This window comes from Tachypleus tridentatus, chromosome 6 (genome assembly GCF_004210375.1).
Source record: "Tachypleus tridentatus isolate NWPU-2018 chromosome 6, ASM421037v1, whole genome shotgun sequence".
Classification (NCBI taxonomy): Eukaryota; Metazoa; Arthropoda; class Merostomata; order Xiphosura; family Limulidae; genus Tachypleus; species Tachypleus tridentatus.
Window position 1 is genome coordinate 155,591,402 of NC_134830.1, and position 60,948 is coordinate 155,652,349.

At 31.5% G+C, this 60,948-nt stretch overlaps 2 protein-coding genes across 4 annotated transcripts; one reads left to right on the forward strand and one right to left on the reverse strand.

The window, feature by feature from the left end:
- The first annotated feature begins 41,818 nt into the window (after positions 1 to 41,818).
- Positions 41,819 to 45,732, forward strand: LOC143251512 (uncharacterized). The gene is made up of 2 exons (XM_076502789.1): positions 41,819 to 41,870; positions 43,397 to 45,732. The coding sequence occupies exon 2, from the start codon at positions 43,452 to 43,454 to the stop codon at positions 43,761 to 43,763; it is 312 nt and encodes a 103-aa protein (XP_076358904.1). The 5' UTR covers positions 41,819 to 41,870; positions 43,397 to 43,451; the 3' UTR covers positions 43,764 to 45,732.
- Positions 45,733 to 46,045: 313 nt separating this feature from the next.
- On the reverse strand, positions 46,046 to 60,633 carry LOC143254132 (uncharacterized). 3 transcript variants are annotated; one of them, XM_076508924.1, is made up of 2 exons: positions 60,093 to 60,285; positions 46,046 to 49,994 (listed from the first exon to the last, which is right to left on the reverse strand). In XM_076508924.1, exon 2 carries the CDS (start codon positions 48,801 to 48,803, stop codon positions 48,276 to 48,278), a length of 528 nt encoding a protein of 175 aa, XP_076365039.1. In that variant the 5' UTR covers positions 48,804 to 49,994; positions 60,093 to 60,285; the 3' UTR covers positions 46,046 to 48,275. The 3 variants fall into 3 exon arrangements, 2 of the variants coding, with proteins under 2 accessions (XP_076365039.1, XP_076365037.1); XM_076508922.1 differs by lacking the exon at positions 60,093 to 60,285 and adding an exon at positions 51,965 to 52,717; XR_013029968.1 differs by lacking the exon at positions 46,046 to 49,994 and adding an exon at positions 57,262 to 57,774 and having other exon boundaries at positions 60,093 to 60,633.
- Between the last annotated feature and the right edge of the window lie 315 nt (positions 60,634 to 60,948).

Genomic DNA, 60,948 nt, shown 5'->3' on the forward strand with positions numbered 1-60,948 from the left:
GGAGAGTTGTTGACAGAGATAGGAATAAAAGTGGTTTTTACCAACAAACCAGGTTTGGTAATGGTGGAAATGGAAAATACAAGAAGAATATGTTTGGAAGAGATGCAAGCTCAGACTTGGGTTTTGACGATGATCTTAACTTAAGAAGTGGGTTGGGAAGAGGAACACGAACAGGAAGACAAACAAAATGGGATGAAAGAATAGGAAGAGGAACAACATTGAATAGTGAACTAAAATGAATAACAGTTTTTATTTGGACGCATGAAATCGTACTGTCGGAAGATATTTGGTAACTGCTCACTTATTTTGGAAGTGGAATTTAATATAAATAAGTATACCAAAATGTAAATACGAAATCGTTTCGAAGTTAAACTTTTTTAGTAAGAAAGTCAGTAAATTTAACTATCAGGCCATTAAACTCGACTTCTGAGTCTTTGGATCGCCTGTTCAAACTTCTGTCGTATCAAACGTGCTTGCACTCTTATAGGTTAAAGTGTAGCTCAAGAGTTTAAAAAATCTCGACATATGTAATGTTTCTTTTATTATTGTGAATATTATATCACATGATATAAAAATACATAGTCTGCTCTTTTAATAACTATCACACAATATCATCAATGGTTTGTTCACTGTATCCTGTATCACGCTTGTCATTATTAAGCAAAATATTACGAGGCTTCTAAAATATTTAGGGATGCCTCACTCCTATTTGGTTAAAAATGAATTATATCTTTGATGAATATTTCATCACGAAAGCGCTTCTTTCCATCCTTACATCTTACATCCATGATCATTAACAATCTTCTGTTAATAATATATATATATATACTACTGGCCAAAGTCTTAAGGCCAATGAACATAAAGAACAAATATGCATTTTCTATTGTTAGACTCAAACATTTATTTGAGTAGAACTTCGACAGATGAAAATAATAAAAGAGAAAATAAAAATAAATTTTTTTTTTTTGCGTTGAACACCATGAAATTAGCCTAAATTTTAGCTGTCCAAAATTTAAGACTATACCAAAAAGAAGTCCTAAACATGGTAGGAAATGCCCAACAAGAGGACTCAGTAGTGAGTTGCACGGCCATCATTGCGAATATCTGCGAACATTCGCTTTGGCATGGTCGATATAAGCGTGGGTTGAAGGCTGGCTGGAATGTTATTCAAAGTGTTGAAAATAGCTTCACGAAGATCATGCACTGTTTAGAATTGATGACCATTTCTATAGACTTCCCTTGTCATCCTCCTCCAAACATTTTCAATGGGGTTCAGTTGGGGCGAACACGATGGATGGTCCAAAAGAATCACGTTATTCCTCATGAAAAAGTTCTTTGTCCTTCGGATATTGTGGATAGCAACGTTGTCCTGCAGAAAGATCCAGTCATTTCCACACAAGCGAGGGCCTCCAGTGAATGAGGATGATCTATCCAACATGTCAATAATCTATCTGCTGCTTCACGCTTCTATATAACCTGAAAGCTCCATTGTTCCATGGAAGGATAAAGCTCCTCAGATCATGATGGAACCTCCTCCGCTGTGTCGTGTAAAAAATGTCTCGAGTAGGATATTCTTATTGTGCCAGTAACATTGGAAGCCATCTGTACCATCCAGATTAAATGGTTTCTCATCAGAGAACAAATCCTTCACCAAATTTTCTACATCCATTGTTTGGTGCTTCTCAACAAAGTTCAACCGAGGTATTTGTTGGTGTGGAAAGAGGGGTGGCCTTTGAAGACGTTTACAGTTTTTAAAGCATTTATCTCGTAGATGTTGTCTTATTGTTCCTGAACTGCATACTGCGTTTTTAAGAGCGTAAATCTGATTCGACGATTGGCTGGGTTTTTGCTGGACAACCTGTCGAATCCTGCTGATGAACGACGGCAAAATTTTCTTGGACCGACCACTTAAAACTCTTGTTCCGTATCCCTCAGGGTCTTTTAAGAAATTTGCAACAGCACTTTTACTTCGCCAAATCTCACCAGCGATGGAACATTAAGAGAGACCTTGCTTGTGTAGCTAAACAATTCTGCAACGTTCAAACTCTGTCAGATTTTTAGCCTTTGTCATGTTTCTATCCAATGTAACACAGGAGATGTCAGTGGGAGATGATGACAACGCTAATGCTTGAACACAAATTACTAAATTTCGTTACGTGTTTACCGATTAACGCTTCATTTCTGTATGAACTTAAACTTTTGACCAGCTAGTATTTATGATAAGTTCATAGTGTTCACATTTTCCCTATTAAATGCTAAAACGTTTTTTATATTTATTTTCTCTTTTCTTATTTTCATCTTTCGAAGATCTACTCAAATAAGTGGTTTAGTCTAACAACGTAAAATGCTTATTTTTTTTTATGATTTGAAGATTTTGTCCAGCAGTGTATACACCAAGTATTCATTATAAAGTTGTTCGTAGATATAGTAATGCTAGTATAATGATACTAAATTATACACATAGAATTCATTACCAATATAACACTTAACCATATTATACTTGAGAGAAAAATAAACTAAAACGAAAGTGATAAATACAGGGTATACTTTATATTATATTAAGTTTAATAAATACGTCAAACTGCACACTATCCGTGACAATCAAGACATGTCTTCATTCTTCTTACTTCTACTATTAGTTCTTTCCTTGTCTTCTCTTAGAACTCATACTGGACATGTCTTTACCGACAGGAACGTTGTAATTACTAGCGCACTTCACTGTTTAACACGTACTTCGATTTGATATTTAACACTTCTTGGCTCAAGTTGTCTTCTTCTGGAGTAACACTATCGTGATGTCGGTTTTCTTTTATCTGTCATTGATTAAGTGTTTTGTGTTAATAATTCATAACTTCTTTTGTTAACGTCTGTAGTAAGTTAATCTTGTCCTTCTACACCGATTCACGAAATTTTCATTTTTTATGGTCAAACATATATATATATATATATAACTATTAATTCTATTAATTTTGATCAATATGCTTTTTTTTTATTATCAGCTAACCACAACCGTTAGTTCCTAATTTAATATTAAAATGAAGCTATCATAAATTACTCTTCATCAAAACCAGATGGGCTATTGTCACATAATCCAAACATTTCAGTGGCCTATGAGTACGACAATCTTCTGTTGTTGACTGGCCGTGTTCTGGTATTATTTTTGAACTTACATAGCCAATGTATCTTCCAAAAATGTGATTAAAACAAATCTTTCACGTACTGTGTACAACACACTACTAACTAGTATTACTATAAAAAAAAACATAATATTATCGTTACTAAATCAGTCAAATTCCACTTTTCTTAGCTACTTCCTTCTGTGTGGCTCTCACGTAGTTTACACGTTGTTAAAATTCCTTGATATAAAACCCAGCTCACGAACAGGGCAAGTTTCAGATTTCATCTTTTATGTTCGACAGTTTTTTTCAGACTTGAATCTACATTTTTATTTTGAATTAACTGTAACTTTTTTTATAGTCAATAGTTCTTGCCCGTCGGGTATTTTGATGTTTAACAGATTTCCTGTATATTTAGATTTACTTCTGAAACTAGAGGATAATGTAATTCCTCGGCTGTGAGCAGAACAAGTTCTAGCTAGTTTAAGATATCTAGAATTCTTTAATTTAATTACCTCAGTTCTATAATGAAAGCGATTGATATTTTATTTAGAGCATAGCATCAATAAGGTAAGTTCATCTTTTACATATTAGATACTCAAGTTCCTGGTGTATTAATTTTGTAAAAATAAAATTATTCTATAAATTCAGTTGGCGTAATATGTACTCTTTAAACATTAAATGGTGAAAAATATGGCAATATAAAATCATTTCCTTACTACACATGACTGGTAAAAAAGAACAGCAAAACGGCTGAATCATCATTTTATACATCGATACAATCATTCCTTAACCGAATTTAGAATTTATTTCTCCACGATCCCCCTTCCCCAAAATACAGTGGAATTGATGCAAATTGTATAGTTTCAACTATCTTACAATGTTATCGGTTAGATAGATCAGTTGAATACCACATTCTACTATTTCACGGAAAAACATGTTTTGTCATCATCAGAAACATTTCGTTTAATGTAATAGGTATTTCTGTGTATTTTGATATTATGGTCAAATCTACTTCATGACAAGACAGAAGAAGTTGACAACTGGAAAAAGAAACGGTCCAGAATAAATATTATTACATGGTGTAATGTTTGACACTGAAATTTATTACTCGTAATGACAAAGGTGAAAAATTTGAAAGTCAATGACAATTCAATAAAGATGTAACATTTTTTGAAGAATGTTAATAAAAGTTTTTTTATATAAATATTAAGAATAAATTATCTAAAATATAAAAAGAAGTATTTATAGATCATACTGCCATCCGTTGGTACAAAAACTGTTTTGTCTTTACATCAGTTCATCCATAATGTAGGTTTCACAGATTGTAAGTGTGGAGGTAATTTCCTTTCAGTTCTTTCTGTCTGTTGCTTTCAAAGATATCTGTATAAACACTCTTTACTTCAGTTTATGAATAATAATTTCATGTGACACTTTTTCTAATGTTCTTGGAGGAATAAAGCATGAACTCAATTTTCCACCTGCAGCTACATACAATGCTTGTACCAACTTAGATAACTCAGTCCCACTATTTCCAACTGTAAATGGTAATTGTAGTTACTCACTCTGATTTCTACAATTGTAATGTGACCTTTAGGTTTCTGCATTTTGAAGCGTAGAAGATCTTATTTTGGTACGTATCAAAGAATTAGTAATGTTTTCCAGTGCTTAGGACACTTCTAATTTCCTGGTCATGTAATTCAAGTTTCTGGTTTAATTAATATTTTATAGTCAGATAATCATTTCTATAGACACTTGTGTTTGATGTTCTATTTTCTTGTTTAATTTACGTAAATCGTTTGTTTTAGTGGATCCAAATAAAAATTTCAAAACATTTCCAACTGCGTCTATTAAAACAAATTTTGGGGAATCCGATCCCAAATAGAAACGCTGTCTTTAATATCCTTTAATTCTCATAACAAATCTGCTATTTTTATAAGTTATCGTCGAATAGTTCTAAATTAATTCTTCCTGTGAGATCTTTATTAAATATAAGATAGCTGTTCCAAGATTTGTCACAAGAAATGACGTCATATTTTCGGAACCACTTTCATCGAAACTAACACGACTACATTACGACAAAATATTTCTCGATTAGTCCTTCTCGTAATTAAACTATTAATCGGACATACTGTGAATATGGTATATCTCCGAAAATTATCCACTTATCTCCTAATAATATAAAATATCCTTCTTCAATAAGAAAAATTCCAGTTTTATTTTTTACTGATAAAATACTCACTTTGTGTGCCGCGAGGTTTCCATTCACCCAAAGGATAATGATCGTAGTAAAAGTGCAGATATGTCATCAAGTAAATCAAATGAAGACAAACGTCACAAAACCCACACACACACATATATATAACATATTTAATAATGTTTGTATACATCCTATACTGTCTACTTAATCATACTTAGAACTCCGCATATGTCTTAACATTGTTAAAACATTCTTGCACACAACTTGTTTCTTTACTGGAGCGAACAATAACTCTATTAACGTCGTTTTTAGGTATATGTGGAACTACTTAGGGAAGGAATTTCACTCGTTTCCTTGTAGCAGTAAAGATTACTTCTGGTTGAGTTGGTACAGGATCACGAGATATATGGTTATAATCATAGGTTACAGTATCAGCTTAGGTCGTTATAGATGTTTTTTACTTACTTTCCTCGGGTAAAGGGACGTTGACGTTACTTGACAATCTATGGGTAGAATCATCTATCTCAACATTTTCATAGTGTAATATATGGTATTAACGTCATCTGTGTTTTAGTTTCTATCTCGGCTTCACTTATCTCTTTAGCATCATCAGATATATCTAGTTTATTCGAATCATTTGATTTTTTTTCTTTTTTGTCATCAACTGGTTTTCATCAGTCATATATTCGTTCTGAAAGAGTTTTTTTTCTTCAGTTTCTTTAATATTTAACATGTACCAACAGTTTTCACAGTTTCTTGATATTTCTTTTCTTAAACAATAAGGGTATATAACAATAGTTTATCTTTTGATTTTATATCATTAGTTTTCGCATTTTTACTTCCTTGTTTCTCTCAATGTTCAGGAGCTTTGGTCAAATGTTTAATAGTTAACTCAAAAGCTAACTGCATTCTCTGTAATAGCTCAGTCTTGAAATCATAATCTACTGCATCATTAAATACTTTAGGGGTCATTATCTCTTGTATAGGTAGCATTACATCTCTACCATGTAAGAGAAAGAACAGACGTTCAAGAGTAGACTTATGTTCATAACTTTTGTAACAAATGAACCAGCTGTCTCCCGGTTTTCTGATCTTTCTCACGGTATTGAGAGATCATATCTAGCAACGTTCTGTTGAATATTTTTACTAATACAGTAGCAGCTGGATAAAAAGTAACTATTTCTGTTTCTTGACACCTAATAATTGATAAATATCTTTTATTAATTTGAAAAGGAGGTTACTATTTCTGTCCGTCAGTAACTACTGGAGTACACTGTGTCGAGCGAAAATGTTATTTACAAATGTTTCAGCAATGGTTTCCGTTTTTGAACAGACATAGCTACTATCTGAGATGGTGTGGATAAACTTGGCACTTCTTGGAATGGAACATTTTTATAGTGTGGAGTGTCTTCCGTTTGTGACATTCCATACACTACGCCTAAGCATTCTTGTTATGTGACTGAGTGCTTTTCATCAGCTTTTCCTAACTATCTACTGTGATAAGCGATAGGATGTTCTTTTCTGTTTTTATCTAATTGTGATATTACCGTATCTATAGCTTAGCGTGAAGTATCTGTGTTTATGATAACTACTTTACTAACATCTAAGTAACTTAAAAAAGGGCGATTTAACACATCTTCTAATTTCTCGAAAGTTCCTTGTCTTATATTTGCTCACATAACTTCTGCTTCCTTCATAGTTAACTTAGTATCATGTGTTACAGCGTCTGTGGTTACCAAACGACCTGGATATTCTATTTCTTTATCAAGAACTGACATTTAATTGATTTAACCTTTGAAGTTTCTTCTCGTAATCTATCAAATACACGTTTCACTCTTCCTAAGTGTTCATCTATGGTCGTGGCGAAAACTATAACGTCATAGAAGTGACATAAACTTTCTTAGTATTGTAGATGTTATAATACGATATTCATTAATTCTGGAATGTTGAAGGAGTATTACATGAACAAAAGGACATTCTGTTGAACTGATATTTACTTGAAGGTAAGACAAAAGTAGTTTTAGCTTTATCTTTTATTATTACCTACCAGTACCTACTTTGAAATCAATAGACGAAAAGTATTTAATATTACCCAATCTTTTTAAAGTTTCCTGTATATTACGTAACAGTTAAATATCTTTAACTGTAATTACATTCACCAATTTAAAACCTAAACTTTATGTCCTTCATAGGAACTTATACAACAGTTACTCTTTCTAAAAGCATATCTTTCACTCACTGTTTTCATTCAAACATGTGTTTCTGTGGCACTCTTTGAGGTCTCTGTGCTATAGATTTATTGTCCCTGTTATGTGTTTAACCTTCTTTGTACGACAAGGGTCACTTGTCATACAAATAACCTCTATATAATTTTACTAATGTTATTACACCTTTTTTATATTTTCTTACACATTTTCTAAGAAATAATTCCCTATTTATTTTATTCTGTGGTGCCTGGTGTTTCCTATTCTTCACATTATACTGTACTACTGCAGCTAATGTTTCTCTGTTTGTGGTCTTGACTACAATTACGTGGTTAGGAAGGATTTCTTTTCTTTCACATTTTCTGTCATGTAAACGTTCACTAGTTTATTGCAACAATATTGTTATACTAAATAATACAAATAGTATGAACTGCAGTCTATGAAGAATATGAGTGGCAGTTGTACATTGATTGTTCTAAAAGAAATCTAAAAGGTGTTATACCCAGTCATAACATATATATCTGGTCCTGTTGCTTATTCGGTTCCTACGAAAATCTCGTCAGAGTTGACAGTCAAGTTATAAAACATTTTCTCGTTTTTATGTCAACAAACCGATAAAGCACGTAATGTACACTGAATAAGTAAACAATGGCTACATAGAGTCTACCGGATACCAAGTTGATACATAAAGAATGACCACAAGATGTAATTTTCAAAATATAAGACGAAGACTTCCAGAAAAAATCTGGATGAATGAAGATATATATTTGATTTTTACAAATGTTTTTCTCTTTTCTTCAGTTTATTAATTTTTTCTTTAGAAACATAATAATAAAAAATATTCTTTATGACAAAAGGAAATAATAAATTGATCCAAGTTATAGTTATTTTTTCTCCGATTTGTAAACAATTTCTTCGAGATAGAAGAAAATAAATATTAATTATGTGGCCTGCGTGTCTGAATTATGGAAAATATGTTTCTAATACAAAAATAATTTGTATGTAATTTAAGTTATGAAGCCTATTAATATGGCAAAACATGTGACGAACACAAATGAAAACTCCAGTAACAGATCTATTTTAACCTTTAATTAACCAATCCTCTAAGTGAGTTTATAGAATATGAAGTAGGATTGGTGACAAGTGAAGCTTTCTGTGATAATACAGGTTTTTATTAGATACCATGCGATCTACCCACCTATTTTTATTTTACAAATGAAAGCAGTGGCAGTAAAACTAATTAAACTCTCTATTGATGTTTTACTGACATCTACAGTGAGAAATCATTATGAGATGTGATTTTATTATAATCTTCGATTAAAATCTACTTAGTGGACAAGCACAAACACAAAAACAATCTTTTTGATGTCCTTTTATACTGTTTGAATCACATTAAATGTCACTATATTCCAGAACGTCAAAAAGAATAAAACTTAAATTTATAGATTTCTCCAAATTCGGCAATTCAAGTCCCAATATAAATTAATTCTATTTATTTTTTTGTCGTTTCATTTACAACAATTAACAAAAACATAGTAGAAGAAGGAACACATTGGCTTTAGTTTACGTTAAAACTTTCATAATTCCTGCATGGTTGCAGTTTTACTGTGATATAGAAATACAGTGTGACAATTTATTGGGAATTTGATAAGATTCATCAAAACTGCTAAAAATCAGTTTTAAAAATCAGTTAAAAACGGTTTTATTATATTCACGAATTTCTGATTTAATGAACCAATGGTGATTAGAGTATTATATTATATCTACTGATTAATAAAGCTAATTGAGAATAATATTTGTACATATTGTTAGCTGTAATATAAAGAATATGTCATAAGATTAATTTTGTAAAATTAAGATGGTTCAGTGATGATTATTCTGTTTTTACATCATTTGGGGTCACATACTCTAAGTGGACATTCTACAAATTTCAACATATCTTCCTCTGTCATTTCCACAGTAAGAGCTAAGGAATTGTTTACGATTAAGGGAAACGACATAATGCTGTATTTTTTATTAATGTGAATATTATTTTTCTTTAGCAAACACAAATGATCGGCATGGCCAGTTGGTCAAGGCGGCACTCGACTTGTAATAAATCTGAGGGTCAAGGGTTCATATCACCGTCGCACCACACAAGCTGGCATTCCCAGCCCTGGGGGCGATGTATAATGTGACGGTCAATACCATTATTCATTGGTAAAAGAGTACTCCAAGAGTTGGCGGTGGGTGGTGATTACTATCTGCCTTCTCTCGAGCGTTACACTGCTAAATTAGGGATGGCTATCGAAAATAGCCCTCGTGTAGCTTTGCGCGAAATTCAAAATGAATCAAACGAAACCGAACACAAAAGTTGACATCTTTAATAATTTAGTTGCTTAAGGCATTTCGCAATAGAGAATAAATGAAAGACGTAAAATTATTTTTAAAAATTGAAAATATACTAATTAATTTCTGTAAGAGATTAATTTAATGCTTGAAGTTAAGTGTGCCAAATATTTGTTCTGTTATTGAAGATATCTGTCATTTGTAATGAAGTAACATTTTGACTTGTTATCATTGAATTATTTTAAACCCACATAATTTACATTACATATTAATAATCTGAAATATGTTGAACTCATGATTAAGTGTATATCACAAACAATTCTGCCCGTGTTTGTTGACAAAAATTTGCAAATTAGCCAAACATTGGTAAACTTTGCCGAGAAAAAAATGTTCAACAACTCGTTTGGTTTGTTTTGAATCTCGCGTAAAGTTAAACAAAAACTATTTGCGCTAGTCATCTCTAATTTTACAGTGTAAGACTAGGAGAAAGCAGCTAGCCATCATTACCCATAGCAAACTCTTGGGCCACTTTTTTACTAACATATTGTGGGATTGACCATCACATTAGAACACCTTTGTGGTTGAAAGGACGAGCGTGTTTGGTGGGACGAAGATTCGAACCCGCGACACTTGGAATACGAGTGGAACGCCTTAACCCATCTGGACATATCGGGTTTTTTAGGTCAGTTACCCTTTTACCAACTAATAGTGGGATTGGCTGTACCATTATAACGCTCCCACGGTTAAAAGAGCAAACATGTTTGGTGTGGCGGCAGCATTCAGCTTCTGAGATATGACAGTGTAAAAAAGCAAAGTAAAGAAATTACATATTATATATAAAAACGAAGTTACGTTTTTTTTATGTTGTTTGTCTTTTATTTTTGATATTAAGAAAACTCAAACTTTATATTAAAAAATTGTTATGCATTTCCATAATAAAAATGTTCAATAATTCATTCGTAATCCGAGTGTCGCTAGGTCGAATCCCCGGAACACCAAACATGCTCTCCCTTTCAGCCGTGTGGGCGTTAAAATGTTTCTCCCAATCCCATTATTTGTTAGTAAAAGCGTAGCCCAAGAATTGTCGGTAGGTGTTGATGGCTAGCTAGCTGTCTTTCTTTTTATGATACACTGTAAAATTAAAAACGGTTTGCGCAGATAGCCCTCGTGTAGCCTGGCGAGAAATTCTAAACAAACAAACAATCATTAATTCATACTTACTTCCATCTAGCGGACAGTGTTATCACTATGTTTCTACCTGACCATAACAATAGTTGATGTTCTTTGCAAACCATATAGTGCACTAAGACGTTTAGGGGAATTTATAACTACATTAATATTTCTGAAAATCAAAGGTATCAGTGAGAGTTTTAGCGAAACGTTTTTTGTTTGTTTTAGGAGAGGTATTTTTTTTTTTGTTAACCGGTGTCTTGAGAATGAAACAGTCATGTTTATGGAAATATAGCGTCTTGTGTTAAAATATAAAAGATAAATTAATTTTTTCGCATTAAACAAAGTTCAGAGAGACTATATTATAGAATACAATCTTCGATATATTCTATCCCAGTATGGAAATTAAAGTCTAGTCATCTCATGAGTCGTTATAGCACGCTTAGATACCGTACACCGCAGTACAGAAACAGTTGCATTCTTTACGAGTAAAGAATGTACAGATACATTTTATCCCAGTACAGAACTTTCAGAGATATTGTACTATTATATTAAAAACGTCGATTAAGATACACGTTAGTTTGTCTTACAGCCAAAACAACCTGTGGTAGGACATATTGAGAGTTATCAACAGGAGTCGTGGCGATCCTTCGAGGTGAAGGATGATGGCCCTTTAAGGTCATACTTGGGTCTGGAGATAGCTAATGAACCCAATCCTAGCTGCACAGACCTACTGGCTGTAATGGCAGGTCAGTTTAAGGGGAAGGAGAGGTTTCAGTAGCAGTTGGCGTTGTTTCATCTTCTCTCGCTTCTTTTCAAAATGATGGAAACTTTGTTAAACTTGGAAGACGTAAGTGGGTGACTTGACTTAACGTGTGAATGACGTTGCACACCAGCAGACACACGGTCTTTAACAGTCAACAAGTTGAGTCCAATGGCAAGGAAACCTAGTCGATTAGAACTGCTGCAGCCCTCGTCCGCCCATCCTGCCGTTGAGGAGTCCAGGGTGGGGTCTTGGGTTGGGTCGTTTTTTGTCAGGAACCTCACCCTCGATCTTGCCGTCATGGATGACACAAACAGGAACGCAAGCCTCCCGACGACATCGCTCTCAGGATCATTGTCACGCGCATGCCCTCTCACCACGACAAGGTGACGATCCGACTGGAGAGTTAAGAGAAGTGTAGTTTAACGATTTTCTATCTTCTGTCTTTCAGACTCTGGAAACGAAACTATTACGTGTTTATATTTATCAGAAATTTACTTCCTATACCAAATTCTAAGGCAATCTATTATGAAATTCGTGATATATAACGTGAAAATCTTTGATTGCATTTCTTCCTTTTTTATCTTCATTCGCAACGATAGTATTGAAACATTATTTGATAGGAAACAATATTTAACTTTCATAATATTTTTGTTAAAATTTAATACACAGATGAGTCTTTCTAACCTATTTTTACAAACGTAATCTGATGTAAATATAAGCCACAATTGCGAAGTTATTCCACTAAAAGCGCTTAAACTTTATGAAAATGTTTGCAGATGCCTACGTAAAACGTCACGTAAGCTATCGGTCTTACATTTTTAACATACAGCTTCACCTACGCATAAACCATTTTTAGTTCATCGTCATGAGGATTAATGACTCTTGATTTAGAGCAACAAACCCATGTGATGGAATAAAGTGCAGACGGAAAAATATTTGTTAGACCTAGCAAACTGGATTAGCTGTTTCTAGCTCAAATTTTCAAAAGAATCACAAGATTCGACGATTGTTATTGATTATTCATTGCCAACTTTTCTGAACAAATTCACTATATTTTATAAAATTATCCTAATCAAAGAATGTTTAGGTCAGGAGATGTTATATGAAGCATTTGTATAAATGATGATGTTTGATAGAGCTATGTCGATTTCATAGGGTAAATGACAAAAATTTGTTAGTCTACATTCCATGGCGTTACTATAAATAAGCTATTAACACTGGTTAGAGAAGAAAACGTATCTTTAAAGCTCTGTTTTGAATAATACGGTTGTGGTCTTATACATTTCTTATTTGATGGGATTTGTTAACGTGTATTGATAAAAAGTCTAATCAAATTAAATGTGAAAGTGAAGTGCGGCGAAAAAGAAGAACTAAATGTGTGACTTAAAGAAATGAAATTAAAATTGCAGACCAAACTGGTAGCTATACCTTTATGTCCTAAACTGAACAAACAACGCAGCCAGGCTTATTGATGAATGAATATTTTCTTTAGAATTATTTATTGTCAATGCTACAAGTGTAGCTGGAAGTTTGACCGCCAATTTTGATTTCATTCTATTACGGCTAGAAAAGAAAGCTGTTTAAAAAGAAACATTCTAGTTTTATCTTTGTCATCACCCAATACGATTTTCGTTCAATACCAGTCTCATGAATTGAGATATGGGATGAGAGACAAAAGATTCTGTAAAACACTGTTTACATTTCAAGTATAATACTTTTAAAGTTACGTGTTAAGTGCTGAAAGGATAAATTAAGTTCAACGTGGAAGAAATTACAGTAACGGTTCTGTCTTTTTACGTGAGTGAGGAAGCATTCACATTATTCTTATATCAATAACAATTTAGGAAAAAAAATATTTCTAAGCATAAAAGTGTGATTTATTCTCAGAGAATATACTACATGTTTCGACATAACATTGGTCTAACTTGTTCAGACACATCAATGTTTAGTCGAAACATGTAGTATGTTACCTTAGAACAAATGACTTCATAATGTTTAAAAATCGTTCTTTGCTAACTTATTATTACTGTGGTTTGCTTAAACGGCACACTTTCGTGTTAATAGAAATATTATTGTTTTCGTACATACAAATAAAATAAATAACTTCTACAGATATATTTAAAGTAGATGTCCAAATTTACAAAGTTTTTGAATGTAAATTACAATCTAAGTTCTGCTTCATTGGTATTCATTCTCAAGAAAACTATTGTAAGCCAAGGGAAGTCGATCAGAAGTGAGGAGATGCAGCAAACTAAACGAGGAACTTTGCAGAAATTATGAAGCATTGCGCCAGTTGTTGCTCGAAGGAGCCATCTTTGCCACAGAGATGTGGTCGAGATTTGAACTGTTTGAATTTGGCGCATTTAATACATTTAATTAATAATAATCTTGGTACTTTTCTTTTATATTCCACTTCAATATGTCAGAAATATCCAAAAAATATTTAGGCTTAAGCACTTATTTCAACAATAGTATAAATGGTAGTTAAACGGTATGGATCAGAAAAGGGTGGGAAATTTAAAGAGCAGAAATATACACCTTAGCTCCGTATTCTATTATTGTATATATTGGTTATTATGGAAAAGAAGATGTGTGTTTGTGTTTTTCTTATAGCAAAGCCACACCGAACTGTCTACTCAGCCCACCGTGGTGAATCGAACTCCTGATTGTAACGTTGTGAATCCAGAGACATAGGGCCGTACTAGCGGGGGGCAGAAAAACAAGTTAAAATGCTAAAATATTTTCTTACATTCTTTGGTTTGTAGAATATTTTTGTGATGGTCTCTTTGCTCAAATTTAAATATTTACGAAAGATTCTGCAGTAACGACATAAGAATTAACAAATAAAAAATAATTTTACGTATTTCTTACGTTTTGGAAAATTTGTTATGATTTCGTTTCAGACTATTAAATTAGCATTCCAGGTTGGGCCTGGGTCGGTCAACTCGTCAAGAAAGAAATACGTTTAGAGACAGACCAAAAGTTTTACGCAAGACTGTTATTATATATATTATATACATATAGATATTTAGTTACATTTATATAGAAATATATTTGACTATTAATTAATAAAAATACAGGGATACGGTGTTTCTGAACGTTTATATACAGAGTTTTGTAAACAAAAAAGTACATTTGTCAAATAGTTTCATTGAAATTTTACCGTTTCCGTGAGGTCAGTTTATGATAATGTCTGTCAAAGGTCTCCATGTAGTATACAGGATGCAAATAGCATTATTGTGATGTTCGGGTAGAAAACTGTTGTTAACATGATCCGTAAATGAATATTTCTATTCTAGCAGTTATACTTAACAAAGTTTTGTAAATGGAGAACTTCAAATGTAATTAAAAGGAAACTGCGAGAAAGAAATTTAACTTATCTAAGGATTTCTAGTCTATACATACAAAGCAACAATTACTTTGCATGTTCTGTGTTTCTTTTTTCTCCAATCTTCTTTGATAAGTACTGATGAAATCAATATTGAAATTCTCGGTGTATAGTTTAGTCAAAATGGATATGTTTTACTAAAGAATTAAGAGAAAAATAAACGTTTTTTTAGACGTTGTTTCAGAGAAAAAAACCCTTCTAAACCAGTAATTAGCTGATGATTACTTGACCTTGTCAATTTTAGTGAGATTTGAAAAATATTCTTTAATCATAATTCAATTACAGTAACCAATTGTTTCTCACTTTACTCAACAAATGTTTTCACATAATATAATCAACACTTCCTTTTCATAAAATGATAAGATTTCAGTGCTAACTGAAATTTCTTCTTAATATAATTATAAATTTATTAAAAGTTGCAATAATGTCAAACATGCAGTGTACGTCAGTATGAAATAGAAAATTACCAAATTTTCTCAAACATTTTCTAGCTTTGATCTATCTTCGTTTGCAAATGCATATGAGAAAAATCCAAATATTGGGTACGTCTTTTGTTATTAATTAAAAACTAATAAGTAGCAATTTGTGTATTAGCTGTTTTGTAACTTAGTTGTAGAGCCTTCAGTATGATTACATCATAACACTCCACTATATAAATTCGTAAACTTGAAGAATACTTTTTACATAACCAACTAACTTACAGCTGATATCAACGTTTTTTATCTTATTGCAGCCCAACGAACATGAAGACAGTGGTAAGTATTCTACAGTTTATTCTATAAGTTAATTATTTGCCAAACTGCAACACAACTCATGAGAGCCCAATCGCTGTATTTGTTGCACGGTATAATTTCAATATCAGAAGTGGCAGTCCTCTATGTAGAATAATGTGAGATAATTAGACTAAAATTCATTTCTCATGATACGAGACCTGATCTCATTATGGGATATTGTTAGCGATACATAACTTGATAAGAAAATTCTTTGAAAGTTATTCAAATTTAGTATAAAAGAATTCTCAGTAAAACAGCCCTGTGATAAATGTTGTCATCATATAAAACAACAAACAGGTGGAATTATGTTGAATTTCCCACCAAGCTACTCGAATGGTATCTGTCACAACACCAGAAAGATAATGCTAATGTTGATTAGATTCACAAAGTAAATCAACATTTGTAATTTCAATTACAATTATTAATATAAATTAGGCCAAACGATTTAAACTAAAGAAGAATAATGCCATTTATTTTATAGTAATCTGTTCTACTTGAAAACAATTCTCAATAAAATCTTAAAGCTTTACGGGGGAATATGTTTAAAGATAGGCTAATTTATATTGTAATAGTTTGTGTGTGTTTGTGTGTGTGTTTATGTGTCTGTTTCTCTTTGTAAAATTACTTGTTTTACACAATTTCCTCAAGGACCAAGCGAGTAGGTTGTTTGTTTTTAATGGTCATAGTTTTATAAAAAGATATGATTTTGATATTTATTTTTATTACAGATTTTTGTTCTGCTTTTGTTAATTACGGTCTTCACTGTAGGTCGGAAGTTTCGCTGAAAATGGAAATAACAAAAACATCCGGAACATCTACGACGGTTACGGTGGTCCTAGAAACACAGGTAGAGGAAGGGGAGTTATTGAACCTTCATGGGTTTAAAGGCGATCCAGGTTTTAGAAGACATAATGGAAGTGAAAAAGGCGACAAAAAAGAGTTGTGAAGAGACGCCATCAGAGACTTAAACTTGGAACTTGGAAGAAGCGGTGGACGTAACGATAGTGGGTTAGGAAACAGAAGAGCATTGAGTAGATTCCCAAACGGGAACGACGGTCTACATTTTGTCGGAGGTAAGAGTAATGACAGAGGAAATGGTAATGGCAGAGGATAATTTGTAACAGCTAACTGAGGTAAGAATTATTGACTATTTCAAACTTTAAATTTGAAAATATTGCAAAGTTCCACTATTCTCTTCAGAAGTGTAAATAATTTAACCTTCCCGTCATGCTGCTCGACAAACAATCAAAAGAAACAAACTTGAACCTGTTTTTACTAGTGTTGATGCTCCCCAGCTGGTACAGCGGAAAGTCTATGGATTTACAACGCTGAAATCAGCGTTTCAATTCCCCTCGGTGGACTCAGCAGATAGCTCGATGTGGCTTTGCTATAAGATAAACACACCCACACACTAATGTTAATTGCATGGCATGGCCAGTTAGTTAAGATGCTCGACATGTAATCTGAAAGTCACGGGTTTGAATCCTTGTAACGCCAAATTATTCTCGCCCTTTCAACCGTGGGGGCGTTAAAATGTTCATGTCAATCCCAGTATTCGTTTGTTTAAAAGTAGCCTAAGAGTTGGCGGTTGGTAGTGGTGACTAGCTTCCATACATTGATAAATTAGGAATGGGTAGCGCAGATAGCCCTCGTGTAGCTATTTGTGAAATTAAAAACAAGAAACAAACCGAGTAATACAAACTTAAAAAAGGTAAAGTGATGAATCAGTTCATAATTTTTGGACAGAAACTTATTGACTGACCGACATTTACCCCCACGTGTCACAGCGGTGTGTCTGCGGTTTCACACCAGTAGAAACCGGAATTTGATACTTGTTGTGGGTATGCGTAATGTATCAGAACTAAAAATTATACACATTAAACAAAATGTTGAGTATGCAATGAAAAACATAAAGGTCTTAGTTTACGTGTTTTCTTTGTGCAAAGCTACACAGTGGACCATTTGCAAGTTATCCACCGTATATCGCCTAACACCGGTTTTTAGCGTTTTAAGTCCCTGAATTCACCGATAACTCATTAGGAGAAGAAAGAGAACTATTGTATTTGTGCAGCATAAGTAATTCTCAGGTTTAATAAAACGGTAAAAATTAAATATTGTAACTTCTACTTTACAATTGGCTCTAAACAAATAGGAGTATATTCCTTAAGGGAATTGGTTTTATGATATATAATAAATAAATAACTAATTTTAACTTAAAACAAAATAATCAAAATATGTTTAATTTATTTCTGTTTCGGCTTTTTTTCTTAAGTTAAAATAAATTATATAATTAGTAAAAGGTTTGGACTTGCTGTTTATAACGCAGTCCTTTCTTATGATTTTCGGGTTCAAATCCACGTCCCATCAAACATGTTCGCCCTTTCAGTCATTGAAGCATTATAATGTGACGATCTTCCCACTATTCGTTGGTAAAAGAGTGGTCTAAAGGTTGGCAGTGGGTTGTGATGACTAGCTGCCTTCCCTTTAGTCTTACACTGTTTTTTGTTTGTTTTTGTTTTTTTAATTTCGCACAAGGCTACTTGAGGGCTATCTGTGCCAGTCGTTCCTAATTTAGTAGTGTAAGTCTAGAGGAAAGGCAGCTAGTCATCACCACCCACCACCAACTCTTGGGCTACTCTTTTACCAACAATTAGTGGGATTGACCGTCACATTATAACGCCCCCATGGCTGAAAGAGCGAGCATGTTTAGCATGACGGGGATGCGAACCCGCGACCCTCAGATTACGAGTCGCACGCCTTAACACGCTTGGCCATGTCTGGCCTCTTACACTGCTAAATTAGGGACGGCTAGCGCAGATAGTCCTCGAGTAGTTTCGCGCGAAACTCAAAACTATCCAAACCAAACCTTATTATTTTAGATAATTATTTTCACCAATATATATGTATATATATATATATGATGGTTAATATCAGTAATTGGTTTTCTATGTAATGTGTAAGAGCTTAAAATCTGTACACATTAATGAACGTGTTAAGTATGAAATGAGAAACACAAGGACCTTGGCTAATGTTGTTTTCTTAATACATTGCTTCACAGTTGGCAACCTGAACTTTGTTTATCGCATAGAACTTACACCATATATTAGCGATTAAAGTCACTATAGTTATCGATAACTGTATAAAGATTTATATTGGAGACAGGGTCTACGACAAACCACGCATTACACAAGTTCCAATTGGTCTATATACATATATATTTTTATACGTGCTTTTAAAGAAAATTCAACTTATAAGAGTAGAACAGTTTTATATACATATATATATATATATATATATATATATATATATATAGTCAGGGTTTGTTGAAACCAATTACAAAATTAATTAAATACATGTAGGATATAGTTTATAGTTTTCTTAAAAGATGAAATACCACAATCCCTTAATTATAATTAAAATTAATTATATAATAACTTACTTACACCATCATGACACTTTATGTGATATTAATTCAATTTATATGAAAGTTGATTTTTTTTTATAATTTTGCACTTTCTTAGAATCCGAATTCTCTTCGGTAAGAATCATGTCCTGAAATCTTTTCTTCATTCAATTAAGAACCAAAAAATTATGTGATGCGAAAAAAAATTCTTATTGAAATTACTGTAAACTGAATTGTGGAATAAAAAACGCAATTTGAATTAAAACAAAGTTTGATTTTTCTAGAACAGAAAATGAAGTGTAAATTATATTTAGAAGAAATCCTTCGTGAATTTGTTTGTCTGTATGATTCTTCTGTACCAGGAACAAGGTTGGATACAGAATCATAAGCTTACTTAGGGTAGTTTCTTTAGAATATATTTCCAGTCCTGATTCAGGAAAACTTGAGCGTTAATATTATATCATAAAGATATTGAGATAAAAAAAGTGAAACAAATCACCAGTCCCAAGTGTTTTAGCACAGTATAAACAACACAAGTATGCTTTTATATTTATATAAATATAAAAAAGTATAAATTTAACAGGTATGTTTCGGTGAATGATATAAACTATACAAGTATATTTCTGTAAATAGTATAATCTATACAAGGGTGTTTCTGTAATTAATATAAACCATCCAAGTATGTTTCTTTAAATCGTGCAAACTATACAAATATGTTTCTGTAAATAAAATAAACTATACAAATATGTATGAACAGGATGAATTATTGCAAGGGAGGATCTTCAATAGTTGCGGCACTTAAAATTCTTTTAGGCAGGGTTAAAGTTAATTAATCTATGAAACCATCCCTATTTTAAATTTACTATAGTTTTGTGTGCTAGTAGTACCATATGTGGAACATGCTTACTACCGATTCCATTTGATTCGCTTTACGACCTCTCTAAGCTAACCTCAAATTGAAATTCTTCAGGGCAGTATTAAGAGTAAGTTAATCTATGAGACCTTGGCCGTGGTGAAATAGAACATTTGAATGGTTTGACCTCTTGAGTCCGAAACTAAAATTATATTTCAAATCAATCAAGAGATGACGCAGTTGTGAGGAAAACGTTCCGTATTTGAAAACTCGGAGCAGTTTTATGAGCCGCTAGGTCACAGCTGAAAAATATATGTTTATTGCATTGTTTGAGAACAACAAGTATATAAGTTTCTTTGACGTATCGCTAAATGTGTTCTGAGAAAATATGGTGAACATTACAACGCATAAACTGTCATAAGAGATTCTCTTCCCACCACCAGAAAATTATAACAGCTAACAATAAATACGTTAATATGTGAGTATTACTCAACTGAACTTTTACGGTCATGTTTTCCTGACTTCTAGTACTGAACTCTGTGATTTGATTCTCTGCTTTTGTCAAGGTTGAGATAGTCCAGGATGTAGCTTTGTATCAAAAGAACAAAAACATCAATGAAACTGAATTTTGTAATTATATTTCACGTTCCATACTCTGGCATCTCATACATAATACAGTGAAATTTCAAAAGGTAAATTTGTAAGCTGAATTTGTCTTCGTATCCATGACGTAACCTTTTGTAACAAGTTATATCAAACAAGTATGGTTTATTATTGTTACATCTCTTGGTGTTGATAAGTACGTGTGTTAATATCAATAATGTATGAATTGATCTATTTATGATCTGGTCATTTTTAAATTCTCAAGAATTATCTGACTTCTTATCATTTTTAATTAGAAAAGTTTTTCTCTATTAAAAAGTTCAGTTTATACAAACTTGCTTCGTTTCCTTATACTGATTGGAATATTTTGACAAAATATTTGAATAACGAAATTAATTCAATTGGTTTATTAAAGAAAAACCCCACGTGTAGTTTTATGATATTTAGATTCATTTGTTGATACCACAGTGTACTGGATTTCAACATTTAAGCTGAACAAAGGTTGGATACATGTGAAGACAGTGTCTAGTTTATCATGAACAGTTTTTACCAGAAACGTAATATGTTTGAAATCATTTATAAGAATCACCAGAGATGTATCAAAAATGATATGATATATTAGTTTTAAAATAAATTAAATAAAATTATTCATCCTCAGTCTAAATCGTTTAGCTCAACTTGTATTAATAAATGTAATTAAAAGTAGAAGTCATTGATTAATTTCGTGAATCTAGACAAAATAAACATTAGTTTACAGGTGTTTTGACAAACACCATTCGAAAAGCTTGGCAGGAAATTCAACATAATTCCTTCTTTTTATTCCTTTATATGATTCGAACATTTATCACAGTGTTGTTTTACTGGGAATTCTGTTATACCAAATTTGAAATTTTTTCTGAACATTTCGTTATGAATTTTTATTTCACTTAAAATCTCCCATAATGATATTTGTTATCTTATCATCAAAAATTAATTTTAGTCTAATTATCTCGCATCAGTCTACGTAGAGGACCGCCACTTCTCATACTGAAATGATACCATGCAACAAATACAACTAATTGTTTTAAGTGAGTTGTGTTGCTGTTTAACAGATAATTATCTTGTAGAATAAACTGTAGAACACTTACCACTGTCCTTATGTTTATTAGACTGCGATTTGGTAAAATACGCTGATATCAGCTGTTAATTAGTTGGTTATGATAAAAGTATTCTTCTACTATTATTATTTATATAATGTGGTGATATGGCACAATCACACTTAAGACTATAGCTGTGAGTTTCAAAACTGCTATGATGTAACTTTCTACTCATTGGTTTTTAATTAAAGAAACCTCGTACTCTATAATTATATTTTTCTTCAGACGTGTTAGCAAACGAATATAAATCAACGCCATAAATTTATTGTAATGTTTTTCATTTTATTTCTGATACTCATGTACTTTCAAAGTCCGATGTCATGCCAAATAATCATAATGTTGTTTATATCGTCAGTTCATCCTAAAGTAAATTACAGAGTTTTTATTTCTCTTCATAACAATCTGAATTATTTGATGTGAAAACTTTAACTTGTTTTCTATTTTATCACTTTATTATTATTTATTTATATATCATACTGAAACTTTCCTATTGAGTTTAGGTTAGGTACAGTTACGGTATGTTATGTGAAACTTTCCTCTTCAATTTAGGTTAACCTATTTTAAGTGAAAAGATTACATTTTACTTAAATTATACATTATACTGTTCGTCCAGTAATTATATCTTATTTACTTAATGTTCTATATTTTTACAGTAGAGACAATTGAATATACAGTGGACTCGAGAGTAGCCCGATGTGGCTTTGTATAATAAAAAATACCTCACACAACTGAATATAAATAAACTTTTCGAACGCTTTATTGACAGGAACTTATTTTAAAACAACTTTTTTCCAGTTGATATAGCATCTATAATTAACAAATAATGTTCTCATTAAATACGATTTTTATGCACGTGAGAGTTTCAATTAACAACTGTTTTAAGATACAATAAACAGATCTAAAATCATTGCAAATGTTTAATATACTTTTCTATCTTGTTTCCAAGTCATTGGTACGTGCTTCGTAAAGTATGCTCTGTTGTTCTTTCAGGGTTAGTTTCACTAACTTTACTGATTATAATGTTTTTAATATATTTAATTTATAATATTTATAATGTATGTTGTAATAATTGGCTTATGTAAATAGTATTCCATAAATTATATTTATTGTATATAAACCGGTCTGAAAAGAAACACGTAGTCTGCAATAGATATCAGATATGTATTGTGTGGTGTTAATACTATTATTAAACATTGATCTGCTCATTGAAAATTTCTAAAGAACTAAATAAAAAATATAAAGGTAAACAATGTAACAAGTCTAACACTAATGTCTCATGTGAAGTATAAATGTGTGTTATAATGTTTATTAGTTTTTCAATTTATTCACTTTTTGTAAGGATTATTAGCCTCATATCTTGGTTTAGAAATAACAAAGATCTTGTCTGATATTTTCAATATTACGGCTTGTAATAAGTAGAAATTTTATTCTCAATTAATTATATTAATCAATTTATTAATTATCAAATTCTGATCCCCATTGGTTGATTAGATTCGAATTAAGTGCATATAATAAAACTATTTGACTTTCAACAGTTTCAATAAACCTAATTAAACTGGAAAATAAAATGTCATACATATTTTCTATATTGAAGTAATATTGTCACTATGGAGAAATTCTGGAATTATTATCGTAAAGTAAAAGCAAAGTGTTCGTTGTTTAGCATTGTTTTATTTAATTATTGAAAAGTAAATGATTAAAATAGGTAAAAAATATCATATGTTGGAAATTGAATTTCCAAAATCGAAGAAATCTGTAAACTTAAGTTATTTATTTTTGAAATTTTCTTAAACCATAATTTCATTTGGAAAAGAAAGCTTTCCACCAAGAATTTTCTTGAATATGGCGCCATCTATTGCAAGTAACACACTATAAAAGAAGATAAAGAAATATTTTTTTTCGCTACGTTCCTGTCGAGAAATGAGATTTCAATTTAAGATCATGATAAAATCATGTCTGATAATGATTTCTGACTGTGGATGGCAGTAAAGCATTAATAGTGACTTTTCATTCATCTTACGACCAACGATTTGATTTGTTAAAATGAAAATAGGTGGGTAGATGTCTGAGTATGTAATAAAAACTGTACTATGAAATAAAGCTTGGACTGCAGCCAACCTTACTTTATAAGCCATATACTAACTTTGAGAATTGGCATATTAATTATTAAAATTGTTCTGTTGATATCACGTGATTGTGTGGTCCAATAATAAGACTGCATATGGAGTTTTGAATAATGTTCCAAAGAGTTTTTGCAATCTTACATAGGCCTGACATGTATGACATTTAAACAAGATATAAGTTATTTTGGTTTTGAAAACAGATTTTCCATAATCATTGATGACGATAAAATCCACGCCTGCAGAAAAATATACATGTAAAAATTGCTGGTTTGGGTTGAGAAATTTTTTTATGTAGAGGAGCGAACAACATTTTGACCTTCCTCGGTCATCGCAGATCCACAAAGAAAAAAAGGTTATCTATCTTACCGATAGATGACCACATGTTTACGGGGTTGTTTTACTAAATGTAGGAATGTAGAGGGCGTGTTTAGATGTTTTTGAATATATATTTTTTGACAAACACCACTCCAACATTATTAAATAAATAAAATGTGACAACGCCACGTCTTCTATATTAGAAAAACAATTAGAAAAATGGAAACCAGATTCTAAGAATACAAAAAGTCATCTTCACACGTTTTCGAACTCTGAAAAACAAATAAACACAATATAACCGCAGAAAACACCCAAATACTAAATAATGAAACAAACATACACAAACGCAAAATTAAAGAATTGTTACTTATTCAAGAACTCAAGCCCAAAATTTTGTTTATAAAGGAACATCTTTATACTTATACTCTTTGTGAACCTGACGATGACCGAAGAAGGTGGAAACGTTGTTCGCTCCCCAACATAAAAAAAAAATTCTCAACCCACTCCAGCCGTTTTTAAATACAGATTTTCCATACTTAAGATACGCAGACTTCTAAATTAATTTTTCTTTTTTATATGACGTGGAAATTGTGAAAAAAAAGAGGATGAAAAGAAACTCTTATTAGGCCCAATTATTATATCGTTTATCACGATGAACACTTTTTATGATTATATTTTTTGAAGAGCAATATAAAGAAACTGAAGAAAAGAGAAGAACATTGAAGAGAAACGAATATGAATCATCATTCATCTTGATAGCTTAATGCGAAAAACTCGACTTTTATTCTTAAAACTACGTGTTGTGGTCTATCTTTCATTTATCAACCTAGTGTCAGGCTGACATCGTGTGGCCATTCTTTCTTTATACAATCTTTAATATGTGCGTTGCTGTCCAATTCACAGATAAAGCATGAGGGCAGGTTAGGTTGGGTTAGGTTATGTTAGCTAAAACTTTCATGCTTTGTTGTTTGCTTCTTTCAAAAAATATCAAACTCTGTATAACTTAGTTGTCATCCTTACAACATACAACCTATTTTAAGTATCCACAAAGTAGCCAATGAAGTTCTTTGTAATTGACCTTATTAAGAAGAAGTTTGAGATTTTCGTATGAACAAAATGAGCAATAGGAACAGATACATATATGTTACTATTGTGTAGAGCTGCTTTCAGACATCTTTTGGAGGAATCAATGAACAATCACCACTCACTCTGCTCATATATTGCAGCTCCTAGTGTTGGTATTAATTGCGCAATATTAGTGCACTAAACCAGAGAACCTCCATGCGAAAAAAAGTATAAAATCCCTCTCATTATATCTGTGCCAGTAATGTGATGTCCGTGGAGAAAGTCAGCTCTTAGCCTAAAAACTATAACCCATAGTCCCTGGAGAACCTTTTGGAAAGGTCAAATCTATCACCAGATCAATTATTTCATCTTTTGTGAAAAGATGTGGTTCAAAACACTCCTTATTATAATTTCTATTGACATCAGATCCAGAATCAGATAATACTATATCAACAGTATCTGTTGAAGTAAATACAGCTACATCAGGTCTTAGTAACAGGTCTTGTGACAAAATAAATTTTAAATAAGAAATTTCCTTTATTTTCCGAGTATTGCAGCCTTGCATGTTTTTTAGAAATCTTGTAATGTTTTGTCATTGTTTCATTACAACAAATTTACTACAAATAAAATAGAATATATTTGGGTCATTTACATGACCTTTTGCTGCCATAACGACAAACAAATAATACTGAAAAGAAAAGAAGGATCAAAGTGCACGCACAATCAGATACTATCCAGAAAGGGCCCAACATGGCCAGGTGTGTTAAGGTGCTCCACTCGTAACCTAAGGGTCGCGGGTTCGAATCCCTGTCGCACCAAACATACTCGCTCTTTCAGCCTTGGGGCGTTATAATGTTACTGTCAATCTCACTATTTTTTGGTAAAAGAGGAGCCCTTTTTGGCGGTGGGTGGTGATGACTAGCAGCCTTGACTCTAGTCTTACACTGCTAAATTTGGGACGGCTAGCGCAGATAGCTCTCGAGTATCTTTGCGCGAAATTGAAAAACAAACAAAAAACAATTCAGAAATGACACGTCAGGCGCCTGTTAACCGTTTATATACAAGCGGCGTGTTTTCATGGGTAATATATAATCGATGAGATTCTCGTTTTGAAATTGGTCTAAAGAAATCTACATACTCTGGTTGTCAACATTTTATGTAAAGCAAAATGTGACTTGAAATTCAATGGAAATGTGTCACTTGGATGAAAGTACATATGACACTTATCGAGAAATCTGCACTTGATGGAGAAAAATTGTTATCATTTATTGGATTCAGCGAACAGGAATTACTGTATTACATAGGAACATTTTAATACAATAAAACTATTGCAGGTCTCTATTATTCAGTAATACTCAAGAAGTGAAACTTATTATACTGTTATAATGATAAGTTTTGGGGAGTGTGTGTGTGTGTGTGTGTGCTTTTCTTATAGCAAAGCCACATAGGGTTATCTGCTCAGCCCACCGAGGGGAATCAAACCCCTGATTTTAGCGTTGTAAATCCAGAGACATACCGCTGTACTAGTGGGGGGCAAGTTATGGGGAAAAATGCAGCATAAAAGATTTTGTTTCCTTGTAATTGAGTACAATACGTTTACCCAAAAAGTCAGTTCATTATACCTTGTTTTTTATCAACTCATTATTAGTCAGTAATAAACTGAAACTACAAACTGGTTTAGTTGAATTTGTAGTTATCACACAACTTTAATGTGTCGCTTTTACTTGTGTATTTATAACGATTCCTCAATTTATAAATATGGTTCTCATATGGTGATAAAACTTATACATTTTATTTCAGAAAGTTTATTCTAAATGATTATTTAATCCACATATTTTCTAAATATGAATTACATTATGACAACAACACAATATAAAAAGTTGTTTATTCTTTTACTCTTGCTTCATAAATGAAAATATTTTCATGTACATTTTACCATCTCTCGTGTATACCTGTGGTGGGTTATACTTGCATTAGATTAATTTAACATTGACATTAATTTAGAAAAAACACAAATGTAAAAGGGAAGACGACTATAAAATATGACAAAAGGGAAGAATAAAAAGTTACCGCTTCCAAAAATTAAACACATTAAGATTTGTAATATTCTAATTGTACGTGTTTTTATGTTTGTGTGAAACATTGCCATTGTTTTAAAACATAAAAAAATCACTCTTCAAGTGTAGGCGTTGCAAACTGATATTTTTCCCTTACAATCTCATCAGAAAGTGAATGAGGCCTGAACGTCAGAGATTAAATATTTAATTTTCTCTTTAATGATTTTAGGCCTGGATGTATCACTAGAACGAATTTTAATTCTATCGTGTATAACGCCAAAGCTGAATAAAGAGTTACGCAATTTAGGCCTAGTAAAATCGTCAGGCAAAATATTCCAGGGTTCAATGAAAATCTTTTTATAACTCAAAATAACATTAAACGTTAAATGGTGAAAAATATGGCAATATGAAATCATTTCCTTACAACACATAACTGGCAAAAAAAGAGCAGTAAAACGGCTGAATCATCATTTTATACATCTATACAATCATTCCTTAAAACCGACTTTAGAATTTATTTCTCTTCACCCCACAAAGTGCAGTAGTATGAATGCAAATTGTATAGTTTCAATTATTTTACCATTTTTTGGTTCCTTAGATTATTTGAATATCACATTCTACTATTTCATGGAAAAATATATTATGTCATCATTTGAAAGTTTTCATTTAATGTAATAGGAATTTCTGTGTATTTTGATGCTATGGTCAAATATGCTTCACGATAAAACCAAAGAAGTTGACAATTTGAAAAAGAAACGCTCTAGAAGATATATTACTACATGGCCAAATGTTTGACATGGAGATTTGTTAATTGTAATGATAATGGTAAAAATTTGAGGGTCAATAACAAGTCAATAAAGACGCAACATTTCTTGAAGAATATTTCTAAAAGTTTTTTTGATAAATATTAAGAATAAATTATGAAAACTAAATAAAACAACAAATATTTATATATTATACTGCTATCTGTTGGTACAAAAATATTTTGTCTTAACAACAGTCCAAATATGATGCACATAAATCTCATTACTCTCTGTAGGTTTCACAGTACAAAAGGTAATTTCCTTTCAATTTCATCTAACGCTTTTTCTCATTTACTTGTACGTATAAAGTACGATCTCAACTTTCTATCTGCAGTTACAAACAATTATTGTACTAAATTTACTAATACGTAGTCCCATTATTTCCAACTGTAAATGATAATTGTTGTTAGTTATTCTTATAGTTCTTAATCAATCTTTCCCGTGAGATCCTTACTAAATATAAGATAGCTGCTCCCTGATTTGTCATATGAAATGACGTCATATTTTCTGAACCGTTGTTACCGAAACTAACACGACTACTTCCGTCAAAAGATCTCTCGAACGATATTAGTTCCTTTCGTAAATACTATGAATCGAACATAATGTAAAAATGGTATATCTCTGAAAATTATCCATTTATCTCGTGATAATATAAAATTTCCTTCTTTAATAAAAGAAGTCTTATTTCTTTCTGGTATAATACTCATGTTCTGTGCCGCCATGTTTCCATTCATCCAATGGATAATTATCGTGGTAAACCATCAGATGTGTGTACTTCTGAAACATATGAAAACAAGTGTCTAATGATCACACACACATAAATATATGACACATACAAGAATGTTTATACAAGTCCTATATTGTCAACTTAATTCTAATTACCACTACACATATTAAGAGACATAATCTCTTGCATAGGCAGCAGTACATCTCTGCTATTTGATACAAAGAAAGGACTTTGCAGAGTAGACTCATTTTCAGCACTTAAGTAATTAATGAACCAGCTCATTCCAACTTTTCTGATATTTCTCGCAGAATTGAGAGATCACATCCACCAAAGTTCTACTGAATCATTCTACGAATACGATAGCAGCTGGATGAAAAGCAGTTGTTTCAGTTTTCTGGGCAATTAACAACTGACAAATGTCCTTTATTAACTTGAAAACAAAGTTAATGTCCCTATCCGTTACTAAGTACTGGGGTACACCGTGTCAAGCTACTATGTTATTTACAAATGTTTAGCAATCATCGCCGTTCTTTGATTAGGCAAGCATACTGGATCTGGACATCTACTTCACTTGTCTGTGACTACTAACACGTATTTATTTCTTGTGTTTGAAGTAGATAATGGATCTAAAATGTTCATTGCCATAATCTAAAATGGAATTGATAAACTTGTAACTTATTGTAATGCAACGTTTGTAAAGTACGGTCGTGTGTTTCGTTTTTGATATTCTATACCTGAATCACAATAGTCTTAATATCATTGCGCATATTTAGTTAAAATAACCGTTTATTTATTCTGATGTATGTTTATGCAAAAGCTAAATGTGCTACAAAAGGTGTATCATGACACGTTTTCATAACCTTCGTCTTTAGATTATGTGGTACGACTATCTGTTAAGACTTTTCATTATCAATTCTCTACATGAGATATATGAGTCTTACCCGTACTCTGTATCATTTCCCTGTAAGTTCTTTATTTTGTTCACTAATCACACAATCTAAATCCCAAATTACTTATAATTTATTCTCACTTTCGATTTTAGTTTCTCCGATTTTGTTAATAGAGTTTTCTGTTGTGTTTCTTCAGGTTCAGTTCTTCTTACTCTAATTCTACTTAGAACATCTGCAATAGAATGTTTTCTCCATGTTGTATGAATCACTTGAAAATCATAGTCTTGGAGTAAAAATAACCATCATGCTAACGAAGAGAAAGGGTTCTTTAATATCATTAGACGCCTTATATTACATGATCTGTGATGATAGTAATTTTCTTACCATACAGATAACAACTGAAGGTTTTGATTCCAATCACGACGGCTAAGCATTTTTGTTTTATGACCGAGTAATTTACTTCAGTTTTCCTGACTGTCTATTGACAGTTTGAAAAGTTGTATGATGTTATTTTCTGTTTTTATTTAATTGTGATAATTCTGCATTTTATTATAGCCTGAGTATCAGTGTTTGTGATAACTTCTTTACTAACGTCTGGGTGTCTCCTAATTTCACCAAAGCTTTTTGTCTTTTATCTGTCCAGTCAACTTCTCTTTTCTTCTAAGCTCAGTTACAGGTTTCGACAACAACTCAAAATAATGTATAAACCTTTTATAAAATACAATAAATCCTAGAAATGCATGAATATCTAACTTTTCAGTGTCACGTTTTACACCGTCTGTTGTTACCAATTGGTACAGATAATTTACTTCTTTTATCAAAACTGACATTTGATTGGTTTAAGCTTTAAAGTTCCTTCTCGTAATCTATCAAATGCACGTTTTAATTTTTCTAAATTTTCCTCTATTGTCGCAGCGAACACCATAACATCATCGTAATATAGACAATATCCCATAAGATATAGGTTGTTTCCAAACTAAGATATCAAGCTAATAATGTAGAATAATCCAAATGAATCAAATTGATTGTTAGACCTACTATATTACTAACTTTATATTTTCTATATAGTTCCTTAAAGATTTTGAAGAAGTAGAAGAGTTTATAATGACAATAACACAACCAAAATACCCATATTTTATATCTGTTGATGAAGACTTGTTTCTTTTGTTGAGACCGGCTTATATACGACAAACATAATTTCCGGGACACTAGTTACGATAACCTTTTGATACAACATACATTATAAACTTATAAATAAAATATATTACAGACATTATAATCAATAAAGTTAATGAAATTAACTTTAAAAGAAGAATAGAACACACCTCACTAAGCACGCATCAATGACTCGTAAACAAGATAGTAAAGTAAATTAAACTTGAAGAGATGTTAATTTATACCATAATTTGGATAAATAAACTTATTTAATGAAAAGATGAGCTGTTAATCATACTTGCTATACCAACTGGATAAAAATGTTATAATATAAGTTCCTGTCAATAGAAAATATCGTTCGGAAAGTTTATTTACATTCAGTTCTGTTAGTGAGTTTATTATTATCGCAAACACACATCGGGCTATCTGCTGAGTTTACTGTATATTCAGTTGTCGCTACTGTGAAACACAGAACGTTAAGTTTGTTAGAAATAGGTATTGGACGCCCTGTTGAACGTGTAATTTAAGTAAAGTTGGAATTTTTCAGAAGTATAAAATAAACTCAATTTTAGAGTTTCACATGACATAACGTAACTGTACCTAACCTGTACTCAATAGCAGTGTGACAAATAAATAATAATAAAGTGATAAATAGAAAAGAAATTAAAGTTTTAAACTTAAAATAATTCACATTTTATCAAAGAGAAACAAATAACTCTGTAATTTACTTTTGGACGAACTAGCAATATAAACACCATTATGCTTATTTGTCATCAGTAAGAAAAAAGAAAATTAAAAACATTTCTGTAAATTTTATAGCGTTGATTTGTGATTTATATTTGTTTGTCAATACATCTGTAAAACAACAAAGTCGATTATAAAGTATGCTCTTGTTTAATTAAAAACTCATAAACAGAGAGTTACACCACAGCAGTTTCGTAACTCCCAAATATGGCCTTAAACAAGATTACATCAAAGAAGTATGGTTTATTATTGTTACATCTCTTGGTGTTGGTAAGTGCGTGTTTTATAGAAACAGTGAATGAATGGATGAATTTATAAAGTGGTTATTTTCAAATTCTTCAAATTTTTCTGATATTTTATCATTTGAAAAGTATTTGTTTCACTAATGAACAGTTCACTTTTTACAATCTTGCTTCGTTTCTTATACCGATTAAGTTATTTTGACGAAAATATTTCAATAAGAAAATTATTCGATGTTTTTAAAGAAGATTCCACGTGTAATTTTATAATATTTAGAATCATTTCTCAATATCATAGTGTACTCGATATTAACTTGTAAAGTGAATAATGGTTGGATACATGTAAACATAGTGTTTAGTTTATAATGAACAGTGTTTACCAGATATGTAAAATCTTTGTAATAATTTATAAGAACTAGCAGAGATTCGAAGATGATGAAATTATGTTTGGTGGTAATACTAGTAAGTTTGGTATTATACACAATATTGAGATATTGGCTCTAACGACATTTTGGAAATTAGATGGGCTGTGTAAATTCATAAAGAAAACCAGGACAGGGCCAGGAAAGAACAGAAAGTTGTCTTATTTATTGGTCACTGAAGTGGTTGAATTATAGACTATTACCTATCTAATTATGATGTAGAATGATTTATGACAGCTTGATTGTTTAAGTAGATCAGTAACGAATTAGTACACGATCATAATAGAATAAGTTTCTGAACTACTTGTGGATACTGTGTATCATATTTAATAGATCGTGAGGATAGTGGAAAAAAAAACTTTAAGAAATATCATGTAACAATGAAAAAACAAGATCTGTAGCAACAACAGAAGTTTTTTTTCCAGACACCAGGAGGAGCTCTCTTCAGAAAGAAATTATCTCTAGACTCAATGTAAGTTCTCTACAATACATCATTATATCCAACACCGGAAAGAGAACATCAACTATTTCTTGTTTTAACTCTTTGTGACTATTCTAATGCCGTTATTCTAAAGGACCAAAAATCATATTAAGTAGTACAAAGTTAAATTAATATTCAGTAAAAGTGTTACTTACATTAAAAATTTAATCCATTTTAAAAGATGGATGTTGAATGTAGCTATTCATTACATAAAAAGTTAATAAAAGAAGAATTTATAAAATCTGAGTCTCGAAGTCTTTATTTTAATTGTAAAGCTTCGAGTTAGTGCCTGTGTGCTTCATTCACCCAAAGAATCCTCAATTAAATAATCTTCTGATAGGTAGCATTATTCGAAGCTTCAGCGGCTAAGCTTCAATGCAAATTTTTCACCAAAAGTAACATAATCTAAACCCAGCAGTAAAAATTCACATAACGTAACCCAACCAAACCTGATCTCAATAGCAGTGTGATAAACAAATAAATAATTATAGAGTGACAAAAAAAGAAATTAAAGTTTTCACATAAAATATTCAGATTTCAACGAAGAGAAACAAATAACTCTGTAATTTACTTTTGGACACACTAACGATACAAATACCATTTTGATAATTTGTAATGATGTTGGACTTTAAAGTACATCAGTATCAAAAAGAAAACTAAAAACATTTCTTTAAAATATATAACCTTTATTTATAGTTTATATTCGTTTATCAATACTTCTGTAAAACTAGCCAATTATAAAGTATGGCATTTGTTTAATTAAGAAACTAATAAACAGAGAGTTACACCACATAAGTTTTGTAACTCACAAATATGGCCTCAAGTATGATTATGTCATATCAACACATTATATAAATATGTAAATTTGAAGAACACTATCAATATAACCAACTGACTTACAGCTGATACAAACGTCTTTTACCTTATCGCAATTTAATGAACATGAGGACAGTTAAAAGTAGTCTGCAGTTTATTATATAAGTTAATTATCGGTTAAACTGCAGCACAAGTCACAGCGAGAAATAGCTGTATTTCTTGCATGTTATCATCTCAGCAAAAGATATGTCAGTCCTCTCCGTAGAATGACAGAAAATAATTAGACCAAAATTAATATGTAATTTGAAGAGACCGTATTTTAGTGCGGGATATTGTTTATCAAAATAAATTGATAACATAATTCTAGGAAAGTTATTCAAGTTTAGAAAAAAAAATCCCAGGAAACCATCACCATAACAAATGTTCTCATCATATAACAAACAAACAGTAGGTAATATGTTGAATTTCTTACCAAGCTCCTTCAGCGAAATCTGTCAGAACACCAGTAAAATAACATTTGTTTTGACTAGATTTACTAAATTAATCAATGATTTGTAATTTATTTTATATTTAATATGCTCTCTCTATGAATATTTCACAATAAAATCTTATACCTTTATGGGGAAAATGTTATACAATAGGGAATATTCATTGTACTAGTTTGTTTGTGTTTGTGTATGTGTAAAACACTTTGGTAGATCCAAATTTCCTCACGGTCCACAGAGTAGTCTTTTTCTTTAATGGTCATACATTTCTAAAAAACCGAATTTTGATATTTATTTTTATTACAGATTTTCATTTTGTTTTTGGATAGTTCGGTCTACAATGAAGGAAGTTAAGCTAAAAACGGACAAACGAAATGGCACGAATCATCCACGATGGTTATTGTGGTCATGAAGATATGGGGAAAAATACAAGCGTTGTTGAAAGACATAGGAGTAAAAGTTGATTTGACAAAAAACCAGGATTCGGAATTGGTGATGGAAATGGAAATGGTGACCTTAAATTAAGAGGTAGGTATTGAAGAGGAACAGGAACATGATAGGATATTGAGTTAAAAAGGAATGACAGTCGATATTTGGCGCAGAAAACCGTAATGGCAGAAGATAATTGGTAATAACTCACATAATTTATAGTGAGTATATGAACATTCAATTACGAAACGTTTTCAGAGATTCACTTTTGTAGCAATAAAGTGAATTAATATAACCACCTGGTTAGCCGCTATACTCGTATTCTTAGAATCGCTGGTTCGAGTCTCCGTCACAGACACATGCTTGACTTATCAATGGTAAAACAGTACCCCAAAAAGTCCAAAATTTGTGACTTATATAATGTTTTTTTATTGATGTGAATATTACTTTAAATCAGGTAAAGATGCATAGTCTAGTCTTTTAATAACTATCAGACCATATCATAACTGCTTTGTTACTTTTTTTGCAAGAAGATCCTATTTAACTTTACTGTTTTATAAATTTTAAATATTTAAAGAATTTGCCGCTTTCGGATGAATTATATAAGTAATTGGTTTTCTGAGAAATTTATAATGTCTAAGAGCTTAAAATTTATACACATAATAACACTTATCACGTATGAAATGAGAAACATAAGGGCATTACGCTATGTTGTTTTCTTAATGCAAAGCTACACATTGGGCAATGTGAACTTTATTTACCGCATAGAACCAACACACGATATAATCGATTAAAGTCACTAAAGTCATCGTTAAGTCTTGGGAGAAGAGAGAGAATTTTGTATTTGCAGAGCCTAAGACATCTTCAGTTTTACAAAAGGGTAAGACTGGAACATTTTAACTTCTGCTTTATAAATAGCTGTAGAGAAATATGAGATATTCATAAGTGGAATAGCGTTTGTGATATATTATTTGTTACACAAGATCACACTCGTATATATATACGTCTGTTATATACACATTTGATGAATATTAGACTTATATCAATAGAAAAATTATATAGATAGATAGATAAATTTATAGTGAATATTGAAACCAATTACAGCAGTAGTCAAATAATTTGTAGTTGTCTTAAAACATAAACTTCTTAAACAGATTAACAAAGACAAAGTTTCGAAGTTTCTGAAAACCGGAAGATGACCATAGAAGGTTGAAATGTTGTTCTCCACTTAATATTAGTAAGAGATTTAAAACACATACCAAAGTCTTAAGATACATTTCACTTCAAGTGCGTTTCTTGTCATCCCGAAAACCTTCCCTAATCCTATAAAATTACTTAAGTTAATTAAGTTACTTATTCATAATAACAACGAGAACTTGGTGCTTTTAACTCCACTTATATGAAACTTTATATATGTTTTTTTTTTTTTCACAGTGTCTTAGAATCCGGATTATCGCCACTTGAAATGATATTTAAAATGTTACCTTTATTCAGAAAACTGCCCGAAGGTTATACAAAGCAAGAAAAATATATACTTAAAATTACTGTAAACGTAATTTTGAAATAAAAAACTGCACTGAAACTTAGTTTGATTTTTTTTCGCAATAGAAAACATAAAACAATAAACTGAATAAAGTAAGAAATAAAGTGTAATTTATTGTTACAAGAAAACATTCGTTTATCTGTCTCTCTGTGTGTTTCTCCTGAACCAGGAACACCAATTGATACAAAATCAAATGCTTTCTTAGGTTAACATCTGTAGAATATATACCGAGTGTTGACAATTCGAAAAAGAAATGCTGTAAAAAAAATATTACCACGTGATGAAATGTTGGACCCGGATATTTGTCTTGTATCTGTACTTACATTCTTGTTATCGATATTTAATCAATAAGCCAGCTGTTTGCATTTCAGAAAGTTTTAAGCTTGTTTGAAATCAGTCTTTCGTAATTTTATCTCATATTGTAATGGTGTCAAGCTGTGACAGTTTTTTTTATTGAGCTCATTAATACAATGTTTATAGTTTCAACAACTCTTTTAAAAACCTTGATTGCGTCAACTAGTTACAATTCTATAATTGTAATTATAATTCTATAATAATTCTATAATTATTGTTGTTTATATACGTGTGTACTGATACTTCACTGTATCCTGTATCACACTTCTCATTGTTAACCAATATAATACGAGGCTTTTAAAATATTAAGCGAGGCCTCACTCCTAGTCGTTTAAAAAGAAAAATTATATCTGATTAATACTTACAAGCGAAACCTCAATTTTTCCATCCTTACATCTTATATTCTTCAACATTTACAATCTTCTATTATGTATATATGTATATATATATACCATGTATTTATTATAAACTTGTTCATTGATATAGTGATTGGTAATAAGCACATTCAACGATAGTACGTTATCATATAATATTCATTAGCTATATAACACTTCACCATATAATACTTAATTGTAAAAGAAACTCCAAATTAAGAAAAAAAATGATTAATATAGGTATACTTTATATTACTTACGTTTAATTAATACATCAAATTGCATGTCATTCGTAGCAATCAAGACGCGTCCTCATTCGTCTTCATTTCATTATTAGTTCTTTCCTGGTCTTCTCTTGGTCTGGAACTCATACATGAAATATCTTCAAGGAGTGGAACGTTGTAATTACTCGCGCACTGCGCTGTTTTACACGCACTTCAATTTCTCAGTTACAACTTCTTCGCTTACGTTTTCGTCTACTTGAATAACATTATCGTAATGTTGGTTTTTATCTGTCATTGATTGTTTTTCGGGTAATATTTCAAAACTTCTTTTGTTATCGTCTCTGGCTAATTAATCTTGTCCTTCTATACCTGTTCTCAAACTTTTCATTTTTAGATTCTCAAACATACATATAAATTAATTGATTTTATTAAAAGTTAATATGTATGTTTAACTTACCATGAGGTAACCTAGCCAATTAATTACAAATTTAATAACAAAGTGTAGCTATTAAAAATCACTCTACATCAAAATCAGATGGGCTTTCGTTACATAAATCAACCACTTCAGTGCCCTGTGAGAAAGACAACCTTCTTTTTTGTCCAGGCCTGATTTAGTTTTATTCTTGAATTTAAACAGCTCATCTATCTTACAACATATCATTAAAGCCAGTCTTTCACGTTTTGTGTATATCACACTATTTACTAGCAAAACTACAAAAACCATAATGTTATCATTACTGAATCAGTCAACTTCCAATTATCTCAGTTACTTACTTCTCCTGTAGCACTCTACATGTTGATGAATTCCTTGATACTTTACCCAGCTCTCGAACAGGTGAAGTTTCAGATTTCATCTTACATGTTTGACGACAGCTCAATAAGGTTTGACTCTTCAATTATATTCTGAATATTCTGTAATTTTTTATAAACAATAGTTCTTACCAGTCGGGTACTCTTATATTTATCGGACTTCCTGTATATTTAGTTTTACTTTTAAAACTATAGGATAATGTAATTCGTTGGCTGTAAGCAGAACAAGTTCAAACCAATCTATGACATCAACTGTTCCTTAATTCAATTACATCAGTTCGATAATAAAACAGTTTGATATTTAATTTAATATCAATGAGGTAAGTTCATTTTTAACATATAAAATAACGAAGTTCCTTGTGTCTTAATTTTGTGAAAATAAAATTATTATATTTTTACACAGTTCAGGGTCACATACTCTAATGGTACCTTCTGTACATTTCAGGATATCTTCCTCTTCCACAGTTAGAGCTAACGAACACTTTCAAAACATTTCCACCTGTCTATTAAAACACGTTTTTGTGGGTTACGGTAGGGAATCAAAACCCTATTTTTAATATATTTAATTCTAGTAAAAACTTCTATCTTAACAAGATATCGTCAAAGGTCTCATAGTTCTTAGTTAATCCTTTCTGTAAGATCCTTACTAAACATCAGATAGCTATTACCTGATTTGTCATATGAAATGACGTCATACTTTCCAAACCACTCTCATGAAATTAGTACGACTACTTACTATAAAAGATTTCCCAATGATATTGCTTCCTTTTGTGATCATATTATTTATCGTACATACTGTAAAAATGATATATCTTCGAAAAATATCTACTTATCTCCTTATAATACAAAATTTTCTTCTCCAATAAAATCATGCCCATCTTAGTTTTTACCGGTACACTACTCTCGTTCTTTGTCGCCATGTTTCCAATCATCTGTAGGAAAATGATCGAAATAAAACTACAGATATGTCTACAACTAAAACATATAAAGACAAGTGTGTTATAACCACATACATATGTATATATAACATATACAACAATGTATATACACATGTTATATTGTCTACTTAATTCTAATTTCAACTTCCATATGGCTTAACATATTGTTAAAGGTTTTAGCACACCACGTGTTCCTTCAATAGAGCTAACATTAACTCTATATCATTAGGTTTTGCCTTTTTATTTGCTTGTTTCTCCCTATATTCAGAAGGTTGTGTTAAATGTTTATTGGGTAACTGAAAGGTTAAATGCAATCTCTGTAATAGCTCAGTCTTGTGATCGTAACCTACTGCATGACAAAATATTTTTGGGTTTATTATTTCTTGTATAGGGATCAGTACATCTCTCCCATGTAATGTAAAGAACGAACTTTCCAGAGTAGACTCATTTTCATCACTTATGTAAAAGATGAACAAGCTCTTCCCCAGTTTTCTGATCTTTCTCACAGTATTGAGAAATCATACCTAGCAAAGTTCTATTGAATCTTTCTACCAATACGGTAGCAGCTGGATGAAAGCAGTTGTTTCAGATTTCTGGACACCTAACAATTGATAAATGTCTTTTACTAACTTAGAAACGAAGTTACTACCTTTATCCGTCAGTAAGTACTGGGTGTCTAGCTATTATGTTATTTACAAATGCTTCAGCATTTATTAACTCACCATTATTTTGTTCACTAATCTCAAATCTAAATCACAAATTATTTGGCCAAAACTCACATGACACTAACGAAACAATTTTAATATTTAATTAGCCAGTTCTCAAAGTGAGTTTATGGGATATGAAGTAGGATTGGTAACAGTGGAAGCTTTCTTTGATAATACTGTTTATTTTAAAAGATACCATAAAATATGCCCATCTATTTGTATTTTGAGAAATGAAAGCAGTAACGGTAAGACTAATTAAATTCACTGTTGGTGCTTTACCATAATCTACAGTCAGAAATCGTCATTAGATGTCATTTTATCATAACCACAAAATAAAATCTCTGACACCTACACAAAAAAAGTTTTTTAAACTCTTTGTGTCACACTAGATAGCACTATATTCCAGACAATGTTCGATGGGAAGTAATTATTTATCTAATGAAATCATGGTTTCAGAACATTCAAAAAACATTCGATTTCCAGTCCCAACATAAAATATTACTATTGACATATATTCGTCGTTTCCTTTTCAATAATGAACTGAAACAGTGTGGTAGAACGAGCTCTTTGGCTTAACTTTACGGAAACACTTCGATATTTCCTGCATGGTTACAGTTTTGCTGCGACATCGGAAAACAGTGTGATATGTTATTGTCCAGTTCAAAAAGATTCAATAAAACTGTTAACAATCAAACAGTAATATTATATTCACCAGTTTCTGATCTAATGAACCAACAGGGCTCAGAATTTGATAAAAAATCTAGGGATTAAAATAGGAAATTGGGAAAAAGATTTATACTTATTATAAGCCGTAATAAAGACAATATGTTAAAAGATCTATGTTATTTTTAAACAAGATATCAAGCTAATAATGTACAATAACTCTCATTAAAAAAAGTTTATAAAATAAAAAACTGAAAAACATTTTAAGACATATTTATACTTTATATTAGAGAAACGTGTTAAACCTATTACATTTTAACCTTTTCGTATTTCATATTGTTCCTTAGAAATTTTCAACAAATATAACAGATTGTAATAATAGTGTTACATGCACACTATAAGCGTATAATATCTTTGCTGACTACATTTTCTTTTAAAACCAGATTTTTTACGACAAACATAAATTGCGGTATAACATTTACAAAAACCTTTCGATAAAACATATAGACATTACAAATTAAATATATTACAGACATTATAATCAATAAAAGAAGTGTAACTAACCTTATAAAAAAAAAGAACATACCATACGAAGCACGTTTCAATGACTCGGAAACAAGTTAGTAAATTAAATTAAATATTTGCATTAATTTCAGATCTGTTTACAGATTCGTAAACAGTTGTTGATGGAAGAAATTATGTGGATAGAGAAACGTATTTTATGAGAACATGAGTTGTTAATCATACATACTATACCAACTGTGAAACAATTGTTATTAAATAAGTATCTGACAATAAAAATTAGCGTTCGGAAAGCTTATTTATATACTGTTGTGTTTGTGTGTTTTTATTGTAGTAAAGACACATCGGTCGCTCTGCTGAGTCTTCCGTATATTCAGTTGTCTATACTGTGAAACATAGAATAATAAGTCACTAAGAAGTAATTATTGGACGCACCGTAGAACGTATAATTTAAATAAAATGTTTAATTTTCATCTAAATAAACTTAAATAAACTCAGTTATAAAGTTTCACATAACATAACGTAAGTGTACCTAACCTAAACTCGTCTGGAATGTGACAAAGAAATAAATAATAATAATGTATAAAATAACAAACAAATTAAAGTTTTCACATACAATAATTCAGATTATAACAAAGGAAAACAAACAACTTTGTATTTTACTTTTGGACAAACTACCGATATAAGCACCAAATGTTTATTCAGTATGATATCGGACTTTGAATGAACATCAATATCAAAAAGAAAATTAAAACATTTCCATAAAGTTTATACCGTTGATTTGTGGTTTAAATTCCTTTTATCAATACATCTGTAAGAGATAGCAAATTATAAAGTACGAATTTTGTATAATTAAAATCAGTAAATGGTAATCTGGGTTATAACAGTTTCGTAACTCAGAGCTATGTCCTTCACTATGATTGCGTCATAAAACATATTATATAAATTCGTAAATTTGAAGAACACAATTAACATAACGAACTAACTTACAGCTGATATCAACGTCTTTTAGCTTATTGCAGTCTAATAAAGATGAAGCCAGTGGTAAGTGTTTTATAGTTTATTTTGTAAGCTAATTATCGGTTAAACTCTATCACAGCTCACCGGAGACAAATAGTTTTATCAGGTTCTTGGTATCATTCCAGTATGAGAAGTGGCAGAATAATGTGAGATAAATAGACCAAAATTAATTCCTGAAGAGCGTGGTGGGAAATTGAACATGATACTTCTTGTTTGTTATTTCATTTGTCAAAGTGCTGGTTTATTGGGAATTCTTCTATTCTGTATAAGAGTTCCTTTCTAAGAATTACTTCATCAAATTAACCAAGAAAAAATTGTCAACTCTTTGTAAACCTGAAGATGACCTGAGAAGGTGGAAATGTTGTACTCAACTTAATCTTAGTAAATGTTTTAATACTCCAACCAAACATCTTGAGATACATTTTGACTTGAAGTTGGTTTCTCGTCATCACGAATAAACTTCGCCTATCTTTTAAAAATAATTAAATTTAATTAAATAACTTACTTATTACAACATCGACAATTTTTTGCTTTTTATTTAATTTATATGAAAGTTTATACATCTTTTTCTTTTTTAAAGCTTGTTAGGATCCAGATTATCACCAATAGAAATGATGTTCTAAAGCCTTGCCGTTATTGAATTAACAGCCTGAAGGTTATAATAGTGCAATAAAAATATATTCTTGAAATTACTGTAAACTTAATTTATAAATAATAAAAATTTTCATAGAAACTTGGTTTAATTATTTTGACAATAAAAACAAAGAACATTAAACTGAATAAATTGAAATAAAAATTACATTGAAATTTATTTTTTTATTTTTTGTTATAGAAAACACAAAAGAATAAACTGAATCAAGTAAGAAATAAAGTGTAATTTATAGTTAAAAGAAAACTTTCGTTTGTGTGTCTGTCTGTGTGTTTCTCCTGTTCAAGGAACACGATTTTATACAGAATCAAATGCTGGCTTAGGTTAATTTCCGTAAAATATATTTCAAGTGTTTGCAATTCGAAAAAGTAATGTTCCAAAAGAAATATTACTACATGGTCAAATGTTTGACCCGAAGATTTCTCTTGTATCTGTACACACATTCTTGTTATCGATATTTGCTCAATAAGCCAGCTGTTTACATTTCAGGATGTTTTAAGCTTGTTTGTAATCAATCCTTCGTAACTTTATTCCATCATGTGGTGGTGTCAACCTATCACAGTTTCTTCCTGGTTCCACTCATTAATAGTGTCCATAGTTTCAATAACCCCTTGAGTGACCTTGATATCGTCAATTAATCACAGACTAAACGCTAAAGGTGCAGCGGAAACTTTCTCAACATATTTTAGAGAATCATTGTTGTTCTATAATCATCATTGTTTCATGCACGTGTGCACTGATACTTCTCTGTATCCTGTTAGCTTTCAGGGGAGATGTATTGTCTTTGTAAAAAAAACAACAACTGAAGATACACAAGCTTTCCACGACGAGAGTGTAAATTATTTAAATGGTTATAATTTCGTAAGAAAGTTAAAATTTAATACATATATTTTTATCACAGGTTTTCGTTTTCCTTTTGGATACTACGGTCTGCACTATAGAAAGTAAAGCTCAAAATGGAAATAACGATAGAAACCCGGAACATCTACGATGGTTGCGGTGATCACGGAAACAAAGGGGGAGATACGAGCGGTAATGACAGACATGGGAGTAACAGTGATCCAGGTTTTCATAAAAGTAATGGAAATAAAAAAGACAAAAGGAAAGAGTTAGAAATAGACACAACCAGAGTCTTAGACGCTACCTATTGCTTGAGAGGTGGTGGAAGCTGCAATAGCAGTTTGGGATACGAAATAGTATTGGATCGTGAGCTAACAAAGAATGTCCGTCAAAATTTGGTTGCAGGAAATCGTAAAGGCAGAGAATAATTGGTAACAGCTAATTCAGGTTTCTTTAAACTATTGAGTATGTTAAACGTTTAATATATAAATTTTGCGAAATTTCACTTTTCTCGTAAGAATGATACAAAATTTAATTACCTGGCCGCTTGATTTTTAGCGTGAGGGTCGTGGGTTTAAATATTCGTCATACGAAACATGCTCACCCTTTCAGTTGTTCAGAAGTTTTTATGATAACGGTCAATCCTACGATTCATTGGTAATATAGTAGCCCAATAGTCAATTTACACTGATAAATTAGAGACTCCTAGCACAAATAATTCTCTGTGAAATTAAAAAGGAAGAAGCAAACCAATTCAGGAATACAAAATTGAAAGTAGGTAAAATGATTAAACAGTTTATAATTTTGATAGTAACTTACTGATTGACCAACATTTATCCCCAATGGCACAGCGGGAAGTCTGCATATTCACATCAACAGAAATCGGGGTTTGATCATCGTTTTGGGCACGTACAGGTTCGTACATAGTTACGAGTAGCTTCGTAAACTGAATTGTGAAATAAAAAAACTGTTGATTGAAATTAAGTTCGATTTTTTAGAATAGAAAATGAAGAGTAATTTATACTTTAAAACATCTTTAGAGAATTTGTTGGTGTGTGTTTTCATGTACCATTAACACGGTTCGATACAGAATTATATGCTTACTGGTGGGTAGTTTCTTTAGAATATATTTCCAGTCTGAGTAGGGAAACTTTGGCGTTAATGTTATACCACAAATATATTGAGAAAATAAAACAACAGTCAAACGAATCACCAATCCCATAGGCTGTAGAATAATATGGACAATATGTTTCTTTAAATAGTTGAAACTATAAAAATATGTTTCTTTATATAATATAAACAATACAATGGTGTTCCTGTAAAGAATTTAAACTGCACAAGTTACATCAAACAAGTGTTGTTTATTATTGTTTCATCTCTCGGTGTTGGTAAGTACGTGTATTAATAGCAAGAATATATGAATTGATCTATTTATGATCTGGTTATTTTCAAATTCTCAAAATGTTTCTGACATTTTATTGTTTTTATTCAGGAAAGTCTTTGTATCTCTATTTAGAAGTTCAGATTTTACAAATTTGCTTCGTTTCCTTATACTGATTAAGATATTTTGACAAAAATATTTGGATAACGAAATAAATTCAGTTGATTTATTAAAGAGATACCCACGTGTAGTTTTATGATATTTAGATTCATTTGTTGATATCACCGTGTACCAGATTTCAACATCTCAACTGAACAAAAATGGATACGTTTAAACATGTGATAAGTTAATAATGAACAGTTTTCACGAGTAACATAATGTTTGAAATCATTTATAAGAACTACCAGGAATGTTGGAAAAATGATATATTCGATTAGTTTAAATATAAATTAATTAAAATTATTCATCCTTAGTCTAAATTGTTCAGCTTAACTTGCATTGATAAATGTAATTACAAATCATTGATTAATTTAGTGAATATAGTCAATATAAACATTATTTGACTTGTGTTGTAACAAATATCATTGAAGGAGCTTGGCAGAAAATAAAATATAATTCTTCCTGTTTGTTGTTTTATACGACGAAAACATTTGTCACAGTATTATTTTACTGGAAATTCCGTTATACTGAATTGAATAAAAATTTATATTTCACTAAAAATGTCTCATAATGATATTTGGTATCTTCTCATCAGAAATCAATTTTAGTTTAATTATCTGGCATTATTCTACGTGGAGAACTGCAACTTCTCATGATGAAATGATACCATGCAACAAATACAACTATTTATCTTCGGTGAGTTATGTTACAGTTTAACAGATAATTAAGTTATAAAATAAACTGTAGAACACTTTCCACTGTCCTCATATTCATTAGATTGCGATACGGTAAAAGTCGTTGATATCAGCTGTAAGTTAGTTGATTATGTTAAAGTATTCTTCAAGTTTACGTATTTATATAGTGGATTGATATGACGCAATCATTCTTGAGGTCAAAGCTGTGAGAAACAACACTGCTATGATGTAATTTTCTATTCATTGGTTTTAATCAAACATAAGTTGTACTCTATATTTTGCTTTTTCTTCAAATCTATTTGCAAAGGAATATAAACCAACGCCATAAATTTTAATGTAATATTTTTTCGTTTGATTTTGATACTGAAGTAATTTTAAAGTCGGACATCATGACAAATAATGTTTATGGTATTTATATCGTCAGTTCTTCCAAAAGTAAATTACAGGGTTATTTGTTTCCCTTCATTACAATCTGAATTATTTTATGTGAAAAATTTAATTTATTTTTTTTATTTTATCATTTTATTATTATTTATATATCTATCATACTAAAACTTTCCTTTTGTGTTCAAGTTAGATACAGTTACATTATGTTAAGTGATTTTAGTTTAGGCTACTTTTCATTTACAGGAACTTATTTTATATCATGTGTGATTAACAACTCGAGTTCACATTAAATACGATTTCTATGCACGTTATAGTTTCAATTAACAGCTGTTTAGGGTTACATAAATATATCTGGAATCATTGCAAATGTTTAACACACCTTAAAATCTTGTTTCCAAGTCATTCGTACATTCTTCATAAAGTATGTTATGTTGTTCTTAAGAGGTTAGTTTAACTAACTTATTGATTATAATGTCTGTAATATATATGATTTATAATATCTATAATATATAACCGGTCTGAAAAAAAACGTTGTCAACAATGGATGTTTCATGTATATAGAATTATTAGCTTAATATCTTGGTTTGGAAATTACAAAGATCTCATGTGATATTTTCAATATTACGGTTGATAATAAGTGGTAATCTTATTCTTAATTAGCTACTTTAATCGCTGGATTAATTATAAAACTTTGATCCACATCAGATGATAAGATCAAAATTAAGTGAATATAATAAAATTGTTTGACTTTCAACAGGTTCAATGGATCTTATTAAACCAGACAATAAAATGTCATATTGTTTTTTTGTATGGAAGTTGTACCGTAGCTATGCAGGAAGTCTGGAATTGTTAAGGTAAAGTAAAGCCAAAATAATCATTCTTTGACACTGTTTTTCGCTATATGTGCCTGTCTACAAATCAGATTTTATTTTAAGACCATGATAAAATCACATCTATTAATGGTTTGTTTCTGCGGATAGCAGTAAAGCATCAGTAGTGAATTTTAATTAATCTTACAGCCACTGATTTCATTTATTAAAATGAAAATAGGTTGGTAGATGTCACAGTATCTAATTAAAAACTGTGTTATGAAATAAAGCTTCGACTGTAGCCAACCCTTCTTCATGATCCAGAAATTTACACTGAGGTAAGATTGATTTGTTGATGTCACGTGAGTATGTGGCCCAATAATGTCACTGTATATGGAGTTTTGAATAGAGTTCCAAAGTGTTTTGCAATATTACATAGGCCTGATATTTTAAATGAGATACAAGTTATTTTGGTTTTAAATACAAATTTTTCATGATTCATACACGCAGACTTCGAAATAAATATTTATTTTTTTCTATAACGTACAAATTGTTTAAAAAACAGGAAGAAAAGAAATTCTTCGTTAGATCAAATTATTATTTCGTTTATCACGATGAACATTTTTATTATTATGTTTTTCAAGAGAAATATAAATAAACTAAAGAAAAGAGAAGAACATTGATGAGAAACGAATATGAATTATCATTCATCTTTATTTGTTTTTGTGAAATATTCGTATTTTATTATTAAATCTACGTATTGTGTTCAATCTTTTATTTATAAACCAGGATATTGTAGGGCCATTGTTCCTTTATCAATGTTGAATATGTTCGTTCCTGACCCATTCACAGAAAAAAAATGAATTCAGATTAGTTTGGGTTACGTTATATCAGCTGAAACTTTTATGCTTTGTTGTTTAGTTCTCACTTAAAATATAAAAACTCTTTGTAACTTTATTTTCAACCTTAAAAGATACAAAGACCTTTTACGTATCCACAGTATAGCCAAAGATGGCATATGTAGTTGACCTTATCAAAAAGAAGTTTAAGATTTTCGTACAAACCAAATGAGCAATAGGAAGATGTTACTTTTGTGTAGAATACCTTTCAAAGTTGTTTTGGAAAAATCAATGAACAATCACCACTCACTCTGCTCATATAATGCAGCTTTTAGTTATGGTATTAATTGTGCAATGTTAATGCAATAAACTAGTGAACCTTCATGCAAAAAAAGTATAAACTGTTTCTCATTATTTCTGTACCAGTATTGTGATGTCCCTGGAGAAAGTAAGCTCTAAGTCTGAAACCTATTACATTGGGGAACACTCATTTTGTTGCATTTAAAAAAAAGACCTTTCTATAGTCAATATGAGTGTGTTGATTTCAAATCTGAAGTCGGTTTTTGTCTGCAAGCTACAGATTTTATGCAATTTGAAATTTTTATTTATTTTTTAATTTTTCGTTATTATAGGAAATTATAGGAATAGCTTATCAATTTGTTTGTGTATTTTATTCAGGTAGGAATTTGCGTTTGTAACTTTTGCGTTTGTACACTTCATCTGGACAATCTCGTTTAATGCTCCAGCAGTAGTCAGCCATCATACTTTTGTCCCAGCGCCCTTGGTAGCGTTCTTCCATGACCTTTAGGTCTTGGTGGAATCGTTCTCCTTGTTCGTCACTCACAGCCCCCAGGTTGTCAGGGAACTTATCAAGGTGGCTCTTCAAAAAATGAAGCTTGATGCTCATGTTGCACTCGAGATCACGAAAAGCAAGGAGCATTCTGTTCACAAGTTCACTGTAGTTCTCCGCCTTATTGTTTCCAAGGAAGTTCTGAATGACTGCCACAGAGGATAACCATGCTGCCTTTTCTAAAGCGGTCATCTTAGCAACAAACTGATCATCACGAATTAGGGTTCGAATCTGTGGGCCATCAAACACGCCTGCTTTGATCTTCTCAAATGATAACCCTGGTAAAGCTGTGATGATGTGTTGGAAACATTCAACTTCGGTTTCCAGTGCCTTGACAAATTCCTTCATCAAACCTAATTTGATGTGAAGAGGAGGAAAGATGATCTTATCTCTGCTTACAATTGGTCTTGTATGATATTTGGCATGCCTGCTTCAAGGGTGTCACGAATAGGCCAGTCCTTCTGGACCCAATGTCTGTCTCGTGCTCGGCTGTCCCACATACAGAGGAAACATAGAAACTTGGTGAAACCTTTCTGTTGTCCAAGAAGAAAGTTGACCATCTTTAAGTCTACACAAATGATCCAATTGTGCTCATGATATTTTAATAAGTCCATGACCATTCTCATATCATCATAGTCTTCCCGCAAATGCACTGAGTACTGCTCCATAAACATTCCCATTATGTAAAATAACACACTTTAGACTGCGTTTTGAACTGTCTAAAAAGAGTCTCCATTCAGCAGGATTATAGTAAGGTACACCCAGTTCTTTGAGAAGCCCTTGGATGTCATGGCAGTAAACAAACTGTCTGTCTTCTGAAAAGAAGGTCACTAAAAGCTGGTCATGCTTTCTGAAATATGATACTTTAACAGAGTGATCAACAAGATTTCTGCCTTGTAATCTTGATGCCAAAAGCTCTGCTGCTTTCTTTGAAAGACCTAAATCCCGCACTAAATCATTCAGTTCAGCCTGGGAAGATGCTTGGGGACGGGGAGAGGTTCAGTGTCTGAAGAACAGTTCTCCGATTGTGTACACTTTTCTGACAATTCACTGTCACAACTGTCTTGTTCGCTTGTATCATGTCCAATGTCTTTATCGTCCAATGAAGGCAAGCCTTTGAAAACTGGAACAGGAACTTCTTCACAGTGCGTAGCTGGCCGAATAGCTGAGGGAATGTTCGGATACGTAATCTTATGTCGGTTTTTCTTCCCAACACCAGTTGTGTTTACCATGCAGAAATAACAGTCAGTTACATGGTTGGTGGGTTCGCGCCAAATCATTGGAACACCAATAGGCAGACCATTGCGTTTTCCTTTGGTCCAGTCTGGAAGCATTTCCTTACAATTGTGACACACAACATGAGGAGCTCATTGCTTGTCTTGATCACTAAGATGAACTTCAAAATATGCCTTGTAGGCACGCTTGACGAACGAGGATATGTAACGTCTCTGACGATTGAGTGTGTAGCAACCACATATGTAGCAGAAGGCATCAGGCTTGTTTCTGCAATGATATCTATTTTTGGAAGCCATGTTTGATCTGAAACAAAAGAAGAAAGATCAAAATATTAGAAGCTATCTATATATATGGACGTGAAAATGCTTATACATGGTTTACGCAAGTTCACATTTGTATAATTTCATTAATTTCAAATTGCATACAAACTAGAGCTTGTAGAGAAAAACTAATTTCAGATTTGAAATCAGCGCCTAAAACTCCTTCAGAATCAGTTAAAATATCCAATGCAACTCAAAGTTACTGATAAAGTGTTCCCCAGTGTAATAAATTATGTAAAGAAAATGCAGCATGAAGTGATTTTGGTTCCTCGGGATGGAACACAATACATGTTTACCCAATATACCAGTTCATTATACTTTGTTGTTTATCATCTTATTATTTGTCAGTTGTAAACTGAAACTACAAACTAGTTTAGTTTAATTTTTATTTACCACACAATTTCATTGTGTCGCTTTTAGTTGTGCATTTATATTGATTCCTTAATATTATTTATAGGGTTCTAATATGGCGATAGAAACTTATGCATTTTGTTTCAGAAAGTTTATTTTAAATAATTATCCTATCCATATGTCGTGTGAAAGTGAATTTCATTATCACATCAGAACAATACAGAAATTAGTTTATTATTTTCACAACATATCACAAATCACAGCCTTTTTATTGTACATTTTATAATCTCTTGGGTATGCTTGTGGTGGGTCATACTTGCATTAGATTAATTTAACATTAACATTAATTTAGAATTTGTTTGTTTGTTTGTTTTGGAATTTCGCACAAAGCTACTTGAGAGCTATCTGTGCTACCCGTCTCTAATTTAGCACATTAATTTAGAAAAACACAAATGTAAAAGAAAAGACCAATATAAAATATAACAAAAAAGGTAGAATGGAAAGTTAGACCTAACGAAAATTAAACACACTGAGACTTGTAATATTCTAATCATATGTGTGTGTAAGTTTCGGTAAAACAAAGCCATCGTTTTAAAATATAAAAAAATCACTCTTGATGTGTAGGCGGTGCAAACTGATATTCTACCTTATAAACTTACCAGAAAGTATATCAGGCCTCAACGTCACAGATTAAGTATTTAATTTTCCTTTGCATTAAGAGAAAATAAATATGTAACATCACCATAAGATTTTAGGCCTAGAAGTACTATCAGAACGAATTTTATTTCAGTCGTGAAGAACGCTAAAGCTGAATAAAGAGTTAGGCGTTTCAGACCTGGTAAAATCGTTAAACTAAAATATTACAGGATTCAGTTAGTATCTTTTTATAATTTAAAATTGCGTAAAATATATTATTCAAACGTTAAATGCTAAAAAATATGGCAATATGAAATAATTTTCTCGCTACTCACAATTGGTAAAAGAAAAGAACAAAGAAAAAGCCATCATTTTATACATCTATACAATCATTCCTTAAAACCGACTTTAAAGTTTTTCTCCACCCCGCCCACCCTATTCACCTGTAAAATAACCAGTTCTATATATAATTGTCTTTGATGTTCTATTTTCTGGTTTAATTCACATAAATCGTCTGTCGTTGCTTTTCCGAACAAAAAATTTAAAACATTTCCACCAGCATCTATTAAACCACGTTTTTTGTGAAGTTCGATCGGAAATCGGAAAGATATCTTTAATATCCTTTAAATCTAATAACAAATCTTCTATCTTAAGAAGATATAGTTTATCTTAGGTATTATAGTTGTTAATTAATATTTCCTGTAAGATTCTTGTTAAACATAAGATAGCTGTTCCTTGATTTGTCACTTTAAATTATGTCATATTATCCGAACCACTGTCATCGAAACTAACTTACGTAAAAAGATTTCTAGAACAATATTAGTTCTTTTCCTATTCAAACTATTAAACAAACGTACTGAGGAAATGGTTTGTTTTCAAGAATTATCCACTTATCTTGTGACAACATAAAATTTCCTTCTTCAATAAGAATCATGCCCGTCTTATTTTTAGTGGTTCAATACTCACTCTCTGCCGCCATGTTTACACTCATCCATGAAATAATTATCGTAGTAAATCTGCAGATGTAAGAACTATCAAAACATATAAAAACAAGAGCCTCATAACCACACACACATATCTTTATAACTATACAGCAATGTTCATACACATCCTATATTGTCTACGTAATTCTCATTACAACTAGGCATTTCTCTTAACATATTGATATAAGCTTGTTGCACACCACTAGTTTCGTCATTAGAGCAAGCATTAACTCTATTCATGTCATTTTTTATTGTAAATACAGCTACTTGTCAATTGAATTTCACTTGTCGTTTTGTAGTGGTAAACATTTCTTCAGGTTGAGTTGGCACAGGACCATTTAATCTTACGCTATGATCATCTTTAACACTATAAGCTTACGTCGTTGTAGATGTTATTGACGAACTGTCCTTGGGCACAGTGATGTTGACGTCACATGACCCTCTGTTTCAATCCTTCCATCACCTAATATGGTATTAACGTCATCTAACTTTTAATTATATATCTCAGCTTCACTTATCTCTTCATCATCATAAGATAAATCTAGTTTATTCGAGTAATTAAATTCGACCTCAATATTTTCTTTTTATCAGTCGTCTGGCTTTCCTCGGTCATACATACGTACTGATAGGGTTTCCTTTCTTTCAGGTTTTTAATCTATTAACATGCACCAACTGTTTTCGTTTTCGATAGATTTCTTGAATTTCAAAATAAATTCGACTTGTTTTTTTTTAAACTTTAAGAAGGCCTTTCTATAGCTTTACTAGTTTCTTGCTATTTTCTATTTTATCAACATAAAAAATAGTTTAACTGTTAATTTTATATCATTAATTTTTATCCTTATATTTACTTGGGCCCAGCTTGGCCAGTTTTTTAAGTAACTCGACACGCAATCACACAGTGTATATAACGTACACGAGAACCTTCCATTTTACACTATGCACACAACTGGTATAGACAGGTGGGTTAAGGCGTTCGACTCGTAATCAGAGTGTCGCAGGTTAGAATCCCTGCCACACCAAAACACGCTCGCCTTTTCAGCCGTCGGGCGTCATAATGTTACGTTCAATTCCACTCTTTGTTGGTAAAAGAGTAGCCCAAGAGTTGGCGGTGGTCGGTGATAACTAGCTGCCTTCCCTCTAGTCTTACAATGGGATATTAGGGACGAATAGCGCAGATAGCTCTTGAGTTGTTTTCGCGAAATTCAAAAAACAAACATATTTCCTCGTTTCTCTCTATGTTCAGCAGCTTTTGTTAAATGTTTAATAGTTAACTCAAAAGCCAACTGCATTCTCAGTTTTGTAATCATAATTTACTGCATGATTAAATACTTTAGAGGTCATGACCCTTTCCATAGGCAGTATTACATCTCAACCATGTTGTTGAAAAAACGGACTTTCCAAAGTAGACTCATTTTCAGCACTTTGAAATAAATGAACCAGCTCTTTTCAAGTTTTCTGACCTTTCTCACAGTATCCAACAAAGTTCTTTTGAATATTTCTACTAATACGGTAGGAGCTGAATGAAAAGCAGTTGTTTCAGTTTATTCTTTTTTTTGGCAACAAAGTTACTTTCTGTATCTAACAGTAAATTCTGGAGTACAACGTGTCTAGCTACAATGTTATTTACATATGCTTTGACAACCGTTTTCGCTTTTTTATCAGACACACAAGTTATTCATTAACTCATCTTTATTTTGTTTATTAATCACATGATTTTAATCCTAAATTACTTCTAATTCACTCTCATTTTCAGTTTTTAATTTCTCTTACTTTGTGAAGAAACTATAATAATATAAGTATTTGTCAATAGAATATGGCGATCGGTAAGTTTATTTATATTCAGTTGTATGTGTTCTTTTATTTTAGCAAAGCCACATCGGGCTATCTGTGTGAGTCTTCCATATATTCAGTTGTCTCTACTGTGAAACATAGAACATTAAGTAATAATTATTGGAACCATCGTGGAACGTATAATTTTAGTAAAATGAGGACTTTACACATAATGTAGTCATAAATAAACTCAGTTTCACAAAACATAACGTAAGTTGAACTATCATAAACTTAAGAGGAGTATGAAAAACAAATAAATAATAATAAAATGTTAAATAGAAAAGAAATTAAATTCTTCTCATAAAATAAATCAGATATTAAGAAAGAAAAGCAAATAATTCTGTAATTTACTTTTCGACAAAGTGAAGATGTAAACACCACAATATGTATGTAAAAACGGCTCGTTTGGATTTAGAATTTTTTTTACGTAGAGGAGTAAACATCGTTTTGTGAACCTGACGATGACCGAAGAAGGTCGAAATGTTGTTCACTCCTCTGCGTAAAAAAAAAATATCAAATCAAATGAGCCGTTTTTACATATATATTTCTCTACAAGTGGGTTTTCTCGACATCACTAAACACTATAATGCTTATTTGGCATGATTTCGGACTTTAAAAGGATATCAGTACAAAAAAGAAATTAAAGCATTTTCATAACATTTACAGCGTTCATTTGTTATTTAACTTCGTTTCACAATATATCTGACGAAATAGCCGATTATGAAATATGACTTTCGCATAATTTGGCATATAACATATAAATGTAACTCACAGCTATGGCCTTCAGTATGATTTCGTCATATCACCACATTACGTAAATACGAATAAACTTCCTCTTTTCTTTAAAAATCATTAAAGTTCATAAAATAACTCACTTTTATAACAACATCGACAATTCTGTGATTCTAATTCAATTGATATGAAAATTCATATACGTTTCTTTTTTCACTGCTTTTTAGGATCCGGATTATCGCCAATAGAAATGATATTCTGAAATCTCAACTTTATTCAAATAACACCAAAAGGTTATATAGTGAAGAAAAATATATTCTTGAACTTACTGTAAACTAAATATTGAAATAAAAAAGTGCATTGAAATTTAGTTTGTTTAATTTTTTGGATTCAGAAAACAGAAAAGAATAAACTGAATCAAGTAAGAAATAAGTGTAATTTATACTAAAAAGAAAACTTTCGTTTGTGTGTCTGTCTGTGTGTTTCTTCTGTTCCAGGAACATTTTTCGATACAGATTGAAATGCTTGCTTAGGTTAGTTTATGTAGAATAGATTTCGAGTGTTGAACATTCGAAGAAGAAATGTTTTAGAAGAAATATTACTGCATGATGAAAAGTTTGACCTTGAGGTTTGTCTTTTATATGTACTCACATTCTCAATATCGATATTTGATCGACAAGCCAGCTGTTTACATTTCAGGAAGTTTTAAAGTTGTTAGTAATCAATCCTTTGTGTCTTTATCTCAAACTGCAGAGGTGTCAAGCTGTCACAGTTTCTTCTTGGCTCAGCTCATAGTTTCCACAATCACTTTGCTGATCTTGATAGCATCAACGACTTACAGACTAAACTAAACGCTAAACGAGCAGCGGAAACTTTCTCAATGTTTTATAGAAACATTGTTGTTATATTATCATCGTTGCTTTATGCACGTGTGTACTGATACTTCACTGTAACCTGTATCAAACTTCTTATTATTAAGAAAATATTACGAGGCTTTTAAAATATTTCTTTAAAAAAAATTAATGTTTCTCTATTAGTGGCCTTGTCTACTACTAGGTTGTTAGGAAGTATTATTTTTGTTTCACGTTTTCTTTTATATTAACGTTCACTAGTTTATTGCAATAATATTGCTAAATGAACTAATAACACCGCTGGGAACAAAGTCTATAAACGGTATGAGTGCAATTGTACATTAATTGTTTCAAAAGAAGTATCAAAGGTGTTCTACACAATTATAACACATGTATCTGGTACAACTGGTTATTCGGTACCTTCGAAATTCTCGTGGCGTTGACAATCAAGTTATACAAAGTTTTCATGTTTTTGTTTGAACAGGCCGGCAAAGGACGTAATAAACACTGGATAAAGAAACATTTGCTTCATAGAGTCAACTGATACCAAACTGATAAATTAACAAAAAAGAAAGACGACAACATGTAGTTTTGAAAATAAGAAACGAGTATTGTCAAAAAAATTCTAGATGAATAAAGATATATATTCATTTGTTATTAATGTTATTCTCTTTTCATCAGTTTGTTTATATTTTTCCTCAGAAATATAATAATAAAAATATTCATTGTGATAAAGGAAATAATAGATTGAAGTAAGTAAAAGTTTGTTTTGTTACCGATTTGTAAACAATTTCTACGTGATAGAAAAAAAAATGAATATTAATTTCCAAGTCTGCGTATGCTATAGAAAATCTATTTGTAAAAGCAAAATAACATATATGGAATTTAAATTATTAGGCCAAGGTAATGTTGCAAATGATCTTAGGAACAGTATTCAAAACTTCTTATGCAATGATATTATTAGGTCACACTATCACGTGACATTAACAGATCAAATTTGATAGGTAATTAACCAATTCTTTAAGTAATTTTATGGGATATGAAGTAAGATAAGCTACAGTAATAGATTTCTTTCATAATACAGCTTTTTAATTAGATACTATGACATCTAAAAACCTATTTTTATTTTAACAAATGGAAACAGCTATTGTCAGTCTAATAAAGTTCACAATTGATGCTTTACTACATCTACAGTCAGAAACCATTATTAGATGTGATTTTATCATAATTTTAATTTAAAATCTCATTAATCGACAGGCATAAAAATGTTTGAGTAAAACTAGATGACGCTATATTCCAGAAAATTTTGGATAGGAAACTTACATTTATCAAATTAAATCATGGTTTCAGATCATTCAAGAAAGACTATACTTAAGTTTACATATTTCTTCATTTTTGGCAATTCCAGTTCAAACAAGAAATATTTTTATTGATCTATTTTCGTCTTTTCCATTTTAACAGTTATTTGAAACAGTATGGAGGAACAAATTAACTTTACTTTACGTAACATTTCCAGGTTATCTTCATTTTTACAGTTTTATTGTGATATAGGAAAACAATATCACACTTTATTGTCGTGTTTAATAAGATAATTAATTGAGTGATTAATATAGGTAATTGATAATAATATTTATACTTATTATGAGTCATAATGTCGACAATTTTCCATAAAATTTAGGTTGTTTCTAAACAAGATATGAAACTAATAATGTTGAATAATCATGATGAAAAAGTGAATAAAACGAAAAACTGATAAACATAATAACATAGATTTACACTTCACATGAGACATTAGTGTTAAATCTACTACATTGTAAACCGTTACATATTCTAAATAGTTTTTTTAAAGATTTGAACAAGAAGAAGTGTTCATCATAATAATATTACAACCACACTCTATGCATGTTTCCATATAGACAGTCCTATATACGACAAACATAGTTTGCGGAATGCTATTTAAGTTAGCCATTGAATACAACATACGTTATTCATATAATAAATTAAATATATTACAGACATTATAATTAATAAAGTTACTGAAAGTAACCTTAAAAAAATTGAAACATATATTAGAAGCACGCACCTATGCTCAGAAACATTACAGTAAAGTATATCAAACACTTGAATCGATTTGAGATCTATTTATACATTCTTCAAGAGCTGTTAATTGAAATAATAAAGTGCGTAAAGGAACTTAATTAATGAGTACATGAGTTGTTAAGCATACATAGAGTGCCAAAAAGAAAACATTGTTGCGATACAAGTACCTGTTTGTAGAAAATAGCGTTCGGTATGTTTATTTATATTCAGTTGTATGTGAGTTTTCACGATGGCAAAGCCACATCGATCAATCTGCTGAGTCCACCGTTGGTTCAGTTGTCTTTATTGTGAAACATAAAACATTAAGTAAATAAGAAATAATTATTGGACGCACCGTAAAGCTTGTTTTGTCTGCAAGACTAACTAACGTGTGTCTTAATTTAAGTTTCTTATATAGTAGTACAATATCTCTGAACTTTCTGTACTGGGATAAAATGTATCTGAATATTCTTTACTGGTACAAAACTCAACTGTTTCTGTACTGCGGGGTACGGTATCTAAGCGGACTATAGCGGCATATAATATGACTGGACTTTAATTTCCATACTGGGATAAAATGTATCGGAAATTCTATTCTATGATACAGTTTCTCCGAACGTTTTTTAGTGTGAAAAGAAAATGTATCGTTCTAAACTGTAACAGAAAACGCTATAATTCAAAGATAGTTCCTCTTAAAGAGCAAGCAAAGAGCAACAATATTTAACTGGAACATTTATTACATAAAACCGTACTTGTAAAAAACGTGAAATAATTTTCTAAAACACTTGTGATGTAACAAAACATTTGCAATTAACATATGGTAATTTACTAAAACACTTTTGAAATAAACATGTTTTGCTTTTATATCTGATGAAACAAAATTATGTTTGTTATTGTTATCAAATACTTGCCTTGATTTTGGAAAATTCTTCGTAATTATGATTTTCTGTCTTATTTCTACTACACTTTCTTCTTGACGTATCGTTTGAATTCCAGGCACTTTGCCAATACCGCATGTAAGTGCTGGTTGTTTACTTCGGCTGTATTTTCATAACTTTTTACTCACTTCAGGTTATAAGTAAGTCTGTTTGTTTTCGAATTTCGCGCAAAGCTACATGAGGGTTGTCTGCACTAGCTGTCCCTAATTTTGCTGTGTAAGACTGGAGGGAAGGCAGCTAGTCATCACCACCCACCGCCAACTCTTGGGCGACTCTTATATAAACAAATAGTGGGATTGACCGCAGATTATAGCGCCCCCATGGCAGAAAGGATGAGCATGTTTCGTGCGACCAAAATTCGAACCCGCGACCCTCTGATTACGAGACGAACGCTTCAATCCACCTAGCCATGCCGAGCGTCCTAAGTACGTATATTATCACAATCCAGTATGTTTCACAGCGCGTTTTAACAAGTGGATGTGGATAATTAAAAAAAGATCAATACGTTTCCAGTCAAAAATGTCACAACTAAACCAGAAAACCTGCTATAAATGTAGATAAAATCTCGAATAGACCCAACTGCACGTGCATTCTCCACAATTTATTGAAGACAGCTAGAGTTGGATGTGTTATCATTGACGTGATTTGATACTTCAGTTTTTCAGAGAAGTATTACGAATTTACAGTTGAAATACACATATAACGGAGTTCATTTGTTCTAATACTATTCTTTAATGCGCACTTTAAACAAAGCCACATGAAAAACAAAGTGGCAAATTTATTTTAAAATATGTATATCATATGTTTTTTCAGCTGCAGCACAGCGGCTTATAAAACGGCTCAAAGTTATTATTATTTTATTAATATTTTAAGTACAAACTTCTAACTCATATCTTCATCACCTCTTGATCGATTTGAGAGCTAATTTCGATTGATATATTCGATCGTACCAAAAGTATTACAGATTAATTGAGTGTAATTTTGTCTAGAATAATTTTAATTGAAGGTAGGTTGATAGGAATCCTTTATAATAATAAAATTCTATTAAATATACCCACTTCTTACCGCTGGTATTAGTAGTGTAAGAAAATATAGGTAGTAAAAAGGACACGAAAAATGGTCTCGCAGATTAATTTACTCAAATTCTACTTAAAAGATTTTGAAGTGCCCTTGGTTATTTAGGTTTTCGTCTTGTTTTATCAAATAATGCTTTTGATAGTAAAGAATGTGTTTTTAGTTATTTCTTACTGGAACTATCAGAGTTAACATCTCAACTGCTTGTTTTGTTTTTGTTTTTGAATTTCACGCACAGCTAACCGAGGGCTATCTTCGCCTACCCGTCCCTAATTTAGCTGTGTAAGACAAGAGGGAAGGTAGCTAGTCATCACTACGCTCCGCCAACTCTTGGGTTACTCTTTTATCAACGAATAGTGGGATTAACCGTCACTTTTAACGCTCCCACGGCTGAAAGGGCGAACATGTTTGGTGCGACCAGGATTCCAACCTGCGGCACTAAGTTTACGAGTCGAACGCCGGGTACTTTTGGCGAGTTTGAGCTGAGAGATAAGCGAGTTTTCTGCAAACTCTTGAGTTTATATGAATAGTGTAGGAAAAACTTATAACGCTTTCCCTACGACAAATACCTTCACTTATCTGGGCAAAGATAAATTACTATACTCACTTGGACAAAAATAATTACCCATACTGTAAGAAACAGCACCAGTTGAATGAGAAGAAAAAAGAAATGGGTCCAACTTGGTTGACGAAAGTGCAGGTGTCCAAGCTAAAAGCGATGATGACCACTGCAGCGTGAAATACAACCATGACTCTGGAAAACGAAGAAACATCCACAAGGAAGTGGCCTGAAAAACAAAGAAAGTGGTATACTTCGCTTGGTAGCCAAAAACTAGGAATAATTTACAATTTGGAAAACAACTCCCCGTTACTGGTACTTTGTAATGTTGGAAAAGCAAAATTAACCTATCTGGAATGTGATAAAGAAAACAATAAAAATAGCATAAGAGAAAAACGAAAACCAGAAAGAAAAATAGTTACGTAATTCAAGTGAAAATTCTGAAAACGAAGATGAAGGACAAGAAACTTCTTATACTGAGGTAGAGATAGTTCCTTCCTACACAAAGAATAATACGAATGATGTTACTAACTTAAACAAAGCCTTGGATGTACAACGCAAAATTAATGAAGAAGAAAACATCTAAAACAAAGCGATGAACAAATGAAAACCAAGAGTTTACTCTTGTAGTGTCGAAAAGAATAAGTGGAAATTCATTACAAAATGAAACTACACAATCAAAAAATAAACCACTTAAAACGAAACACCCAACTTTTTTATCATTATTGAAGGCGTCCTTGGCACATATATTCAACCCCAACTTCCAGCGGAAATTAGCAGATGTGATCCAGGTGTTGAAACCGCTAGCGTCACGCGTTTACCTTGGAGAGATGTCCTTGTTCGTGGTCAAGGAGCCGCTGACGTAAATGAACTAATTAAAAAAATGGCTCAAGAACGCCTTCGC

What these genes read in the sequence shown, in the direction of transcription:
- LOC143251512 (XM_076502789.1), top strand. Translation starts at nt 43,452, where the DNA reads ATGGAAATAACGATAGAAACCCGGAACATCTACGATGGTTGCGGTGAT.
- LOC143254132 (XM_076508924.1), bottom strand. Translation starts at nt 48,803, where the DNA reads ATGAAGGAATTTGTCAAGGCACTGGAAACCGAAGTTGAATGTTTCCAA.